Source organism: Calonectris borealis, chromosome 6, assembly GCF_964195595.1.
Source record: "Calonectris borealis chromosome 6, bCalBor7.hap1.2, whole genome shotgun sequence".
NCBI lineage: Eukaryota > Metazoa > Chordata > Aves > Procellariiformes > Procellariidae > Calonectris > Calonectris borealis.
This window is the reverse complement of record NC_134317.1, coordinates 21,546,569-21,618,657: the sequence shown is the minus strand read 5'-3', so window position 1 is coordinate 21,618,657 and position 72,089 is coordinate 21,546,569. Positions and strand designations below refer to the sequence as shown.

At 36.2% G+C, this 72,089-nt stretch overlaps 1 protein-coding gene across 13 annotated transcripts; it reads left to right on the top strand.

Moving 5' to 3' along the window:
* Positions 1-11,592: 11,592 nt before the first annotated feature.
* Positions 11,593-63,854, top strand: LOC142083561 (sodium channel protein type 2 subunit alpha-like). Of its 13 annotated transcripts, none has more exons than XM_075153122.1 (26): positions 11,593-12,263; positions 14,497-14,615; positions 14,999-15,088; positions 18,086-18,214; positions 18,838-18,929; positions 19,804-20,040; positions 23,515-23,578; positions 24,900-25,041; positions 25,884-26,090; positions 26,960-27,250; positions 27,889-28,098; positions 29,880-30,012; positions 30,835-31,073; positions 32,960-33,133; positions 34,294-34,650; positions 36,614-37,066; positions 45,493-45,610; positions 47,553-47,707; positions 48,922-49,095; positions 54,275-54,397; positions 54,668-54,949; positions 57,389-57,446; positions 58,244-58,377; positions 61,379-61,483; positions 61,894-62,164; positions 62,286-63,854. In XM_075153122.1, exons 1-26 carry the CDS (start codon positions 11,991-11,993, stop codon positions 63,464-63,466), a joined length of 5,811 nt encoding a protein of 1,936 aa, XP_075009223.1. In that variant the 5' UTR covers positions 11,593-11,990; the 3' UTR covers positions 63,467-63,854. The 13 variants fall into 13 exon arrangements, with proteins under 13 accessions (XP_075009223.1, XP_075009220.1, XP_075009215.1 ...); XM_075153119.1 differs by having other exon boundaries at positions 27,889-28,185; XM_075153114.1 differs by having other exon boundaries at positions 27,889-28,236.
* Positions 63,855-72,089: the final 8,235 nt, after the last annotated feature.

Genomic DNA, 72,089 nt, shown 5'->3' with positions numbered 1-72,089 from the left:
ATGATTGGAATAAATCACTTGGAGATGTTTCTGCAATGTCTGAGTATCATGTACAAACTTTGAGTAATTTACATGGAGCATTCTGATGTACGTGGCTTAACAGATGACTTAATTCCGTGCTTATAAGAGCCAAACTAATGAAAAATCCCGTGTATGTGAATGTGTGCAGTTTCTTTGCTGTGCACAGTGCTTATGTGCTTTGTAATATTGTGTGCATGTAATTTATTTATTACTGTATTAATAATTCATTAATACTAAATTATGAGGCCTGAACAAATTGTAGAGCAGTTCTGATTTGCTGCTGAGGCAGTCTCTCTGGATAGTAAATGAACTTTGAGAGGATATATTTTAATGGATCAGCAATGGATTCACTGTGAAAATTCCAGCATCTAGCTATAAAAATGCGGAAGAAACTCTAAACTTCTTTCCTTCCTCCCAGCCCTAAATCCTTTAACTTGCAGTGAAAAAAATCTTTAAAGGGAGGATTATCTATTTATTTTTGTCAGAGAGAGAGAACTGAATCTGAAATTGTTGTTGGGTTGTCTAATTTTTCCATCAAAAGCTTGGTATAAGTTATTTCTCTAGTAAACATTTTGTGTCTTTTTTAGCTATGACAGATTCTAAGAATTATCCTCCTTCCTAAAAACTGATAAATTTCACAAAACCAGTGAGTTGCCCTCAAAAAAGCGGTCCATCTTGGCGTATCCTAGTAACTACTGACAGCAGTTCTGTCGGACGTGGGGGTTCCCCCAGGCGCCAATGCAGAGGCTCAGCCACATGCCTTCAAGAATTCTTTCTCAAATAGCACCCTTAATGGAATAACTAATTAATCTGAGACATTTTGTTTCTATTTGGTATGTCCAGCTCCTTCTGTGTAATGTCTTTTTAGCTAATGATTGGTAAGAACAACCAATCAGTAAGTTTAGATTGTCTTCCAGGGTCACGGGCAGAGCTCTGTAGATACTAGTATGATGATAACACATTGCTAACAATGTGAGGAACATATGTCTTTTATAAACAAAACCAAGAAAAGCTATATGGTTGTTTTAGTCAGCTCTGTGGACCCCAATAAATTTTTGATGATTAATGGAAAAATACATTTGATCATAAAAGGACATGGCCATTAGCAGTACCACTGTATAACAAGGAAAAAAAATAGTTAATCAACAAAATAGGTTATTGAAAACTCATAGTAGGTTTGATGTAATGGTCTTGCCAGGCTTTAGTTAGACTAGTGTATCATATGGATTAACTAACTTGAAATGCCCTTTCGTTTAAGGAGTGAACGCAGATAGTTGAGATAGGCTCACCTTTCATTCACTGCAGCGTGTTTGCTGGTGTGCAGTATGACCTAACTCCTCCTAAATTTACTTCATGTTGAGTTGTTCTCTCTTAGGGGAGACTTATTTAGAAGTTCAAGTCATTTAAAATTTCAGGTAAATCATATATTTGTTTAGAAAGATAGATAATGCCTTGCTTGCTTGCATTATATAGATATGAAGTTCCAACTGCTGAAGGCAAGAAATTCTGTGTTTGTCTCTCTGAAGAAAAGCAGAATATGCATAATTTAAAGTAGTGACCTGTTTCAGGGGAAATAATATCCTTAGGTGGGAAGTCATAAACCTCTTGTGTAATAATAATTGTTTGGATGCAGAGATCATTAGATTTGTTATTTCAGATACTGCTACTTTTTGCTATGAGACCAGAAAATTCTTACCTGTAGAAATGTATAGAAATTTCTATATGCAAGAAGAAATGCATGTTCCTATTATCTAAGCTGTTTAAAATAATCTGATTGCCATTGTTTGTAGATACACTTCCCCAGAATTAAAGCTTTCAATGAAGTTGAGCTATTTCAGAATTTTTTTGGTTTGATTGGCTGGTTGCCTTTGGTTGCAGTGTAATACTGGCCTCTGTGTGACTTTATTAAAGGTGGTAATTTACTCTAAGGTTGACTGATGCCTAGAGATTTCTGATGCTGAGCTTTTTTCAGTTTTTGGGAAGAGCCTCTCTGACTTATTTGTTAATGTTTCAGTCTTAAACCGTGTTTTCAGTCCATTGCCTTTATTCACAGCCCTGATTTTCGGGAGATTTAACTGAAACTTTCTCCAATAATGTAGTGCTGGACATAGGACTGGCAGAGTAGCTGTGGTTTTTTTTTTTTCTCCTTTAGTTTTCATTTTACAAAACAATAGTGAAAAAGATCTCTGACAACACTACAGTTTACATACAAGCTTAAAACTATCTTGGATTTTGAACTCAAAATGAATATATTTAACATCGAGAAGTATCATGGCTGTGGTTTTGCAGTGAGGCTTCTCGCAAGAGAATGTAGATGTTAGGCCAAATGTTATGTATCTTGTCTCCCTATCCATTTTATTTTGCAGGAAGTTTGCATTTTATGCATGGAAAAATGCCTCTGCTTTTCGTTTAACGTGTCCTTCTCCAAGCATGTCACTTAATACGATAAAATATATTATCCTGGGTTTATATGCAACTGTAATACAAAGCAAATTCACTTCTCAACATTATCATTCTCCCATTAATTCAGAAAAGAAATGTTGCTTATTGTCTACAAGTTTATAATTTCCAAATGTAGTTTCTTTGTAAATGTTAGCTCTTGATAACAAGGACTGTTTGGGAGACCTTAACCACTTTAAACGTAATTGAGGTTTTTGTTAATCTCCTTCATACGTTAATGGAAGTTGCGAGTGGCTTTGGATAAAACTAATTTAACATTAGTCATGTAACATAATGCTGTATACAATTGTGCTTATTCTTCCGCTGTGCGAGAAAGCAGAGTAGCTGAGCGCCTTCCAATAAATGGTCCATTACGCAAGGAGGATCTGCGTAATCAGTTTTAGAAATTACGTTAAAAGCTTCAGTTCTCATATATATGCTAAGTCAAATAAGAATTCTTGACTTAGGAATTTGGACCAAATTCTGGGTCTTAAGTTTGTTGTAACATAGCATTTGACAGATAATAATGAACTTGTGAACTTGAAAGAAACATTTTTCCAATTTCTGATAGTGCAATTTCTGGATTTCTTTGTACATGTATGTGAATATTATGTTCTTATTCTGTGGATCAGAGTCCTGCTAAGGAACACAGCTTTGTCAGGATCCCGTTTGAGAAAAAAAAAAAACAACTAATTTTTATTTATTTCTTTCCACTTCACAAAAAAAGGAACATTATTCCTGGAAAAATATTATTTTTAAGCAAAAAGACTTTTTTTTTTACTCATTTTAAAAATTGCATTATCCAAGAAAATGTGAAGTGAGCCCAGGTGCTGGTGATGATGCCATGACTGCAATCTGTAAGAATTTCGTTAAATGTCTGGATTTTATGTAGGCAGAACATTTAAAAGCAATAATTCTGCCTATTGTGGCAATTCTTTTATTCACAATTTCATTTCAAGGATATGTGTTTTGCTTTTTCAGCTGGCATTCATTCAATGAAGGTGAAATCTAAGCTTCTGAAAATTTAATCTAGAAGTACTGTAGTACTTTCTTCTTTTCTGAAAGTGTTATTTATTGACATCTTGGCATCGCTGCAGCAAATCTGTAATGTAAGAGAAATCTAACTCTGAAAAGTAACTTGCAATGTTGTCATTGCCATTCTTGTTTTTCTTGTACCTTTGAGGTCTTATTCTGTAAGTGAGGCCAGAGTAATTTATTCTGAAAAATCTTTTTTTTTTTAAAAACATTTTTGTTCCTTCCTTTAAGTTTGAATGCTTACGGAAACAGACACCCTCCTGGAGAACTGTTTTCAATTTCCTTTTAAACATCCTGCTAAATTTGCCTTTTCTAAAACTTTATTTTCTCTGTTGTACAAGAATAAAAGTTCTTTTTCACTGTGTTTTCACTAATTTCTATTGGTGCAAAAACTTACAGGATTTAAATGATGAAGTCCATACGATTTCTGGATAAAATACATTTTGGATTATCATTTGGGGAATCTGGCAGGTACATCCTAAAGAGTTCATATAGCTAAAGCGATTTTAAGTGGTGTATTCAATTTTGTAACTGAACACAATTATTGGTAATAAGTACTCTGTGTGAAGAAAATAAATTTATCCTGTATGATGGTTGCCCTTCCTTCATACTCTCTTTGAGCTAATGAATACAAGGAAACTAAACACTGTCAAGTACCATGATTATTTGAAAATACATATAGCGAGTATTGTTTCATAGCTTAATCTCTAAGCAGCTACAGTATGTTATTATGTGGTATTCATGGAGATATTTAATTTTTCTGTTTATCTTTTAAGCATCAAAACAAGGAGTTAGATGCATGCTCATTTAAATTCACAGATAGAAGTAGTATTTAAAAGCTTTGACGGTTGTCTTTGCTATGAATTTATACAGAAAAATTATCCAAACTTAAAAAGGTAAAGGTCATGATGTAATTAATTTGATGTCATCATCTTTGATGTCATAAAAGAGAAGTGTTTTGGAGCAAAGGTCATCCAGCACACATTATCAGTGCTTTGTGTTGGAAACTACATAAAGTCTTATTTTGACACAAACTGGTTTAATGACACATAACTACAGCAGCAAATTGAGGGAGGAATCTGGAAAACTGAGGGAAAAAAAAAACCCAACACATTGATAATGAAACTTTGCAAGACCAAACACCAGGATTTACAAAAGCAAATCTGTCCCACAGAGTAGCATAAACACAAAAAAAACCAAAAATAAGTTTCAGTGACTGGTATAATTTATTTGACTCAAAGAAAAGGTTCTCTGAACTCATATCACCAGACGAAAATTTAAGAGATGAGAATTTTTACTGTAAATACATGAAAGTAGGAAGCATCAGTGGCTGACGGGCTATTGAAGTGAAGAATAGCCTTAGTGTAGGAGCAAATCTGATATGAACTTGTCTTTAGATTGTAAAAGGAATTACCAGTTTGTGGAAGCTTTAAATTAGGATTATTATCCAGGGACTTGGCTGCATGACTTATTCGGACCTAACAAGAAGCAGGGTTTTGAAATTTTGAGAAGTATTTCTGTGGTCTGAAAAATGCAATAGTAGTCACTTGTGAATGACAGAAAGATCATACTTGCTAGAATAAAAATATGTGTATGTCACATTTCTGACAATGTAAATCATGTTTTTCACTGGTTTTCATTGCGTTGCCAAAAATAAAAAACCTTCACAGTTTTGTGTTTGCTGTATGTTGGCTCTATTCCAGATTTTCTGTTTGATACATCAGTGATTGGATTGCTTATTTGTGAGGACTGAATTTCCTGGATCTGCACTTGACGAATACATTTTCTGACATAAGGGAAACAGGCAGATCAGTTTGCCGCAGTGGTTGCAGATTCTAAAAATGGAGAAATTATATAGAGAAATTTTCTTTTTTAAGATCAGCTGTAGCATCCTCTACCTTTTAAACATTTTTCTTTCCTTCAATATTAATATTTTTCAGATATCTTCTGAGTATTACTATAAATTCATACACTGAAATCAGAGGTTATTGAATAGAAAATAGCTGGTTTGGAATAACTTTGGAAAAGATACAGGTCAGGTAAGGTGAGTTGCATATAAAAAGTTGAATCCCTAGAACCAAACAGAAACTCAGTCTGTTTTCCATAGGCCTTTGTTTTAGTCTTTAAAATTATTTTCATGAACAAGCCATAGAGAAGGAAACAGCTTATAAATGAAGGACATGGCAAAATCTTTTGTTTAAAATGAGATGTCCCACTTAGTCCTATTGTATTGCCACAGTCTCCTGCCGAGAAGTATCAGGAGTGAAATGTACCACAGGTCTAATTTATTCAGTCTCAGAGCAATTAATAATTTAGAAATGTTTTAGTTCTTATTGATGTTTAGCATTATAAGTGGAGAAATAGTGTATGTACTGTTAGCATCTACACAGGAAATTATTTGAGAGGAGAAGGAAGAATACTAGATTTTTAATTGTTGATTAGAGCAGATGCTTTCTAGATTAACCCCTTTTCCTAAGAACTTTCTGGATTTGTATTATAGCCTGCTTCTTGTTTTGCATACAATCACAGAATAGTAATATTGAAGTAGCAGGGATAAACCCAGCTTATTTTCTGTAGAAACTGTAACAGTCTGAAGGCTGCATCATTGAATAATGACAATATAATAGTTAATAATGTAAGTCTTAATTTATATAGTGAAATTCAATATCCCTGAAAAAAAGCCATAGTCTTTTATATACACATGTGCACAGAAAAGAGCATAGTAAAGAAAATATATGTAGGTTTGCTTATGACTCATGAAATTTGCCTAATTGGATTTCATTGTACATCTTCACCTGACTGTCATGGTAGTAGCTTCTTATTTTTAAGTAATTTTCATACATGTGAGACTTATATGGTTATTGAGACTTAGTAACTTCACCTGGCTTCTTTAGTATGCTGAAAACTTTATTCAAGTTTTTCAAATAGCACTATGAAATGTACTATAGTACAGAAAACATTGAAAATAATATTGTAAAAATTCATTGTTATGTTAATGGAATATAGAGTAGTAAGAGCAGATGTGTTGTTTCTAACTCTGAAAAATATGAAGATAAATATACTATGTCTGTATGGGAAACACACTTCCTCAGTACTGAAGGTTTGTTGCTGTATGGTTTGGGTATAAGCTTGACCATTATTTTTGTAAATGTTAAAATAAATTTTGTAGATTCCTATAGAAAATATAAACAATGTGTTCATGCTTTTGTTGTTTAGCCCAGTGGACTCAAGCTCAAAACCTCAAACTTCTACCTGTAAAATAATATAGGACTAGATTTAATATATCTTGGTGGAGAATGTATTGGAGCAGCAATCTGTTTACATGTCAAATATAGAAAATGGAATAATAAGAGATGTACTGTTTCTAAAATGACATAAATATGACCCTGATGCTTTTCTTTGTATCCATATTAAAAATATCTTTTAAAAGATCATTTAAAAATTATTCTTGCTCGTTCAACCATATTCCATAAGAATATATTAATACTTACATTAGTATCATGTTGTTATTGGCTGGTTCCTGGACCCAGAAATTTCCTTCTAGTGCTGTGCTACTAGCTAGTCAGTGGTATGCAGCAGTTGTCTGTAATCTTTCATTTATAATGTGCTTTGTCTATCCTGCTTGATGGAGAGAATCTCCATTCAGGCTTACATGCACAACATAGCCATGTTGTATTAGAAACCTGTTTCTTAATAGTAAGCTGAGAAAACAGGTTTTTTTTTATGTGATAGTTTTTGGTTTTTACTGTTGGTGGATTTTTTAATGTTGTATTTTTTGAGTGGGGGTGTGCGTGTAAGCTTTCAGAAGGACCTTTGTGGGGTTTTTGAGGGGGAGGGGTGTCAGTTTTAGTTTCTTCAGGATTCACATTCTTTCTTGTTTTCTGATTTGATTTGTTATTACCTCTTAGTAGGTTGCAGAAAAGAGAGGGAGAACATTTAAGTCATTAAACCAATCCATCCATAATTTTTTTTCACGCCACTTCTTTCTTGGATAAACTGATTTCCATGAGGTAATGATGTAAGTGGCATCAGTTTGCTCCACAATGCTACAGAGTTTATATATTTGTAGCACTTTAAAAAAGTAATGACAAGAAAATATGGTCACCAAACTCAAGATGTATTTAATAGGTGTGGGTTTTTTCCAAGCATGCGTTGTGATTAGGCTGCTAGGGTAAATCATTAATAGAAGAGATTCCTGTTACGTATTGGAAAAGAACCTTTTTCTGTATTATGTTAACACTAGAGATGTGCTGCAGTCATTGGCTATGGTGTCTCCAGAGAGAAATACTGGAGTTCATCTCAGCCTTAAGGTTACCACTTAAGCCTTGCTGAATAAACCAGTGGAATGTGAACATGCAAGCGGAAAGATTGGTTTTCATTCTGATAACATCTGTAACAACTCAGAAAAACTGCCATGAGGTCGTAGTGGTATTTGGTAAAATGAAGAGTCATGAACTTTTGGTTTTATGCATTATAGGCTTCTAAAGAGTAAATTTAGCCTAAATGCATAGACAGACATAATAGTGACATTTTTCAAGTACATGTTTGATAACAACTATTTTCTGCAGGCATTGTATTCATCACCTTCTGAGTCTACATTCATAAAGTTGACTAGAAAACTATTTTTAAAGTTTTGTGAAGTCTTTCTCCAAGTAATGGGAACATCCTCCAAAAGACTAGCTGAACGTTATGGTATACATTTATCGTATTCTCTGAGAGTGTCTCCCCTTTCTTTTTGTTGACATGTTTGTTTCTGGCTGCTTTGTTTCTGAAGATAGTCATCAATACACGAAGTTGCATAAATATTTCTTAGACTGACAAGTATGCCCCTACTTGTTCGTAGGCATGGTGGACTGGTCAGTGGTGTGTAGATGTGTTGAAAAACCTGTATTGTATTTAGCCCATAAAGGGCAGCATGACTGTAAGAGGGCAGCACCGTCTGTACAGCTCCTGTTTTACTTAGTTTTAGATAGAAGCTGTTCTAATGGCTGTAGATCTTGCTCTCTTGTCTCTTCAGACTCTAAAAGAGTTTGTGCAACCATCTGACCATTTTAGATAATAACTGAGTATGTGTAGATTGATTACATATAGCTGCATATATATTACCGGTAGTTTGCATCACTCGATATAGAAAAAGCAAATTTTATGTAAGTGCAGTCCTCAGAATCTGTTACAACACATACAGTATTGGTTAATGTACCATGTAGGAATGGGTTTTTTTGGGAAAACCTATTATTTAACTTAATACTGCTACCACCTTGGTGTAGGAAAAAGCCCCAGCTAGTAAGAACGTTCCTTGACTTTAAAAAAAAAAAAAAATTAAATAGACATGGCTGCTCGCACTAAGGAAATCCTTGTGAATTTTCAGCTTACAAATAAAGAAGGAGATAATACCCCCCCGTCTTTTATTTCTGAAAAACAGAGTTGTAAGCTAAATAAATCACCTTTGTAAGCTAAATAAATGACGTAAGGGCACCAAATAATACTTGCATTACTTACTTTAGCTCTTAGGTAAAAATGAAGCTTCTGGAAAAGCATCCTGGTGTCCTTCCTTGTAAGACAGATCTCTCTCCCTTTTTGCTGGTGCATGTTCCCTGAGTATTTAGAGCCACAGCTTCTGAAGGAAAAGTACCTTTTGAGACACAGCTGGTTCTCAGTCCGAGCGTGGCTGGGCAGGTCTTCAGGGTCGCTCGTGCTATGGATTTGAGAAGGGTTTGCCAGAGAAGGCTAAACAACAATCAAACCTTTAATTTGAGAATGGTGAATCACTTTAAGATGGCATGGATTAAATTATTCATTTTTTAATAAATAAGGAAAGACTTGGCACTCTTGGGCTTTCTGTTCCAGAGAAAAAGCATTTCTCTGTTTTCCTAAAGTACTTTGTGGCTGACATGAAAAATGTCTGATTTCTATAGCTATTTATCAGGAAATTTCTCATCTCTTCACTAGCCTGTGCAAAGACACCTTTTTTGTGTCTTTTATTGTGATAAAGAGTATTTGCTAAGGGCTCGGAAGCTGTTGTAGCTCAGCTGAAAGAGCAGGGATACTCTTGAGTGCTAATTTTGAGGAAAAGATGGCTTGTGTAACGTTACGTTACGTTTCGTGTCCATGAGAATTCAGTTTCGGCTGGAAAATTGTTAAAAAATAGAAAATTTCTTCAACTAACGTTAAGTTGACCTAAAAGTTACCTAAAAGTTGACCGAGAAGAGGCAGATTTCCGAGATTCATGGTGTCACGTGTTAATTGAATTTGGAGCTGTTACACTTCATGAAAAAGCATGTCAATTTTTTTCCTTCCCAGCACACCCCTACTATTGAGCTCACACTGTGATCAGAAAAAAAGTTACGTCTTTAGCCAGCTCTCACCTCCTGGGTAGAACAGGCTCAGTCTGCGATGGTTTTGGTGACAGAAGCCTGTAGCAAATGGAGCAACTCAACTAAATCCGCTTCAGGTTTTTTCCTCTTGGGAATTAGGCCTCACAGCACCCTGACCAGTATTCATAATATTTCTGTACTGGGTGTCTGTGGCACCACCCGTTTTGGTGGGGGGGCTGCAGGGGCAGCCTCTGTGCGGAGAGGCTGGGGCTGCCCTGTGCCGGACACAGCCGGTTCAAGCTGCCTCCCGCAGACCCACTGCAGGGCACAGCTGAGCCCCTCAGCCAAGATGGTGGCGCCCGTGGGAGAACACATCCAAGAAAGGGCAAAATGCCACATGTCAGTGTGAGGAAAAAAGTGTGAGAAACAGCCCTGCGAACACCGAGGTTGGTGAAGAAGGAGGGGAAGAGGGGCTCCAGGCACTGGAGCAGAGATTCCCCTGAAGCCCATGGAGGAGCATGCCAGAGCAGATACCCACACTGCAGCCTGCGCTGGAGCAGGTGGATATTCCTTGAAGGAACTGTGGCACGTGGAGAGCCCACATTGGAGCAGTCTGAAGCCCTGAAGCCTGTGGGAGGGACCCATGCTGGAGCAGGAGAAAAATGTGAGGAGGAAGGAGCAGCAGAGAGGAACTGCAGTGGTCTGACCCCAGCGCCCCATTCCCCATCCTCCCCGTGCTACTCGGAGAGGGAGGAGGTATAGGAGTTGAGAATGAAGGAGTGAAGTTGAGCCTGGAAAAAAGAGGCAAGAGGGGGGGAAGTTCTTTTAGGTTTTGTCTTTGTTTCTCACCATCCAAATCTATTTTAATTGGCAAAAAATTATTTTTCCCCAAGTCGAGTCTGTTTTTCCCATGACAGTAATCGGTAAGTGATCTCCCTGTCTTTATCTCAACACGTGCTTTTTCACTTTATTCTTCCCCACTCCACTTCCTTTTGAGAGTGGGAGTGAGGGAGCAGCTGCCTGGTAGTCCAGCAGCCAGCCAAGGTCAACCCACCACAATGTTGTTGACAAAGGCTACAACACTTACCAATGTCAGCAAGCAGAACTGGATTCCATTTTGTCTCTGTTCATAAAATTGGTTTATTTTGAAGATACTGCACCCATGGGTGATAACTGCGCTGTTAACTGTAGAAAATAGAAACCTAGAAAGAAGTGATCTATTGAAAACTTACTGCTTGTTGTAATTTAATCAATTTATTATTTTTAGGTCTTTTGAAAATATATCTGGCCTCAGAGAGGGTACTGTAACTTTGAGGAGAGTATGCTGTGTTTTTTGTATAAATCTAAACCCCTTCATCCATTATAACTTCCTTAATTATGGAGCATAGCACCAAGTTACAATTAAAAATCAGGGAGATTTCCTGCAAGTCAGGAAACCCAAAAAGGGAAAGACTAAACCTCAGCCTGGTTGCTTTCTGGTTGTACATATGGCTTTAAATATAGAACGTGTTTGTGTAGTACCTGTCTAATAGTATAATATAAACATGAGTTTAGCAAGCATAGTATAAGCCACCAGATGGAGTAGTGTTGCCATTTGAAATGAAAAGAGTAATAGAAAGGGCATATTTTTTCTTTCTATTTTTGTAATATAAGTTGCAAGTTTTTTTAAGGTACTGTGCCAACTTGATGTATAAATCCCTATGTTAGAACTTGTAACCATTGACTGCAGTACATAGCTGTGTTAACACATTTCTGACTTTTTCCACAATAAGGTGTGTTTTAACTTGATGTTTAGGCTAGGGAAAGCGAGAATGTTTTTCCTTTTGTCTTGTTGTGAGGTTTGTATTAACGAGAGTTGACAAACTGTATACAAATTTGATCGTGTTTTTTTTTTCCTGTCATTTTTTTCTTTACCTCATAACTTGTATCTGTTTGCCATGTTGTTACTTTAGGAAAGCTAGGGTAGCTAATTTTCTATTAAGTATCTGACAATTAATTAAAATACTTCTTGCTACAGTGCTTTAGAATTAGAAAAGAGGCAGATGATGACTATGCCAAAAGCTTTTATTTGGGGATTTTTGTTGCTGTTGCCCTCTATTTTCTGTTTCTTTTTTTCTCGTGTTCTCCTAGGATCTTCTTGCACAAGAGCCTAAAAGCATTTAAAGTTTGCAGAATGAAAAGATGGCACACGCAATGCTGGTACCGCCAGGATCTGACAGCTTCTTCTATTTCACCAAAGAATCTCTTGCAGCTATTGAAAAACGCATTGCTGATGAAACGTCTCATTGTGACAAAGACGAGCATAAAGATGATGGTGGTCATGAAGAAAGTCACCCAAAGCCAAGTAATGACTTGGAGGCAGGAAAGACACTGCCATTTATTTATGGTGATATTCCTCCAGGAATGGTGTCTGAGCCCCTGGAGGACCTGGATCCATATTATGTCAATAAAAAAGTAAGTGTTTTATATTAAGAGTGTAATTAGAAACTCCTGTTGAACTGTAAAGTGGTAAGTGCTCTGGTGTGGAGGTAGTCAGAAGCCCTTGTTGAAAGTATTATGCAGTATATGATATTATGTTAATTATTTTGAATACACTATAAATATGACTGTAAGTCTTCTGCTTAAGTTGCCTTTTTTTTAAAAGAGCTTTTCTTTTAATGTCTAAGGTTTCCTTATGATGATATTTTGAGTTAGTGGATTTTGCATTAGATGTGCTTTAATCTCTTCAAATCTGATTGAATGCTGAAGCATTTGAAAACTTCCCCTCTGTTTGGCTACTCTGTTCCTGGGGTTTCTAGGAAACAGACAATACCTGGGATCTAGTTCAGTAAGGTAGTCTTTGGACAAAGTGCTCATTCAGTCATCTGCCAAAACGATCGTTGTTTGTTTTACAAATGGTTAAATGTTAAACTCCATTTGACTAGGGAGAGACATAAGTAAAAAAAAAAAATTATTATTATCACATATTGCCAGCTTCATGTGATGTGTTTTCTGTGGATTGGTAACAGCTTGTGTCTCTTACAGATGTGAGTTTGTTATCCTAGTTTGCTTCAGGACCACTGCAATTGTCTGAGTCTCACGGGGACGGTTTGATTTTTCTGGCCAGTTACGTTTTTCCCGATGATTTTAATCAGGACTTTAATCATCAGGATGATTTTAATACCAATTCCCTAGCAAGTAATCTCTCCCTGCACTGCCCCATGAGGAACATGAGGGCAGTACACTGGTAGGACAATTTGAGGTCATATGCCCTCAATAATATTATGTTCAGAGCAAGGAAGTTCTTGAAAGTCTGCATCATTCCTCTTAGAATCACTTTACATCTGCATGGATGCAAAGTTTGCTCAGAAATTTTATATAAATGCTGTGGTTTTGTTTAATGTAAAAGAGGATTTGTGGCCAGTATCAGTTCAGCAAAACAGTATAAAAATAACATTCATGTGAGTAGCCCCACATTCACTTCTTACGTGGGACTGAGTGTAAAGACTAAAACTGTGTACTTTGTGTTTCAATATTGGATCTGTGTAATAGGCCCAATATAGACTTGAAGACAAAATCTAAATTTATATATATGTACTGTAATGTGACTCAGTTTCTTTTATAGATGTAATGATAACAAAAGGAGAAAAGAGCAAGAGTGATGACTTTGGCAAGTACAGATGAAGAAAAGATGGTTTTATGTAGGCATGAGAAGTGGAATGACATTCAGAATGAAAGCAAAATTGAGTTTACGTTAAAAATGCAGTACAAAATAAGCGGTTATTTTATTGTGTGAATCAATAAAATGCTTGTTGAATTAAAAACATAGGACAGGTTTTTGAAATGAAGTATGGATAATCAACAGATTAGTATCTTGCATGTAAGTGACCAAAGAGCTATATTATCTCTGTAAGAAGCAACTAAGTTAAAGAAGTGGTTTTTTCTGGTACAGAATGTTGAAGACTACTAATCAGATGTAGTTTTTTTTAGTTATTTTAGTTTTTGTTTTTTCAACTTCATGAACGCTACTGTCAAATGATCTATTTCTTGTTACAGTAGCATATCATTAGAAAACAGAAATATTCAATGTTAAAACCTGCTTATTTCTGGATATTAGCCATTTGGGAGAATAATCATAAGATGTAGATTGAATTAAGATTTTATTAGATGACATTTTCATTGTCCCCTAGTAAAAATAAAAAATGGTTGTATAAATGGTACTAGTGATGACTGCATAGGCAATAAAGGCAGTAAAGCCTTTGAAAGCCAAGGATGTCTCACCTCAGAAGCAGTTTTAAAGTGCTGAAATGATTAAATAGTTGCTCGTAAGTGTCCAAAAATGGTTAATTAGGTGCTTTGTTTTGCCTTGCCAGCTTTGATCTGAAGTGCAAGTAATATAGCTGGATTAATTTTTAATGTTAAAAAAAAAAAGACAATTTCTTAAATTATATTTTTAATGTAATTACATAATCCTGGGAAATACTGAAATGCAGATTTTGTTTAAGAGCACAGAGACAAAGAATATGTGGTGTTCGGTTTTCATTGCTTGTGAAAATTGAGAACCTGATATTTGCTTGTATAATTCTACTGAAAATAAATTTGGCCACTTACATTTTGTAAGTGGAGCCTCTATTTATGGCAAGGTTGCTAACATGTATCCTTTATTTCCTATTTCCTATTCCCCACCCCCTTTTTGTTTTTTTTAAAGACATTTATAGTATTGAATAAAGGGAAGACAATCTTCAGGTTCAGTGCCACACCTGCCTTGTACCTTTTATCTCCTTTCAATATTATTAGAAGAATAGCTATTAAGATTTTGGTTCATTCATATCCTTTTCCAAGTGGTTTGTTAAAAATTATTTCTGGTATTTTTTAATATTTAATAACACTGGGTTTTTTGGGTTAGTGTTTAAATGTGTTCCTGCCCTTAATTCTTTCTCTCAAAATGAATCAGAGCTAAGATTTGTCACTTTAACCCTCCGATTAAATTCAGAGGAAGAGATGCACAGCATGTATACCTAGATTACAGAGTTAGTGGTATAGCTGTCATTATTGTGAAACATCTTTGCATTATTTATAACATAGCTAGTGATAGTAAACTGATTTGTATCATATATGTTGTCAGAATTCTATAGCCTGGTCAATTCCTCATGTTTTGTGTGATGCAAATTCAGCATTAAAAAAGAGTATGTTCCTTAACTACAGTCAACATTGTTCAGCATGCTCATTATGCTCACTATTTTGACAAACTGTGTATTTATGACATGGAGTAACCCTCCAGACTGGACAAAGAATGTAGAGTAAGTATACTTAAATTAGCTAATAATTTTTAAGTGGTTTAAATATAAAAATCATAGAATCATAGAATCATTAAGGTTGGAAAAGACCTCTAAGATCATCGAGTCCAACCGTCAACCCAACACCACCATGCCTACTACACCATGTCCCTAAGCACCTCATCTACACATCTTTTAAATACCTCCAGGGATGGTGACTCCACCACTTCCCTGGGCAGCCTGTTCCAAGGCCTGACCACTCTTTCAGTAAAGAAATTTCTCCTAATGTCCAATCTAAACCTCCCTTGGAGCAACTTGAGGCCATTTCCTCTTGTCCTATCACTTGTTACTTGGGAGAAGAGACCAACACCCACCTCACTACAACCTCCTTTCAGGTAGTTGTAGAGCGCGATGAGGTCTCCCCTCAGCCTCCTCTTCTCCAGGCTAAACAGTCCCAGTTCCCTCAGCCACTCCTCATAAGACTTGTGCTCCAGGCCCTTCACCAGCTTCGTTGCCCTTCTCTGGACACGCTCCAGCACCTCCATGTCCTTCTTGTAGTGAGGGGCCCAGAACTGAACACAGGATTCGAGGTGCGGCCTCACCAGTGCTGAGTACAGGGGCACGATCACGTCCCTGCTCCTGCTGGCCACACTATTTTTGATACAGGCCAGGATTCTGTTGGCCTTCTTGGCCACCTGAGCACACTGCCGGCTCATGTTCAGCCGGCTGTCAACCAGCACCCCCAGGTCCTTTTCCTCTGGGCAGCTTTCCAGCCACTCTTCCCCAAGCCTGTAGCGTTGCCTGGGGTTGTTGTGGCCCAAGTGCAGGACCCGGCACTTGGCCTTGTTGAACCTCGTACAGTTGGCCTCGGCCCATCGATCCAGCCTGTCCAGGTCCCTCTGCAGAGCCTTCCTACCCTCCAGCAGATCAACACTCCCGCCCAGCTTGGTGTCGTCTGCAAACTTACTGAGGGATCACTCGATCCCCTCGTCCAGATCATTGATAAAGATGTTGAACAGGACCGGCCCCAAAACTGAGCCCTGGGGAACACCGCTCGTGACCGGCCGCCAACTGGATTTAACTCCGTTCACCACAACTCTCTGGGCTCGGCCGTCCTGCCAGTTTTTTACCCAGCAAAGAGTGCACCTGTCTAAGCCATGAGCCGCCAGCTTCTCTAGGAGAATACTGTGGGAGACAGTGTCAAAGGCTTTACTGAAGTCCAGGTAGACCACATCCACAGCCTTTCCCTCATGCACTAGGCGGGTCACCTGGTCATAGAAGGAGATCAGGTTGGTCAAGCAGGACCTGCCTTTCGTGGACCCGTGCTGGCTGGGCCTGATCCCCTGGTTGTCCCGGACATGGCTCGTGAGCACCCTCAAAACAAACTGCTCCATGATCTTCCCCGGCACCGAGGTCAGGCTGACTGGCCTGTAGTTCCCCGGATCCTCCTTCCAGCCTTTCTTGTAGATGGGCGTCACATTGGCGAGCCTCCATTCGTCCGGGACCTCCCCTGTTAACCAGGACTGCTGGTAAATGATGGAGAGTGGCTCAGCAAGTTCCTCCGCTAGCTCCCTCAGTACCCTCGGGTGGATCCCATCCGGCCCCATAGACTTGTGACTGTCCAGATGGCGTAGCAGGTCGTTAACTGCTTCCTCTTGGATTATGGGGGGTTTATCCTGCTCGCCGTCCCTGTCTTCCAGCTCAGGGGGCTGAGTAACCTGAGGATAACTGCTCTGACTACTAAAGACTGAGGCAAAGAAGGCGTTGAGTACCTCAGCCTTATCCCCGTCCTTGGTGGCAACGTTCCCCCCCGCATCCAATAAAGGATGGAGATTCTCCTTGGCTCTCCTTTTGTCATTAATATACTTGTAAAAGCATTTTTTGTTGTCTCTCACGACAGTGGCCAGGTTGAGTTCTAGCTGGGCTTTTGCCTTTCCGATTTCCTCTCTGCACGACCTAACGAGATCCCTGTACTCTTCTTGAGTTGCCTGCCCCTTCTTCCAAAGGTGATAAACTCTCCTTCTTTTCCTGAGTCCCAGCCAGAGCTCCCCATTCAGCCAGGCCGGTCGTCTTCCCCGCCCGTTCTTCTTTCGACACATGGGGACAGCCCGCTCCTGTGCCTTTAAGACTTCCTTCCTGAAGAATGTCCAGCCTTCCTGGACCCCCTAAAAGCTAAATTAAGAGCTAGACCATGTAGTTTTACTTACCCTTGTGTGTAATACCAATATTCTTCTTTTTCTAGCTTGGAGTTTGATCCTAGCTGCAACTCAAAGCAGCATAGACCTGCAAGCTCTAGGAAGAAAAGAAGCTGTGATATTGTTAACCCTTTTCTCTGAACAAAACTCTGATTAATACTCTTGTTCAGAATGTTTGTACAAGTAATTTTTATGCATTCTTCCTCTTGAGCTGTTCCTTTAGCATTTTTATTAAAAAAAAAAGAAAAAAAAAGAAAAAAAAGAAAAAAAAAAGAAAAAAAAAAGAAAATATCCATTCAACCTGAAACTACTGCTTTTCAGAGTGGAAGATGCTTTCTATAGCCCCTATGAAGCACCTTCATTTTGTGTAACAAAATCTAAAAATGGGACACACCCCTCTTTAAAGAAAATACCTCTGCTGAGGATTATTGTTTGACATTCTCAAGCCTACATGGTCAGCCATCAAGTAACTTTAGTAAACACTAGGTTTCACTTACCCATGAATTTTATTTCTGACATGGCAACCATGCTGAAATTTTTGTTTGAGCAAAAATATTTTCTTCATGTTAGTCATGATTATTATTATTTGTGCTGAAATTTAAAAATCTTATATGCCAGAAACTGCAAAAATGTGTTTCAGGTAAAATAAATAAATCCAATTATCTTGCAGAAGAATGGTGGGAAAACAGTCATAGTTTATGTGAGTTTGTAACTGCTATTACAGTGCATATGCTAACCACTGTTTTTGAGTAATTTTCCTTTATGCCTGTGACGTTGCATCACTGAACGACAATTTTTTAACTTTTGCTTGGATGTTTTCTCATAGGTACACTTTCACTGGAATTTATACTTTTGAATTTCTGGTAAAAGTCCTTGCAAGAGGCTTTTGTATAAATGATTTTACTTGCCTTCGTGACCCCTGGAACTGGCTTGATTTTGTTGTCATTTCCTTTGCGTAAGTGTATAATTTTTTTAAAGTACAATATCAGTTAGAACTTTTTTTGAACCTGTAATAATTTAAATAATTTAAAATGAATTGTAGTTGAATTGTGTTTCAACTTTTTCCATTTTAATATTTTACACTAATGTAGCACACAGCAGAATTAGTGGACTATCCTACAGTACAAAAGAGAAGTTACCGTGGAACAATCAATTTTAAATAGTATTTAAACAATAAAATCAGGGAAATCCATTTCATTTTTAATTTGCATTCAATGGAAATACTTAAGGGTGTGTTTCTTACGGAAAACTTGATTGAAACAGGAAAATATGAATGCAAATCTTTCATTTAAAGTTGCCCCTTCCAAAAAAATAGTCTGGATTACAGGTCCAGGTAAGTAGTATACACTCTATCTTAATTCTGAATAACTGTGATTTAATCCTACAGGTATATAACAGAATTTGTAAACCTAGGCAATGTTTCAGCTCTTCGAACTTTCAGAGTATTGAGAGCTTTGAAAACTATTTCTGTAATCCCAGGTAAGAAGTAACTGTGTAAAATTGTAGGCTCTCTACATGACCTCTGTTTAATTTTGTGTGTGCTGTTATTGTGTTTGTGTGTGGAATCCCTCACTACAGATATGTGACAGAGTTTGTGGACCTGGGCAATGTCTCAGCGTTGAGAACATTCAGAGTTCTCCGAGCTTTGAAAACAATATCAGTCATTCCAGGTGAGAGAGAGGTTAAACACTGAGGCTGACTGAAATTCCACAGAAGCTGAACTCATATTTTTAACAGAAGCATCCAGGTTTTAGTCTTAATTTCAATTTGATTCCCTTTTCTTATTCTCAGAAACACTCAGCCTCAGAGTTTAATACATTCTTGCATGAGAAATTGAATTACATAGCCTGTGTGTGTTTCCATTTCATGATGTCAAATTTTCTCTCCCACATTAAGGATCAAAATTAATTCTTTTCATTTTTCTCTTACTAATGTGAATGTTACTATTTATGAAGACATTTGGGATTGAAAATCTCAGTTTGTTGTAAAAGTTGAGTCCCTAACAAAGACAAAGGAATAAGATAATAGAGACTAGCATGGAAATTGCATGATGTATTTATTACCTTAAGATGCCTGTCTTCACCAAACCCCACCTCCAGTTGAATAGGATGCAATAGAGTGCAATATTAAAATTTCTACTACAATGCAATTGTGTTCTGGTTTTGTTTGCTTTTATAGAACCAATATATTGTGTATTGGAATAGAACATGGACAAAGGTTTGGAGCAAGAGGCATCAAGAAGAAAATAAAATGAACAATTTTCTTTACATGTAGTTTACATATGTAGAGAGCATGAATAAAAAGTTACTCCTTCATTTGAAGAGCAGGTGCTCTGGAATGTGTACCATTCATTCCCATTCATATTTTCAAATTAGTTTGTCAGGAACAATGAGACTTATTGGTACCTCTTTCCTTTGGAAAATATTTTAAGACTATTTTTGTGAAGCTGTGCATGATATTTCATAGTGTGTTGGAGTAGTTCACATTGCATTTTAGGTTAGGTAAATATTTAGTATCATAATAAAAATCTGCCTCTGTTTGCAGGCTTGAAGACTATTGTTGGAGCCTTAATTCAGTCTGTGAAGAAGCTCTCAGATGTAATGATCTTGACTGTGTTTTGCCTGAGTGTATTTGCACTAATAGGACTGCAGCTGTTCATGGGCAATTTGAAGAATAAATGCTTGCTATGGCCATCAGAAAATTCAACATCTTTTGAAAAATACTTAGCTCCGTACTTTAATGGTACGGTGTTTGATTGGACGGCATACATTGAGAATGAAAGTAAGAAATACTGTTGTAACTTGCTAAAATTTTCGTGTATAAACACATACTCATACAAGATTACTGTTTCATACTATAGGCTAAAGATAAAAATCAATTAAATAGGATGACAAAGAGTAGGGATTATTATGTGTTGCATCCCACACTCATGCTGACATGATTGTTCTTTCTGTTAACTGCACTTAAAAATGTATTTATAGGGTTAGGTTGGTTTTAGAATCACAGAATCATGTGGGTTGGACAGAATCTCCACAGTCGTCCAGTCCAACTACTGCTGAGCTGCAGGTCCAGTTAGAGCAGATTGCGCAGCGCCGTGTCCAGTCATGTTTTTAATATCTCCAAGGATTGAGATACCACAGCCTCTCTGGGCAGCCTGTTTCAGTGTTTGACCAGTCTCACTTTTTTTAAAATCAATTCAGAATTTCCCATGCTCAAACTTTTTGCTAGTCACCTCTTATCCTTTCAGTGTGTGCCTCTGAGAAGAGTCAGGCTTCATCTTCGTTACAGTCTTTCATGTGATACTTGTAGGTAGCATGAAGATCCCCCCCCACGCACACCTTAGCCTTCTCAAGGCTGAACAAAACCAATTCTCTTAGCCTCTCCTTGTATCTTTAGGTTATAAATAAGACAGAGAAGCCCCAGATAAATAGCAGAGATTTCCTAGTTAAGATGTACTTTTATTATTAGGTAGAGGTAAAAAACCAGTTGCTCTCTGTGAAATAAAGAACTCACTAGGCAAGTAGAGATTCTGGTGGGGAAGAAGATGGTATTCTCTGTAGGACCTCTTGTTGTTACCAAGGGGGCTGACAAAGGCATCTTTATCCAGATATTTTTCGACAATCTCTGTAGACTGAAGTGATAACATTCAGACTGGGTCAGAAACACAGATATTTATTTTTTTTACTTGTGTCATTTTAAGTGATAGCACGAGTAAAGTTGTAATACAAAATGAACCATGAAATGTATAACAACTTTTAATTGCCAAAAATTTGATTCATTTTTATGTTTGTGTTTGTGCTGGAAGTGAATTTACAGGGTATTGCTCAGTAATTAGTTGTAAAAGTAGCGTATTTAAGTAAACAGAAATTGGTAGAGTAATGGATGCTAGCTTTCCTCCTCATTGACCCAAAAGTAAAAGAAAATACGGTTGTTATAGGCTGAGTTTTGATGAGTCATATTTCCTTCCTTACTTAAAAATGGAATTAAAGTTATCTGCTGTTTTGTGTATTTTCAGATTTTCTTTCTATACTTCTGAATTGTTAAAGTTCTGGAAATTCTGTGACTGTATTTACATTTTCTGTGCAATCTATGATTTTAGCTAGTTTATTTGCCTAAGAAGGGACATGAAAATGAAGTTGGTGATAGTGCTATTTATCAGCTTTGTGGGCAATTTTGGCTGATAGCTTATGTGCTGTAAAACACTTGTGAATTCTCTCTTCAAATACGGTATATAGTTTCTATATTTCCATTTCCCACTAAGTAGCAATCTAAAACTAAAAGACAGAATTAAAATATTCCAGAATGTCAGTTGCTTCCTATGCTATAACTGTTGACTTTGCTGGGAGTCTCTACAGAGTGCTGATGCAGGCAAGGCAGTTCCATCTAGTTGTGTTTGTATTCCTCCTTTCTCATATAACCTGTTCTTAATCATTTGTATGTGTCAGTTGCATTATAATTTCACTGGGCTCAGTTGTGGGTCCTCCTAATATTTTTTTCAGCATATCATATGCCAATCAACTGTGGCTGAGGGTGATACCCTCTAGTGGCTTTTCTTAACATCTGTGCGTTTTCATTTATTAAGGAACAAGGCCAGATTCACTTGAAAAGATACGCACAGATCTTGGATCCACATGTCAGAGTATTGGCACTTGGCATTTAGATCGGTATCTGAACATTTAGAGTTTTGGCCATCTCTAAAGATACTATGGAAGTAATAGGATTATAATTTTTCTAACATTTGTGTAAGTACTGTTCTTGAATGGTAGGATTTTGGCATCACTAGATTTGATTTAAGTGTTCGGTTTAGAACCCTCCTATCTTCAAATATTCTTCATCCCATAGGCTGTTTCTGAATATTTAAATACTACAGTAATGTTTTACCTTGTGAAAACCAAAGCCTTTTGTCAGCTTGAAAGGTACATTGAAGATATTAATTGAGGATGGCAGAAGATTAGTTTAGTTAGGATAAGAGTTTTTTTCCAGATCTTTATCTCTTTTCCAGATCTTAGTGCCTGGCTGTCCTCATGGTGAAAAGTTTCTCCTTATAACCAGTCGGAACCTCTCTTGTTTCAAATTATGCCCATTGTCTGTCATTCTCCTGCCACCCACCAGTGAGAAGAACCTGGCTCTGTCCCCTTGATAACCTCCTTGCAGTTGCTGGATGCCTTCTACCAACTCCCCCCACAGCCTTCCCTTCTCGAGGCTGAACAATGTCAGGTCCCTCAGCCTCTCCTCACAGGGCGAATGCTCCAGCCCCCTCATGGCCTTGGTGACCCTCTGCTGAACTTGCTCCGCTTTATCAATCTTGTTCTTGCAGTGGGGGAGCCAAACCTGGACACAATGTTCCAGGTACAGTCTAATGAGTGCTGAGCTGAGGGGGATAGTCCCTTCCCTTGCTCTGCTAGCTGTGCTTCTGTTCATGCAGCCCAGGAGGCTGTCGCCCTTCTTGGCTGCCAGGGCAGACTGCTGGCTCACCGTCACCTTGCTGCCTGTCCGCCAAGACCCCCAGCGCCTTTTCTGCAGAGCTGCTCCCCAGCCAGTCAGCTCCCAGCCTGTGTCATTGCAAGGGACTCTTCCTTCCCAGGCACACAACTCTGCACTTGTCTTTGCCGAATTTTCTGTGTCTCCTGTTAGCCCATTCCTCCAGCCTGCCTAGGTCACTCTGAATGGAGTCTGCCCTCACTCATATCAACTTCTTCCCCAATTTTTATCATCTTTCTATCTATATTCTTTTTTCTTGTTTCTTTTTTTTTTTTTTAAGGACAGCACAGTTGTTAATCATTAATAACAAAATATATTAATTTATTTCTGAAGGCTATCATCTTATAATTAAAAGAAAAATTCTGTAAAGTTGTTTATAGTACAGCAGCTGTTATAACATTGTCATTGGAACATCCATCTTCCTTTTAAATGCTACCTCCATACTTTCAGTCACAGGATGTGCTAGTTAATGTGGCTCTGACTTCAAAACTGTTAGCGAGTCATTATAAATAGTTCAATTTTAAATAAGATGGGCTTTAATTGTCTGATTACAATCTACCTACTGAATAAGAGAAGGAGTTTTAAGCTTTGTGCTTTCTTTCTGTCACTAATTGAACATCAGATTTTGGAAGGATATTCAGTGTTTGTTATGACTCAAGAAGAGAATATGCAATTTATGTTGTTCTAATCAGTGTTCTAGGTTCATCGTTACAAAAAAAAAACCAACCCACCTCCTTCCGTTTGTAATCATGTCGCTTCCTATTTTTTCTTTAGGTCATTTCTATCGCGTAGAAGGACAAAAGGATTTTCTGCTTTGTGGCAATAGCTCAGATGCAGGGTAAGGTACACTGAGAACTACATACTGGCTGTCTAAACAAAATGTAAAAAATATCACTCAAAAAGCTAATTTAGCTACCTAACTTCACAGTCAATAATATGTGGTCATGGTTCATAGTAAGTAAACACTTGAATGAATAATAATGTTAAATGAGAAGATACTTGGCTGTAAATTTCTTTTAAAAACTCTTATGTAACTAGAAAATTCCATTTCAGCAGGTAGATATTGCATTATCAATGACTTAATAAGAACATACTTCTTTATCATGGGTTTCATGCCATTTCTCATCTCTAAAATAGGCATGGGGCACTTTGACTTATGACCAACTTTTACGAAGACATCTTCAGGATTCTTCTGTCTGTGGACTGCATGCATGGCACCGTCTTGCTCTCTCTTTGTGACAATTCTTTGTAACAAAATCACATAATTCTTTATTCTAATGATATATCAGTCCATCCCTTGATTTGGTTGGTTATGGCTTTGAAACTATATATACTTTCTTAAGTGTATATATATATATATATATTATATATACTTAAATCTCTTTTTTGTAAGTATTTCATGGATATATGTAAGTAACTATCAGATAATTTGATATGTGTGTAAATACGCATCTAATATACATACACATACATGAAAAGAAATCTTTATACTGTCTTTCTATGGAGGTTTTGGAGGCAAGAACCTCTTCTACCCTTCAAGAATGGAATCATAACTGAAACAGTGTGCCTACAGTTGATATCAAGATTGGATCACCTTCTGTCAAAACTGATATGTACAGTTTCAGGAGATAAAAGTATCTCTATGAGGGTTATTTGCTGTAGAGGAATTGGTAGAATTTGTTAATTTGACTTGACTAATTCAAGAACCTGCAGAAACCAAGAAATCTGGTATGCCAACCCTGCTGACAGACAAAATTCAGCATAAAATATGTATACTGACTTTCTTTTTTTTGCATGGAAGTATTCACCTTATGGAATCTCTGTGTTAAGTAAATATATTGTTTCCATTGAAGAGGTATCTGTAGAGGTAATACCAAACTGTGGGAATAAGGTTTATTTTGTGTATAAGGGTGAAAGAAGGTAGGAAGAAAGATTTTCATTTATTTGTTTGCTCTTTTGTGGATTTTTTTAAAGAACATTCTTTTCATTTCCTCACTAATTTTTAAAAAGCCACAAATAGCAGCCCCCTTCACAGATTAGATCTAATGAACCTTCATTAGAAGCTCAAGGTACAATAATTTAAAAACAATTTTAGTGTTATATGATTTTTCATATGCATTGCTTTATTTTTTTTCTTTTTCTTTTTTTTTTCCTACTAGTAAATGTCCAGAAGAGTTTATCTGTGTGAAAGCTGGTAGAAATCCCAACTATGGATATACTAGCTTTGACACATTCAGTTGGGCTTTCTTGTCACTGTTTCGACTGATGACACAGGACTACTGGGAAAATCTTTATCAGCTGGTGAGTGTATAGTAAAAATTGTGGTTAGTGTTTTACTGGCCCCAAATCAAACATGGAAAGGCCATTCATATTTATATTACATACCATTGCTAATGTTAGCAATTGAAAATGAACAGTATTTATGAAAGGAAGCAAATTCAGTTGCAGAGTTAAGCAGACACTTGCTACAGAATCTCACATGATTTCTGAAGAGGCACATGAGGTTTTTTTGATCCTTTATTTAATTTTTATAGTGTATGTTTCATTTTGTGCCTCATGATAAGATCTTATTTTCAGAAACTTTAATATTGAGTTTAAATTGTAAAAGTGCTGTGTGACTGCAAAATCTGAATCTTAATTTTTGTACTTTGAATCCTATTTTTGATAACTAAGGATGCATGTCTTGATATAAATTACTTTTCTTACCATAGCTTTTCATTATATGGTGTGTGAAAATCTGTTAATTATAATAAATATTATCTTTTAATTATTTAATCAATTGTGCCATTTTTAATTCTTTTGGTTATTTGAAGGGGAAAGCATGCTAATACATGGTAGCATACTAAGCATCCAACCTGTGATGTGTGATTTACATTAATTACCCTGATCCCATATCCTTTTCAAGGTTATTAGGCATTAAAAGAGGATTGTCTCAAAGCAGCATGATCTTTAAACATGTTTTTCACATACATGAACGCTCCCTTTATTTTGATTACTTTGTAATTCAGAAAGCTTGTATGATCTTATTACAGAAGGAAGAACAACTCAATAATAGTTTTGCACTTTTCAAATTCAGTAATTGCTTATGAACTGCAGAACTGATGCATGTCTTCACCAGATGGATCATTTCTCTTCTCCTATAGACACTACGAGCCGTTGGCAAAACATACATGATATTTTTTGTTCTGGTCATTTTTCTGGGTTCCTTCTATTTGATTAACCTGATTTTGGCTGTGGTTGCCATGGCCTATGAAGAACAAAATCAAGCAACTATGGTTGAAGCTGAACAGAGGGAGGCAGACTTGCAGCAGATGCTTGAACAGCTGAGGAAGCAGCAAGAAGCAGCTCAGGTATTTTCTAACAAAAGTTTGAGCTTTAGTATATTCCTTTGCATGCTATTCGTTCAAAACAAAACCAATCATTAAATTAACATATTTTTAAAAAGCCATTCTTTTACATACCTCACAAGTACTTTAGACTGCTTTCTCTATGACTTTTTATTGCTTTTTAAATGTATAATGTCTGAAGTGTTAATAAATTTCTGAACTGAGAACAAAAAGTACTCCCCAAATCAGAATAATAGTTTTAAAATAAATATTTCTTGTCTAGGGGTAGTATCTAGTAACCTGTGATGATGGTTTTCCAAATTCTTAGCTTAGAAATAATTGCAATATTTGTGAAATACTTGTCAAGCCTTGATTGGAGTTTCAAATATATTTATCCATAAATTTCTGACTAATTTTTGCTACTTGTGTTATCACCAGTGAATCAAAGACTGGAAGTAGTACCCCAAAGTTTTTTCCTAAGAGCAGCTTAAGGAAGCTGTTACTTACAATAACAGTTAAAATTAGTTTACTAAATTAATACAAACTGAAGTATGACTCTGTTTAGCTCTTTTGTTTGCAATTGCATTCACTCTAATTAATAAATGTATTAATTTTCAAGTATTTTCTAATGAACTTTGTGGCACAATGCTGTACACAATGCAGGCTGACTCCATGATATAGATGCAAAGTAGAACTCCGAACGGCAACTTCATAACTGCCCTTTTATTTTAACTCATATTACAGAATTCCATTTGAAGTTTTGCACAAAACCATCTAGGCTTTTGTCACACATCTAGAAGTAATTTGATATAAATCTTAGGAAAAAGGACTATAGCTTTCTTTAAAAAATGGTGTGATTTGTAAAGCATCACATTAAATAATTGCTGTGGCAGGCAATAGCAGAAGCTGCAGCAGAGATGACTGAGTACAGCGGTGAAAGTGGAATTGGTGGACCCTCAGATAGTTCTTCAGGAGCATCCAAGCTTAGCTCAAAAAGTGCCAAAGAAAGGAGAAATAGAAGGAAGAAAAGAAGGCAGAGGGAGCTCTCTGGAGAAGAGGATGACAAGAAGGATGAAAAGCTTCCAAAATCTGAATCAGATGGCAGTATCAGAAGGGAAGGTTTCCGTTTTTCTTTCGATGGGAACAGACTTGCTTATGGGAAGCCGTTCACATCGCCCCACCAGGTACTGTGAATGGTGCAGTTGTCATTTTGGGGGTTTGTGAGATAACTGTAATATCCAACAAACTTCACTGCAACTTTGCAAAGTGATACAACCAAGGAAAAATAATGTTGCATTATTTTAAATACCGATTTACTGTTGGCAAAATTTTCTAGAGTGTACCTAAACAAGTGTTTTGATCTCTCTCATTTTATTGTTTAGGATCTGGTGGGTCTTAACATGCATAGCAACATTGCATTTTCCTAGTTAATTTGAAATAGAAATCCCTTTTTAATTCATAGAAGGAAAATTTAAGTATAATGTATCAGTGCAGAAGACTAAGGGTATTGATATCTTTTAACAAAATCTATGTAGATCGTTAGAATTTCTAGAAGCCTTGATTTTTCTGTTTGGAAACTACTATGGCCTTATGCATGTTCATTTTTTTCTCTCCAATAATTGTTTTAGGCATACTGTAAATTTACCCATTCAGATGACTCTCATCTCTAGTGCATGTGTCTGAAATCTCCCTAAGGCACTGTATTAAAAATAATACTGACAGATGCCTGGGGAATATAAATCATTATTTTTTTAATACATAGACATGCATTTTGTATATTTAAAATCTTCAGCCGGTCATTTTGTTTATGTTTCCTTTGCAGTCTTTACTGAGTGTTCGTGGCTCCCTTTTTTCTCCCAGACGTAGTAGCAGAACAAGTCTTTTCAGTTTTAGAGAATATGGAAGAGAGATAGGATCTGAAAATGACTTTGCTGATGATGAGCACAGCACATTTGAGGATAATGGGAGCAGAAGAGGTTCTCTCTTTTTGCCACGCAGACACGGTGAACGGCGCAGTAGTAACATTAGTCAGGCTAGTAGATCATCAAGAAGGCTGACACTGTTTCCAGTGAATGGGAAGATGCACAGCACTGTGGATTGCAATGGGGTGGTTTCCTTAGTGGATGGACCACCAGGTCTATTGTCGCCTACTGGACAGCTTCTGCCAGAGGTGATAATAGATAAACCGACAACTGATGACAATGTAAGAAAGTTTTAAATTACTCCGGGTTTCATGACCTTTCTTTATTGCACCAGATAATGTTTTAATGGCGTGAAATGCTTTGAAAATGGTTGAGAAGTTGTGAATGCTTTTGCATATCTTACTGTAATGAAATGGGTTTACAGTGATTCACTCAAAAGTGAGAGGCTGAAGCATGAAAATGAAAGAGAACAAAGTAGCACGTTTTTATATACCTGCAGAACAAGGGTATGAATGCATCTGCATGGTGAATCAAATTAGTAATGTTCCATTGCTAAATCTGTTTTAGAACCCAAAATAGGGTGCTCAACTTTCTAAACATTCTGCGTATTATTACGTTGGTTTGATTTTTTTCTTTCTTTATGGTTTTAGCCTCCCTTTAAATGTGTTTCCTAATTCTCTATCAGTAATCTGCTGGTTCTACTTTTTCCCCCCCTGTCCATATATTTGGTATTGTGCAAATGTAGCATAGCCTTTAAGATTATGTTGATATTTTAGAAACTCGGAAAGCTTTTTTTTCTCCTGGGTCTCAGAGATGATCTGAGTTCCTCACTGCGTAGGATCAGGGTATAACTAAAAAAAAAAAAAGTACATGCATATCCATTTGTCCTTCTGGTCAGTTTTCCCTTTTCCCTCAGCCTGCTTTGGGAATGGAGCAGAGGGATCCGTTGCATGTTTTTTCCTAGAAACCTTCTTTTATTGAAACAAAAGTTTTTACACAGGTCACAGCATCTGAAAGTACATCAGCCAGATTCCTTATAGTTATCAACCAGATTCCTTACAGTTAAAATCTTCTTGCAGTTTATTATACTTTCATTTTCATGCATTTATTTAATTTACTGAAAAAAAAATCTACCCATGCTCATGCATTCAAAACTTTTTTATAATTGAGGTGTGTTCAATGATACAACTATAACACAGCTTTCATTTTTTTTAATAAAATACTTTTTAAAAAAAAAGTATTCATTTTTTGGGTCAATTAAGTCGGACTTCCTTTGTTTCTTCAATTGAAATTCATAAAATAAAAAAAGAGATTATAGCTATTCACTGTAAAAGATATCCTTTAAATCAGTTTTGAATGGGTATAGAGATCAAGACTGATCTATAAAAATTACTTTTGGAGAATAATTGTTATTGCAGAAAACTTCCTAGCATAAATCACTTCTTGTAAGTATCTTGTGATTGAACTAGTTTGGAAGTGAAATATTGGTAGAGAAAGCATGGAACTAGGAACTTGGAATCGGAAAAATTCCCGTGCTGCAACAGTCTTGGTTAGTTTCCCTGGTTATGACCTTCTCCAAAATTTCTTTGTGTGGAGTTAATAGCAGTTAACTATACCGCAATGGTAATCTGGGAACTAAATATCAAAATCTTTTTTTAGTACAAGTATTAACAGTATTCAGAAGTATAACATGAAAATAGCCATTTAAAAAAAACACTAGGCATATGTTATATGTATAATGGAAAAAAAATCTGATGTAACAGCACTTAAATACAAAGCTTTATCTATTATGAATTCATTGAAACTGAAGAGTCTTTCTGATACCTGTTTTGCTGTATTTCTAAAGTTGAATGTAATTTATGCCCCCCCCACCACTTTTTTTTTTTAATAGAGCACTACTACAGAAATAGAAATAAAAAAGAGGCGTAGAAGTTCATATCAAATACCAATGGAGTTGCTGGAGGATCCCAGTTTAAGGCAAAGAGCCATGAGTATAGCTGGCATTATCACAAATACAATGGAAGGTGTGTTGTAACTGCAGATGCGTGAACTTTCTTGACATAATCTTAGACTTGCTTGAAGGTATTATATCACCGTGCAAATACAGAAGACAAAAAATATGTAGCCATTGCAAATACATAAACTGAATAATAGAACAAAAGTTCATGTACATACTGAAAAAAGCAAATGAAGGAATCTGATAAGCAGGCTAAACTAAGAAACACTTTCTAATTAAAATAGATAACATGTATGTGTTTTATACTAGTTATTCATGTTTAGTAATACAGTTATTGGAAGAAATACCTTGTGATAAATTTTCCACTAACTATACTGTAAAAATGTTACAGAAAATTAAAGGCCAGGCCTTAGTTAATAAGGTGAAGGAAATTTGTAGTAGGATTATTTGGAACAGTGAAATTATTATTACTGAAATTCTTGAAAAAGCTTGAATAGTTTTCAGAAACCTTTTCATGGTGAAATTAATCTTATTTCTCCTGAAAATAAATAATTACACATTTGAGAGGACTGTGAAGTTGGAAGTTTTACTGAGAAAACTATCCCTAAATGTAAGCATAAATAGTTGGGGGTTTTTTGTTTTAGAACAAGATCATATGATATTAAAAATAGACAACTTTTTAAATTATTAGCTCAAAACTCTTGAGGCTTTTCTTTTAAAACCTTTTCAGTCAGCAAAAATAAGTTAAGTTCCTGGAAATCTGAGGAGGTTCCTCCAAACATCCTCAGTGGCTCCAGGAATAAAGATTAAAACCTGGAAAAGCAAATAAACAAAAATTTGTCTTCACTTTTTCCAAAACTTGTTCACTATACATTTCTTTTTTTCCCAGAACTTGAAGAATCCAGGCAAAAATGTCCACCTTGCTGGTATAAGTTTGCCCACACTTTCTTAATTTGGAACTGTTGGGAGCCCTGGTTAAAAGTAAAGGATGTAGTTGAATTTATTGTAATGGATCCATTTGTTGATCTGGCTGTCACTGTTTGCATACTTTTAAACACAGCATTTATGGCCATGGAATATTATCCAATGAGTAGCAATTTCAGTAATGTACTTAAAATAGGAAATCAGGTAAGTCCATCAAACTATATAATTTGATACAGTCGGAACCTGGTTTCTCTTTGAAATAGAATTACTTTTATTATTTTTATTATCATCCCATAAAATAAATGTTAAAGGTTTAATTGTACTAAAAATAGTCTAAAAATACCGTTTGAGATATGTTGTATTTAAGAATTTGATTTCTACATTAAAATTTCTGCACATAGAGCTTTCAACAACCAGAGTTTGAATGACATGAAACCAAAAGAAATCTGACTTGTTTATGTTTAGTATTACAAAAAAAGTAGGAGCCAAATGAGATCCTTTCTACTGTAAATATCATTCATAACACAAGAAGAGTTGGGTGTTATTTTGGATTATTATTTTGCACTGTTATTTTTTGTGTTATTTTTGTATTTCCATGAAGAATGTTGCTTTGATTGGTCCATAACAATTTGTATAGCAAAGAATGTGTGACTTATTCCAAGAGCGTCTGTTGATACAGTTGGGTTTTGTTCCCTAGTGGACACAGTCTGTAGGTCAGGTTTGGGGTGGTTGGTTTGTTTGTTTTATAATGGCAATAATACAGATAATGTTATCTGGTATACTTCTTAACCTATGCTTATTGTAAGTGGTAATTCTGGTGATTATAATGTAACCAAATAATAAAACAATTAGGTTATTAGAATATATTAAATTCTAGTACGTGTTGGGAATGTATTCAGGTTTAAGTCCAGAGTTGTTAATGTGCCAACATTTAAATTGTATGCTGATGTTTTTAGCCAATACAGACATAATTCAATGTTTTCAACTTAACCTGGAGTCAGAGATCAAAATCAGTAGAAGACAATCATGTCATGTTGCTGTTTAAAATAGATTCAGGATGTATTTGAGGAGAAAGACAAGGAAGACGAATAAGGGAGGATCATTAGCTGTTGCAGGGGGTTGTCTTGTGATCATGCCTGTGTGTTTTACCCTGGAAACACAACCATTTTTTCCTTTCATATGTAATGCAGTAGCTTAATATTAATTAATGCAGTAGCTTAATATTAATCTAATTTTGAGCTGTGTGAGTATAAGTGCTGATAAGAATTTGTTTAATAAAAATTCTTCGTGCTGATAAGAATTTGTTTACTTCCAGTCAGCTAAAATGCCACTATAATACAGGTGTAGTTTCAGCAGTTGATTTCTTGCTTTTTGAATTGTGTAGCCCTATCTTTTAAAGATTGTCAAATGCTCCTGATTTTTTTAAATTTTTTTCATCTTTCTAGTAAAAGATGGTAATTTATGCAGTTCTGTAGATACTGGTGGTCATACATTTACAGTAAAAACAATGAATTTACTCCCTTTTCAGAGGCCTTGTTTGCTTTCTGCTTCAGAAGGCATCAGAGGCATTCAGAGGCAGAAAGGAGTTTTACTTCAAACATGAGCCTCGGCATAATTGGCCTTTTTTTTGGCAGCTAAGAAAGAGAAGATATGCTTACTGTATCTGCGAGTTCTCATGAAGACTTTGTTTAATAGCACGTCACTCTCCAATTTATGACCAATTTATATTTTTCCACACACCTTTGTTAAAGTGGCTTCCATTGTGGCAAGTGCAACTGTTACTATCTTGCTGAGGAAAGTTCCTTTAATTATACGGATGGCAGATATGAGGAGCAAACAGGAGGTCTGTTAGGAATAGTTTATTCTTCACTATTCACTAATGCACCTCGGGTTTAACTGAAATTAACAGAATTATGCTACAGCTTTTGATATTGCCACTTATCTTCTCTGTGAGGTTCAGCTTGTGATAATTTTCCTTACTGACATCCTGCTGTAAGATGGTTGTTAATTCTTACTTAAGTTGTTCTTTATCTTCTGGTTCAACTTATTCATACTCATCTACAAAGTAACAATAAACATTCTTCCTTCAGGTTTTTACTGGAATTTTTGCAGCAGAAATGGTTCTGAAGATAATTGCCATGCATCCTTTTTATTATTTCCAAGTTGGCTGGAATATTTTCGATAGTTTTATAGTTACCCTTAGTTTGGTGGAGCTTTTTCTGTCAAATGTGGATGGATTATCCGTTCTCCGATCATTCAGATTGGTAAATAAATTAGTGATAATAATATATATGCATTAATTAATGCATTATATTTGTATTTTAACTGTACTCATGTAAATAAGACTTTTTAGTAATATGTATATTTTTTACTAAGTGTCACAGGATATCTCTGCAAGCATATTTTACAAAATTATTTGTTATCACTGAATAGTTTGTGCCGTTTTATGGTTCAGAAGCAGCTAAGTATTTTTTCAAGGGAAAGAGCTATAATTCTATTGTAATTGTTTTAACACAGATGGCTAAAGCACAGTGAAGTGTACAATTTATTTAATGCATATTGAGAGATATAAATAAATAAAACATTTGTAGTTTCTGTCTACTTCCATATCTGGAAATTGCAAAAAGAATAGAAGTGTTCTTTTAAAATATAGGAATTATAAAATTCTTTTTTTTTTTTTTCAATTTAAAAAAGATTGATTTTTCTTTCCCCCTTGGCAAAAAAGGAATGCTTTCTTTTATTAGAAAAATATTTTTATTTTAAAAATGAGAAATGAACTATGAGACATTCTTTCCCCATGGTCTCTTTCCATTTTGCATTTCCATTTTGCTTTTATCTGAAAACAAAAAATATTTAATACCTTTTTTATTTTGGGTGGGTTATGGGTAAGAAAGAGTATGAATTATACTTTTTTCCCCTTCGTAAGTTGAAATGTTTGACTTAGGGCTTGTGTTTGGCTTTTTTTTCCAGACTGTGGGTCTGTCTGATCCGTTTTAAATTTGTTGGAGGCAATATTCTTTTGGAAGACCCCATTCTTTGAGGATTTCAGAATCCTTTATTTTCCTTCAGTAGAATCCTGTTGAGCTTCACTGTTTTTTTTAATTTGTTTCTGCACATAATCGTTGAGATGTATGCCATGTTCAGAATTCACTATCTGAACAAATTCAACCAGCGTGTTGTCTCTTTCATGTAGAAAAGAATACAGATATACTACACAAAAAAAGAGCAAAGTCTAAAATTTATTAAGCTTGAAAAGTGTGGATTTTATGAAACTCCTGTTTCTGTGTAAGTTATGGTTGCTGGAATCATGTTGAAGTTTCTTCTTTTTGTTATTGCTGAGAGTCACTAGTTCATAATCTGTTTTTTATTTCTATAGCGTTTTTGTAACTACTGCAAATAATGTCTTTGTATTTTTGTTTTTCAGTTGCGAGTTTTCAAATTGGCAAAATCTTGGCCAACTCTAAATATGCTGATAAAAATTATTGGCAACTCAGTGGGGGCTCTGGGGAATCTGACCCTAGTGCTGGCCATCATTGTGTTCATTTTTGCTGTGGTTGGGATGCAGCTGTTTGGGAAAAACTACAAGGACTGTGTCTGCAAGATCTCCAAGAACTGTAAACTTCCACGCTGGCACATGTATGACTTTTTCCACTCTTTCCTGATTGTATTTCGAGTGCTGTGTGGAGAATGGATAGAAACGATGTGGGACTGCATGGAAGTTGCAGGCCAACCCATGTGCCTTGCCGTCTTCATGATGGTCATGGTGATTGGAAACCTAGTGGTATGTAGCCAAAATAATTTGAGAATTTATTTAGAGAAAGAATGGTAACAGAACCAGTAATGAAGTTTTTAAACATTATTAAATGTGCTATTTAAATATGCTTTTTAAGATTTTGAATTTGTTACGGGTATGGGTTCTGAAACAGAGTTTTCTATTTGTTGGATTTCTGATCCTATATAGAATCCTCAGCTTGGAGGATGGGCCCCCTCAGGGGTCTGGAGTGCAATTCAGAGGATATGGGTGAGAGAGGGAAGCATCGTGTGTTCAGGTTTTTGTGGACTACTCCTGGTTACTAGAGAGAGAGGGAAGAGCAAAGGCGCCCCAAGTGTTATGCTCCCAGGATGGGAGTTTGCTGTGTGCAGAAGAGGACATAGCAGGGCCTTTTCTCCCTAGCTGATTGAGGCATCACTTCCAATCACGCGTAGCCAGGTGGTTTTTTTTTTATTATTTTTTATGCTCTCTCCTATCTAAAAGACTGCTTTAACGTTCTTAGACTCTGAAATTTAAGCCATTTTGAGCCCTGCTTGCTGCACAGCCAACTTCTTACACAAATGGAGTAAGGAAAATTGAATTGGAAGTCAGCAGTTCTGCAGAAAAAAACAGATTCAAATACTTCACATTTTCTTTCACCTGTTCACCTTTTTGCTTCCTATTTCTTAAATGCTTTTTACAGACACTTTTAAAGCAGTCTGTATTATATCTTCTTTTTCTCTTTCAGAAGAAAGCATCAGATCTGTACCAGTTTGTACATTACCATGTATAAATTTGTCTTAAATATGTTTTTGTCTTAAATATGTTTTATATTTATTAACTCACCAGTATTTGAGGCCTTCATTGCCCCGTCTTTTGCTCTGCTTTTCTCATTGCCTACTGTTTCTCACTGCCTAGAGTCTTCCTCTATTATGCTACATCTTTTCTTTCGGCAACTGTCAGTAGCAAAAGAGATTTTAAATTAGCCATCCTGGAGGCATCCTTTAGGAATAATATATCTAATAAGAGGAAAAAGCTAATTATCTTTAAACCAGTCATGCATTACTACTAGTAGCACAGCCACTTGCTCCAGGATTTTCTACAAATCTATTGTCTTATAATGAAGAGAACTGTGAAATTGGTTGACCAAATAAAGCATCCTCCTTAAATAGTTTTCTAAACCAGAAGATAGGACTTTGTGGAATGAAGCATCCATCTCTGTGAATTTTTCTACAGTATTTACTGTATTCTGATTTTATGCCATAGCTCTAGTAGAATTTGTTACGTGAGTAGACAATCCCTGCTGTTCGGGGATCTGTTATCCAGTTGTCTTTCTGTGTTCCCAACACATAGTTTTACCCTGTTGTCTTCAAAGCTGATAGACGAGCTGATCTGAAGGCTTTAAGAGCTGGTACTCTGGTTCTTTGGCTATCCTAGTACCATTTGAGCTTCTGGTAAACTCTGGGCTTGTATAACTGATATCTATTCTATGTTTTGTCTTGCCGTGGGAAGAGAATGACTTGAGGGTTAGGAGACAGGGTGTGCTTCACATTTTGTAAATTGCATACAGCAAAATATTTGTGTGAGTTTGGACCAGCATTGAAGAAAGCTGTTTTCTGCACAGATCAGCTATGTCTTCTGTTGCTGAAGAGTGCTTCCCTATGCCAGAGAAGTAAACATTTTGGATCTGTTCAGTCAGTACCAAAGAATCATTCATTTGAGACCTTCTACAAACACGAGCAGAAAAAGAATTTACAAGTATCTTCATAGTCATACAGTAATGCAAAACCACAAAAAAACCTGCATTGGGGTATAGGGCAGGTGTTGTGCTTAAATTGCATTTACGTTTTATTTACTGTGTAATTTCCAGAATCATATACAGCAAAGGAAAACATGAAACCTAAGTTCATAATGGGTGACAGAAGAAGCATGTGAATGAAAAATTAAGTGAGAAAATTCAGCTGTATTGTCTTTTTTTTTTTTTTTTTTTTAGGTATTGAACCTTTTTCTGGCCTTGCTGCTGAGTTCATTTAGTTCAGACAGCCTTTCTCCTACAGAGGATGATAATCAAATGAACAACTTACAGATTGCTGTTGCAAGAATTCAGAAGGGAATAGATTATGTGAAGAAAAAAGCAGGTGAATGTGTCCAAAAGTCTTATTGGCGGAAACAAGCTGTTGTAAATCAAAGAACAGCAACAGATCAGTTGAATGATGAGAGAGACCATTGCATTTCCAACTGTACCATCGCTGAAATAAGGAGAGATACGAATTATCACAAAAATGAGAATGGAATGGCCACTGTTATAGGTGGCAGTGATTATACATCATTCATAAACAACCCAAGCCTTACTGTTACAGTACCGATAGCTGTTGGTGAATCTGATTTTGAACATCTAAATACAGAAGAGTTTAGCAGTGACTCAGATTTGGAGGAAAGCAAAGACGTAAGATTTAAATATTTTATATTTTGTATGAATTAATTATACCAATTGTATTTTTTCATAGTATGGCTCTTCTTGCTTAGAAATAGGAAGCGATTGTGATTTAAGATTGTTGGACTGTACTGAGAGTGAATAAACTGTAATGGGAAAGCTAAAGAGAGTAGGAAATCCAGGCAGAACTATATAAACATATACGAACCCATTTATAAAATGGTTTTGAAAAACAATATTTTCCAAATTTTTGGTTGGATAGACAAACTAGTACATATGTGCAGAATAAACAGAGACAAAAGACGTGTTTTTTTGTATATAATCATCATATTTCCATGAAGTAAGGAGGAAAGTAAACTGCTATTTAAAAAGATTAGAGGAGATATTAATAAAGAATACTAATACCCTTTGCATCTGATTTTTGAAGCTCACTGAATTCTACAGAAATCAGCATTATTTGCCCTGCATAATCTAACAGAGGTGCTAACTCAGGCTAATGAGAGCAATAACAACAGTTTTCGAGTTCTGAAGTTAAAATGATGGGGGAAAGCCAAGGGAACAATGTCAGTATTATAAGATGAATATGTCAAGTAAAAATTATGAGAAAAAATTGAATTACTGAATGAAAAAATACTAATTTCTTGTTTGTTTGTGGGAGTTTTGAACCAGTCACTTCAAAGACAACTGCCTGACCTTAAACTGGGTCAGCTTTAGGAAAGTAGTAATTTGTCGGCAGCTGCAGACTGAGGGGGGAAGCAAAATCATGGATTTCAGCGGATCCTGAGAGACACTGAAAATTCAGATTGCTGTGCTGTGGCTCCAGTGCAGACTGTGTCTGGTATCAACTCCCCTGGCACCTGAAGACACAAGGACATTAACGGAGTGTCACTGCTTATGCAGACAGCCGTACTCCAGCCTGGATTGCTTTGTCTGGATTGTTTTGTTTTCTTTTGGAGTTTGGGTTTTGTTTTATTTGCTGTGGGCTTTTTAGGTTTTTGGTTGTTTTGTTTTGAACTAGCAGTGAATTTGCCCATATGCTTTCCAAATTTTAGAAAATAAGTTTGTTCTAGCAAAGTGTAGTTAAATTAAACTTAAATTTGAAAGGTGTAATAAGGGAACTCTTTAGGTGTTTCTTTTATTGTAGAGTGCCGTGTTTAATGATATTACACTCATTTGTTATTTCAGCAGCTTGTTTCCTGACACTTGATTTGTTCCATCTGCTTTTTGGAGGTTCTGTTGCTCCATATATTATGTTGAAGTCTCAGCTGAGAAGACCTTAGATTACTAAGAGGCCTCTTAAAAGCAAGGCAAACAATATTCATAAGTTGTTTTAAAGTATTAACTGCACTTCGTAAGGAAGCTATAATGTCTGCTGAACAGCTGCTACGTCTTTTATGTCTTATTAATCTGAATACAGGATACTGGCCTTTTGATAAAAAAGGATACTGCCTTTTAATAAAACTTGGTTTTGTGGAAGGAATATCTGATGAAACCAGGTAATTTACTCTTGCTCTGATAACTGTGTTAAGTCTAATCCTTACCTGGAAATTACCCAGCAATTGAAGACACCTGGTTCTTCACTATTTTGTATTTAAGAATTGGGTAACAAAATCTATGACTTCTCACCTCTGATATTCAAGATTAAACATCAGCATTAGCTGTTTATAAAATACTATTATCTAGTATTAATTTTAACCCACTCAAATTTGGAAAAGTGGCTAAGGACTGACATAGTTGAAAGACAACCATAGGAGATACGTAAATTAAAAACAAAAAAACATTTCATGTACACTAGTTCATAGTCAGTAAGGAAATTGTCTTTCATTTTGTAGATTATTTCAGCTCTTTCTTTCAGACTTTCCCTTTAAATGGGAGCAGTTTATGCTGGAGTTGTTAGATAGCTACATTATTTGATGAGCCTTTGAGAAGTCATTGGTGAGAAGTAAGATTAGATTTGTACCAGAAGACTAGTAAAAGATAGATGTGAGGTACCTGAGGAAATTACAGGTTTATTGCTAGGCACGGGTTTTCGTTTTTACATTGCTATATATCTGGTACAATCTATAAAGCACCTTAAACTATTTGAAACTTTTTTTTTTTTAAGTCATGCAGTTGAAAAAGCTAATGATGCTGGGGAAAATTGCTTACCCAGAAGTTTTCGTGTTTGACCTGGTATGATTGATTGTTTTGGTTTGTTTTGTTTTGCCTGCGGCTTCTGTCTGAAAATATATCCTAGATACATGTTTAGCACCTAATGAAGACCAGGAATAACCTTGAAAATTAAATGCAAGGAAAAATGTATTTCTGTTATTTTAAAGGTCTAATTACTACCGTTTAGAGAATGCTTAAAGCTGTAATATACATAGTGTGAGTGTATCTCTGTCTTTTTGGTTTGGGTTTTTTTTTGGGGGGGTGAGGATTGGGGGTGAAGGGGGTTTTGGGGTTTTTTTTTGTTTGTGGCTTTTGTTTTTAAGTTCAGGCCCAAGTCCAATATAAATCTATGAGCTTCAGATATTCTGCTAATTTTACCTCTTTCATGTCTTTGGATGTGCTTAAAGCTCTAATCAACAGCTATAAATGCTATGTTTTGCAAATGTGTGACATATCTAGAAAACACATTTTAAAATAAGTAGGAGTCCATACTTCTGCTGTTTCCAGAACTCAAACAACTTAAAGGGTACATGTTTTAACTTCATTGCGTACCATTCTTACTTCTCACAGGAGTAAAATCAAGCTGGATCAGTCAAGAATGCAGATCTGGTGCTTTTTAACCAGGCAGAGCAACGTGTCAGCACATTTACACAGGTTACCTAAACAAATCATACATATATGATCACTTTGGAGATTGATTGGCCTGCATGCTACTCAGCTACAATATATTTTTCCCCATCCATTGCAATGTAGTGGAAACATGCACAGCCGCTCTGTAAGCTGAGTCCCTTGACTCATGTCACAGCATGGTTGAGGGCAACCACAACATGTTCCTCTCTCCTTGTTACATCTTTGGTATTTTCTGTACTACTTCCGTGGCATAACCTGCATGCTTTGTAGGTTTTTATTATTGTTAACTGAATTATTAAGCATCAAGACTGTTCAAGTTTAAAAGAGGTTAACAGGCTATGATTTTATGAAAATGGAAAGGTAATCTTCACTTCACTTTTTCCGTTCATCTGTTGAACCATGTTTTTAGCTGTCATGTAATTATGAACATTTTCTGATCATGTTCATTTGACCAATGCCTTTGTAATATTACATATATACAATTACTTGTATGCTAAGATGTTTATAACTTTTGATATAAATTGTTTCATGTTTGTTCACAATGTTTTTATAATTTACATTCCAGTTTTCTCATATATGAGAAGCTAAAATACAGGATGAAAGATACGGTCCTGGGAACAAGCAATATCTTTTTTTATACATATGCATAGTCCTTTTGAATATGGATGTAATAATTTAGTTATATTGTACTCATAAAGTTTGTGTATATCTGTAAGATTGGAAGTTAGGGAATAATTTATATCAGTTTTTCTCTTATCATTTTATCATCATTTTCTTATTATCATCAATAATTATTTCTTTGTGAACTTAATCCCGTTGCTTTATTTTTAGAAAGACAGACATAAAACATAATTTCAAGCAAAAATTCTATGTAGGATTCTATGTAGGTGTCTAAATAAATCTGGGTGTTTTAAAACAATATAAATAAGGAAGTTCAAGCAAGCAAGAAATATAAAAATTAGGAAAATCCAGGGTAAGGTTAAATTAAGACAATTGTTAAAAAGACAAAATAGGAACTAGTACCCTCCCAAACCTCTAAACTCAGGAACTCCAGAATTGTAAAACAAACCTTAATTGTATTAAGCTATGTGTTTCTTATCCCTGACGATCTTGTCTGAATAGTTGGGCAGTTCCGCTCCTTGCCATTTAGGGGTCATTGAGGTATTCCTTTTCCAAATATGAATTTTGTTCACGTGGTTTTGTTGTGGAATCCTGCATTATCTTTCATGGGGTTTTTTTGCACTGTATTATATATTGGAAATATTTCATGTCTCACTTTTGTGCCCAGGGGACCTGTAAGCTATTCAGAAAACTGGAATGGAAAAATATCTTTCCAAGGATTTTTCCAAACCATTTTAGAAAAGGCATTTAAATAGGGGAGAGTAGAATGTGATAGTATCCCATCCTACTGGTGCTAAGTATGGGGAGGATGATTCTGATTTGATGGATATTGTTTACGTGACACTGCTTCTGCTTCAAGCTTCTGCTGTCATGAATCTGGACAGGTATAGAACAGCATGCAAAACACTAAACCAGGAGCTTTTAATCATTTGACCTGAAAAATACTTGAATCTTTTTCATTTGGATGTCACATTGTCTCACTGTAACATTCCTTGCACAATAAGGTGATGCTTTTTTTTTATTTTAAATACATATGCATGCCATTTTTTTCCTAATTTACATATAGTAGGAGAGGTAGGTTTTGGTTTTAGTTTGGTGACTGTTTTCCGTGGACAATACTTCTAGTTGCTTTAAAAGGTAAATAATTTGCAAGCCTTATTTATAGACATACTTGCTTTTATTCTTTCAGAAAAAGATAAATAAGAAGATCCCAATGAATGTGACTTTACCAACTGTGCTTACACTGAAGAGTACCATACTCAGTGATAAGTCCAGCTGATGTAGTAAAGATGATGATTACAAAAAATATGCTTTGTGTCCTTTTTGTTGTTTAGTTAATAGTTGAGACTAAATGGAAAAATGAGATTGTTTTTATTGAAGAAGTATTTCCTGCTGAAAATAGATCTAATTAAGCAGGAAAATATTCAATTGATGGAATATAAGCAGCGTAACACAGGTGTGCTAAGGTTTTCTGTTGCATTTCTACATGGTAATATTTTTGGATCCTCTTTTCTAAGAGGTTCCTGAATATACTCTCCAAAGCGCTGTTATCAACAATCATCTTTCACTTTTTACTGCATTTCTTTACCTCCTTCTCCAGCACAAAGAGATTCAGTCTACTTAAATTAAAAAGAAAAAAAAGAGAGAGAGAGAGATCCTTAGTAAATGAGAAGATGAGAATATGCAGCATAGTCTTCCTGTGGGTTTATTCTGTTTGGTTTTTTTTTTTTAAATTACACAAGACAATGTTTCCCTTTTATTCCTGTATACAGCTGTATTGCTGGTACGTTTGTTCTTTGCTTTGGAGATTGGGAAACATGTAATATTTTCCTTTACTATTTAAATATCAAAATGTGAATGACTTGTAAGTTGAATGCATAGTAGCTTGTGAATAAGCAATGGCCTACTTATTATTAGCTCTTATTACGGAGTTTTCTTCGAAGTCATTATCTGCAATTTTGTGTACACTTTCATTTATTATTTTTAAGATGATGCTCACTAAAGATTGATTCTTTACTAATTACCTCAAGCAATTCTAAGTGGCTTCAGTGGGACAATTTGTAGTAACATTATTCTTGCAAGTATTTGTGCCGTCATACCTTGACTCCTTCAGGAAAAGAGAAAGATCATGAGCTCCAAATTTTGGCCTTATAACAGTACAGTAGATATTTGTATTGAAAAAATTAACGTATTCAAAATCTGAATAGCATTTCACTGCCAACAGTGAAAAAGAAAAAAGGTATTATATTGAGGGAATTTTCTCTAACAAAAATGTTTTAGCTGCTGATTTGCACATGTCAAGGCAGCTAATCAACTTTTGAGTACACGAGTTGACCCATTCAGTCCAGTGCTTAATGTATATACAATGAGGCCTTCTTACCTTAGTTTGTTAAACTTTGAACAGCAGCTAAGTGCCCTTGAAGGTGAAGGATGAACATTTCTCTCTTTCCTAAAAGTCCTGTTCCTGGAGTGATTCACAAAATTAGTTAGATCTCAATGAACTTTGTATGTAGCAAAGAAACTAACTCAGTTTTTAATTAGAACAGGAAACTCTTCTATGCATATTGCTCTTTACCGTCTGGTTTTTTTTGTTGTTTGATACCTTCATCTTAGTGAAAAATATGAGCACCCCACATGAAAAAGAGAACCGATGTTTAATTAAATCTGTAACTCTTCAAGCACAGGATTATATCCTACACTGTCCTTAGAAAAAAGAGGGAACCAGGCTTCTTGTCCTTTGTATCAAAATAGTTCATTGAGCCTCTAATTGTATTTCTAGAGTCAAGAAAATTGTCTGTCTTAACTAAAAATAAAAAAATTCTTTAATCTCTGATTCTTCTATCATGTATTAAATGATATATAACTTCATGTTCTAAACACATTGATTCTTTTCAGTTTCTTTTCTATTTATGGTTGTTCATCTTTTAATGTTGTTAATTCATAAAAATCTGTGTTCTTTCAGCCGAATTCATGTCATCTGCTCAATCAGTGTACTAAGTAGCTTACAGTTAAATGACGGAGGGTACTTCATGTTGTTGTAGCAATATGACCCAAAACTTCCTTACTCTTAAAAAATATATATTTTTAAAATTAGTAATTTGATTTATAATTCAATTCATTATTTCAGTTTACCCACCACTGCTGCAACATTTTGCAATATATATGCTATGTCATGGAATGATGAAAGCAGCATATTAATAAAATGATGGAGGTATATAGTGCTATCCTCAGGATCAGTAGAATTAGTGTTAGGAAAAGATGTTTGCTGTGGGTATTGTATTTTAAAATTAATGCTACTAAAAATGAAAAGAAGTGTTTACATTAGATATGAGTAATTTGGGGGTTCTATTCCAGATAAGCAGTTTCTAAAGTAGCAGCAAAGTAGGCAATATTACTGAATTATTTTTAATAAAAATCAATGCAGAACACTCGGTTGCTTTTTCTTATTAAATTGTCTTTGTCTTCTTTCACAAACATTAAAAAAAAAAATTGTTTAATGCCTAAAATAATTTTGTCCTTTCACATTTTGCAATTGAGATGTAAATATAGCTTGATTGGATGGTGCCTGTAACTTGTCTGCTTTTATATCTTAAATGTCTCTTAATCATGCAAGTCTAGCTCAATTAATGAAAATGGTGTTAATTCTACAAAACCGAGCCTGTTTTACAAAGTGTGCTTACATCATTCCCTACAGACATTTAGTTGTGTGAATTCATTACTGATATTACATACTTCTTGATAATAACATTGTAAAATGTCAGAGAACACTGTGACCAAAACTACTTTGACTTAGTTTGGTACTCATACTCAGATTAAGTGTACAGGACACCGTATCTTTCTTTAAAATCTCCAAACTATGGATTTTTGCAATACACATGCAGATTACAAAATAAAAAATAAAATAAGGCTTATTCTTTTATTAGTAATTTTTTGTACTAATGTGACTTATGTAATTTTAATTATTAAAACAAAAACAAAAAAAAATCCTTTCTGGGTGTTAACTGTACAGGTATGTGTACCAGAGTAACGGGTAGTTTCAGAATGCACAATGTAATACATATGTGCATTGGCAAAAAAGAATGCAAATTAATGCCAGTTGAAATGTATTTATCGTACTTTTTCCTTTTTGAAACTTACCAGTATATATGAAAAAACATAAAAGGTGTTCATATGGTAGTGATAATTACGGGTTAAGATAGGGCAGGCTTAATTTGTTTTATGAATGTGTTGACGGTAGTGTTCAAATTTACATCTGAAACAAGGTTTCATATTAATCCTGATTTTACTTTAGCATTTTCCAATCTAGAGCACAAGAATGATCTTAAAATGAAAAATAACTAAATTATCTGTGGTCAAAGGTAACCAAATTTTATTATAAATTGTCATATATGCCAGAAGTGGTTAGTTTGCATCATACTGATGTTTAAAATGCCAGTGAAAAATAACTGATAATTCATTTCCTTTATTTTTATATTATGAATAATAGGCATGGAATTAAATTCAGTCCTTAAAAACCTGCTACATTTTGTCCCTTGGACAGTTTACCCTGACAGTTCACAATTTAAATTTTTTTGCTGTCAAGATTTACTGTCTTCAGGTTGAGGAGACTGCTCTAATGAAAGTAGCTACCAACATACATAATCTTAAAGTATACAGTATAACTGGTATTGATTTAAAATGTAGCAAGAGAAATTATAGTAAGAAAAGAGTAGTAGAAAACAAAATAAATAGAACATATATCAGAAAATCTACTTGGTAGTAGTGAACTTTGATGAATGATAACACTGTACTATATTTAGACGAGAAATTCTGAAATTCCATGAAAGATTACATGATACGCCTTGCAATCTCTAGGTAGAAAGTGGGTGATTTATGCACATTTCAACAGCATTGACTGCTATATGTGGATGTTTGTGTGTATTTCTTGTGACAAATATTGTTGTTATTATTACTTGCACACAGTGTTGCATGCTTAAAGTTAATTACAGTTCTAAAAATGTAAATATTAAATAACTGTTACCAAATTTTATTTTCAGAAGCTAAATTTTTCCAGCTCATCTGAAGGAAGTACAGTTAATTTAGCTGTCTTTGGAGAAGAACAAGCTGAAACTGAACCAGAAAAAGCATCAGAGCTACAAGCATGCTTTACAGAAGGTATGTTTTACAGAAGGTATGGAAATAAAATTTGGGGCTAGCAATTACATTTTGTTGTTTGGTTGTTAGCATTGGCAGTTCAAGGAAGCTATTTGCTGCAGCAGTCCCAGATCCTAGTTTGTGAAGTCTTATGATTAATTTTGCCTGCTGTAGATAGTTGTACTGAAGTCCATGGAGCCACTTGTGTGATGCAAAGTTAAATATGTGTGTATGTGATCATTTATAATATTTTAAAATAAACACTAGGCACAATTCTATAAACTGATTCTCAAATCCTGTTGATTTAAATTACATTCTCAGTAGTGAAATCTGCAAGACCAAACCCTACACCAGGTTCACTCCACTGAGAAATTTAAACCAGAATCATGTGATTACCCATGGTCCCTTCATAGCGCTGAATCATCCAGTGGATGATTCAGATCTTGGAAAGTTTGACTCAAACAATAGAGTTGTTATCTTGACATTACACCGTTAATTGGGGGAGGGGGTGCATAAATATAATGTGGGATGCAACAGGTGAATGAGATCCTATGTTTTTATTCAAGTAAAGAAGACTTAACTTGAGTCTTCTCGTAACTTGAGACAAGCATACTTGTATGTCCTTAGAAGATTCCATTTATTTTAGTTCTGTATAGCTATGTCTTTTAGGGGACTACTGTAATTTACTGTATAGGAATGTATTTCCCATTTTTGTGATATCACAGATTTTACTTTCCTTTTAATCCTTCATGATTAAAATCATTGAAAACAAAATATGTTCCAGGATTAACTCTCCTATCCTATGCATGCTTTTTTGATTTAATGTTATGAAGACACCTTTGACTTAGGCTAGGACTCTTGTCCTTTGAAATATTGTTTCACTCATCTTTAAAAAATCAAAATTGTTTTGGAATTTGGGGCTATATTGAATATATTAAGCTCTTCATTAAGGAAAAAAGTACACTTCTCAAATAATTTCACATTGTATTACAATTCTCCTTTATCCTTATATTATGTGATGTCTGTCAATCCTTGGGCATAAGATTAATTTTTCCATAATGTAGGCATTTTGAGTAGTTGAAGGTAAAGTAAATCATGCTCTTCACAGCGGTAGCTGTTTTATCTGAGCTGATGAAATATAGCGTAACTTACTTGTAACATATTATCTTAGTGACACTCACAGGAAAACTAGAATACTGCCTTTGGGATCTATTAAAATCGTTTAAACTTGGTTATGTTTCTATGTGATTGATCACTTTTAAAGAAATAAGGAGACTACTATTAGCCAAGCAGATACTGAGGTTCATTGAAAACTGTGCCTTGAGGCCCCATGATAAAGTAGGGAGCTCTCCAAGGTGAGGCAGAATTCTGTGGATGGTTGCCATAAATCTGTACCGCATGGAAAAGCTCTCAGAATCTCCAGTTAAATCAGTTGTTTACGGCATGAAAGAGGTATCCTTAGTCAGCCCTTGAAGCAGAGGTTATTCCTCAGTATAATAAAATAAAGGGTGTTTACGTCCGTGTGATTTATTTGAACCTCAGCTGAGAGACAAAAGTACTTTTAAAAGAAGCTGCTGTACTCTTGAACTAGTTCATGTGAAAGTGGCTATGTGTTTATGCTCTTTGTTTCTACACCCTGACAATTCTCCTATGTTCTGTGATTATCTGTATATAAATGAAAAATAATTAAAAAAAATGTGTTTATAAATGAAAATTAGCTCAGTTAGATGACTCTCTCTGATTCTAAGCTTGGTGTAGCGTCAGGGTAGTAGAAAAATTGTGTACCTGCAAGTTCTCCTACATCCAAAGTATCAAATCGAGAAGGTAAGAATGCTTTAAGTAGCATGCAGTAATTTGAAGCACTGACTGCCTCATGAAATAGGAGCTAGTTAAGAGTGATTTAGCTTTTTCAGGATAATGAAAATTCTACTGTATAGCAATTTGTCATTATTTCTATTCTTAGGCTGTATTCGGAAGTTTAAATGCTGTAAAGGCAATATGGAAAGCACAAAAGGAAGAATCTGGTGGAACCTTCGAAAAACCTGCTACAAGATAGTAGAACACAACTGGTTTGAAACATTCATTGTCTTCATGATTCTTCTCAGCAGTGGTGCTCTGGTAAGTAAGGCTTGCACCCAGTACCTATAAAAAATATTTTATCAAAGATAGTATTATAACACATCTACATTCATTAAGAAAAAAATACAAAGTTGGCTTGAAAAAGAGCTCGGAACTAAATTCTCAGAATATTTTGGGTAGTGCATATAAAATAAGTCATTAAAATTCTGCTGTCAAATAACATTCTGCAGATGAATTTTTCATGAATACAAGGTGATGTGTGTGTGCGAGGGTGCTTATGAAAAGGATTACACTAAAAATCTTGTTAAAGAAATTATAAAAATCATACAAAATGAATTGTATGCAATAACTGTAACAATTGTTCTACTTTAAATTAAAATTTTCCCCAAAAGCGGTATAGATACTGAATTAATCATGTTCTCAGTTAATTTTTTGCTTTAGTTTTAGTTTCAGTATTTCTAGACTGTTACATAGAAATCTTTGAATTCCTTTATACTATTCTTAGTGACATTTAGTCCTTCACACAGCTACTAATTATTGGGTTCTTTTTGGTTGTTGAGTGACATAGGATTTGGTATATACTGTCATTATCTCTGCTCCAGCACCTGAAGCACCATGTCTCTTCCTTCTCTGACCTTGGGGTTTGCAGGGTAGTTTCTCTCACTTTTTTCTTCAGTCCTCATACTGCCATGCGGTGTTTTGCCCTTTCTTAAATATGTTTTCCCAGAGGCACCACTAGCTTCACTGATGGGCTCAGCTGCTTCCTGTGGTGGGTCCTTTGTGGAGCCGGCACGGGGCAGCCGCTGGCCTTTTCTCACAGTGGCCATCCCTGCAGCCTCCCGCTACCAAAACCTTGCCACCAACACCCAATATTGGAATTCAGCAAAGATCAGCAGCAAGACAATATTTGGTCACTGTAGCTCATTATTCTCTTTTGTTAGTTGAATTTATTATAATTAGGAGACTGCCTTCTGACTGAGCCTGACTGGGCTTTTCAGGGTGACAAATTGTAATTCTGTGTTGACTATTATTGAAATTTTTGGCAACTTCTCATTATATTGTAATTCAGGCAATGATAAAATCTAAAATGCGGAAAGAATGCAATTGTAATCTCTGCTTATTCTGACTTTTCAAGGTAAAACATCTAAAGTTGAAAGTGATTTTACTTTGCATTTTTAAGTTGGTTCTTTTGGCTTAATTTGTGGTTTGCGAAGACCTATGAATATCTGACTTACGCAACCCATTCTTCACAGGCTTTTGAAGATATATATATTGAACAACACAAGACTATAAAAATCATACTGGATTATGCTGATAAAATCTTCACTTACGTCTTTATTCTGGAAATGGTGCTAAAATGGGTGGCCTATGGTTTTCGAACTTATTTCACTAATGCTTGGTGCTGGCTGGACTTCCTGATTGTTGATGTAGGTACTATACTTTCTAAGTAGCCTATTTCTGTTGTTTAGGCAGGTCCTTTTATGTAACTCCAATCTGATACATACATGTACAGTGAAGAATATACATTGGGTTTAAAAGAACAGAAAATGACATACTGGTGAGTAAGATTCCGTTGTAATTATTCAGTGAGTAACTAAACCTGCCTTTATATTTATGCTATCATTGACTCCATGCGTTCTGTCTGTGTTTCACTGTGCTGGGTCCCAACCGGTGGGTGAGGACTATCAGCTGATTGGACTTCAGTCTTCTGGATTAGGTGACAGAGAACAAGGAGGAAGCAGACACAGAAAGGAAAGGGAAATTTAAGTGAGCACATGGGGTTTGGGTAGGACAGTTGATCCCGGGCTTAATGAATCACAGGCAAAGAACTGCAAGGGAGAATGGTATCAGGAAGTCAGGACAACAGCAGAAGAAGAGGGGTGGGGGCAAGGAGGCAGCAACTGGAGTAAAGAGAAGGATTGAGAAAAATGAAAAGTGATGGCCTATGGATCAATATAAAATGGTGGGAATCATTCATTCGCAATCCTCATTTTGACTGTTATGGAGCTCACTGTGTACTAGGCTGTAAGGCTAATTTCAGTGCAACTCTTTCACTTTTCATGACACATGACCTTCTAAAGATTCTTTTTTGGAAGCTGAAATTATTTTGATTTTGTTTGGCTCTGTCTCTGATCATAGAGAATGTCTTTTGTTGCCTCTCTGAATTCTGAATTCTTATAACAGAAAAAAAGCCAGGTTTTAGGTGACAGAATTAATGTTTTTCAACAATTACAATATAAAGTACTGTTGAAATTGCACTCCAAAGAAATTAATGAAATTAGTGACATTGAAGTTTTATAAAGAAGTTCTTACTCTTTGCATAGACATTTGAGGGAAATTCAACAAATAGACAGGGGTCTATTAATCAGATGGAATCTGGAATCTAGGACAGAAATTTTGTCCCCTACCCAATAGAATTGAAACCTACCTAATGCTCTTTTTTAAATACTTTTTTGAAGGGAAAGGCACAAGTAGTGTTTTTTTTCTGTCTTCCACATTTAACTGTGCTTCTCTTTTTAGCATCAGTTATGGGGCGGGGCCGCAGAATCCCCATTCTGAGCAAATGGGCTAACTCAGTGAAATGAGGTATAACATACGTTTTCTCTGGGAAATGCAATTTTTAGCTTTCTCCTTTCATGTCCTTTCCATTCCTTCTGCTGTGAACACCCAATATATACTTATACAAAGTATAAAGTCAACACGTATTCCCAGAACAGATGTATTGATCTCTAAGAAACTTAGTGAGTATAAGAAGTTCTCCGCTTTCCTTAAGATTAAATTCTGCAAAACAAGATACCCTCAACAAGGCAAAGGAAAAAAAAGTTAAGACTGTCTTTGAGTGAGGCTGAATATATATTTTTTTTTAAATATATTCGCTTTCTTTATGGATGCCAGAGACTTCTGATTTTTTTTTTTTATTGTAACTCAAATGTTAAATGAAAAAATATGGCAATTTTATAATTAGTGGCTAATCAGCAGCAGTCATCCAGATAGATTTTGTCATCTTTGCATAGAATTGTTGATGCCATGCTTTAGTCTCATTTCCTGTTAGGATTCCAAGACAGTATGTTTCCAGTACCTTGTGATACTTAAATTTGTATTTCTATTTGTCCACTAGAGTTGTCATTTGTGAAAATGAAAGAAAATTAGAAATAAATAAATAAATATATTACCATTTAAGAAGTATTCAGAATTAGTATCTTTGTACAAGCTTGTATTGTGAAAGGTTGTTCTTGAATTGTGTTTAAGATAAATTCCTCTTAGTAAAGCATACCGTATCTCCATATGGGTAGGTATGGGCTATTCCTTTTTTCAGTGATTTCAGTGCTTTCATGTAGCCATCTTCATCTCTTGCTTGGAATGCCTACATCTTATGACCCTATAGCGGTAGATCATAGAATAATTTAGGTTGGAAGGCACCTTTGGAGGTTTTCTGGTCTAGCTCCTTGCTGAAAGCAGGGCCAGCTTAGAAATTAGGTCTAACCTCAAGGTTAGATTAGGTGGCTCAGAGTGATACCCAGTACCCAGTTTTGAATGGAGATTCTGCCACCTTACTTGGCAATCTGTTTCCAGTGTTTGATCCCCTTATTGTAAACCTGCCCTTCCCCCTGAAAAAGTCAGTGGTGGTCTGCTTAGCTTTTTGACTTTATTGCCAGATTTACTTGTTATTGTTTTCAGCTAGTAGCAAGCAACTTTAACTCTTTCTCTTATTGCTGGCATTTTACCGGTTGGTTTAGGTAACAGGCAGTGTGCTGCTGATAGTTTGAATCTATCTTTATCTTCCTGTCCTATGCCTTTATCCAGCTAAACGTTGAACAAATTTACCATACCAATACCAGTACAGTTTCACAGTGAGGCAACATTTTACAGGACCTTTTTAGGCAAACTGTTCTATACCTATTGGTCTAAACTCTCCAGCTGTCCCCTGTTTGGGGGACAGAACTTATAGCATACTAACAGAAATTCTTACCCATGTGACGTTCACAGTGTTTCCAGAAAAGGATAATTAGCCCCAAAACAAGTACAAATGCTGGTTTTGCTCAATCTTCCATGTGCAAGTTCAAAGAGTATAATGAAACATAACAAACTTGGGATTGTGTAGGGTTTAACAGCTTGCTTGAACTACCTTTAGAGGAAGAAAAGAAGCGTAAGGCTTCCTCATGTGTAAATGCAACAGGAGACAGCCATCTGGAGTGGAAGACTCAGGGAGGACACAAGTCGTTGACTCTCACCAGAAAACAGCAGGACAACCAGCTTTTGAGCTGTTAATCCAACTGTACTGAAGGTTTCAAAAATTCTTGCAGATTAGACCCTCTCTTCCACAAGAGTAATAAAGTTCAAAGAGGAAATAAATCTCAAGGCATGTTAATTGTTCAAAACACAAGCAGTTTAACAAATCCAAACTAAGGTGTTTCCACCTTACGTTAACAATGTGCTTTTCTACAAATGCCCTATTTGGTAGTTACAAGAACAGAAAGTTGAAATGAAGCTGAGGATGGATTCTGTTTCACATCTATCATTACAGTGTGTTTTTTACATTTCCCCTTCTTTTTGTTACAATGCACCTTTTGAATTTACTGTATTGGTGAAAGAATATAATATTATTTTCTAATTTTACATCACAGAAATGTTACAGTTAGCACTTTTATATGTGGAAGAAAGTTCAGAGCTGGTATCAGGAGTTGTCCAAACCGTGATCATACATAAGGCAGAGGAGGAAATTATTTATTAAAAAAAAAAAAGAAAAAGTGCTTGCATGCACATGCACACACATCCACAAATGGTACCAAAAAAATTAAGCTTTAATTGCCATCAGCACCACGTGGTGAGATGAACTATCCTCCCTCTCCTTTATCCCCTCCAAAAAAGAAAGCAGAATAAAGCAATATGTTAAATTATATTTTAGTTTCCAAAGAAAGATAAAATTACGACATCATTAAGTAGAGATCTGCTAATCTTGCAGGAAAAGGATTTCTTGCAATGCAAATGTGCATATATAATAACCGTATTTTCTTAGATAATGCAGTTATCTGACAGGAATAGTTGAAACAGATTTTCCTGTATCTTCTCTAGAATTATAAAAGTAAAGCCTAATGATCTTAAGGTCTTGATGGATTCATGTGGATTAATGCTTTCTATCCTAAATGTTTGTCTAACAATTTTAATTTAAAGGAACAGTCTTCTGAAACTTAAGTATTATAGTTGAGTTTGTATAGGAAATCAGATTGGTGGCATAAACGAAGGTCATTCAACTCAGTGAATGTTTTTTTTCTGGCTCTTCTCCTAGTTTTCTTTTTTTCCTTTTTTTAATGGAATTTTCTTCACTTGAACTATATGGCCTAATTATAATTACTTCAGCAGCTGAATTATCTAAACTTTTAGATGGGTTATTTCATAAATACAGGTATATAATCATTCATGATAAGACATTGTAGTGATTACTGATTTGTATTTCATATATTGGCAAGATGTTGAGTTCCCTGAGTTAATTTGGTTTTATCTAGTTTGTATGATTTACAAAAAACATTGCATCTTGATTTTTTAAAATCACCCCTGATTTTATTAAAACATTGCATGCTATGTTTAAAAGACATAAAAAATTAGTCAGTTTCTCCTCACTGTCTATGTATTTTATAATGTGCCATTGTTTAACCCATTTCGATACTCCAAGGCAGATAACTCTAAAACATATCTGCCAGCTTCTTGATCATTCTTGGACTTAGAATTTTTAACTTCGGTTTTGAACTTCAAACACGAGAAACAGTGCTCTTTGCCAAATGGAGGTAAACATAGATTTTCTTCTGGTACTTGATACTATGATTTTTAAATATCCAGGTTGCAGTAGTCTGAAGAGACAACAAGCCATAGCTCAGAATTAAATTATTAACTCTGTCATAACTCCACTTCCCAGGAAAGTGCTGTCTACTGTTCTATGCATTTGAGTGCATTGCCTTTAGGTAATTGTATTTGGTATTTCTTTGTGTCTGTCGTACAGTTAGGAGTCATGCGTGTCAGAGTCCTGTCTGACTGAGTATATACCACTTCCAAGTCTGTCATCATCTGCAGGCAATATGAATTACTAGTTATTCATGTATCTGCTATTATGTGAATTATTCTAAGTGCAAATTAGCAGAAGCAAATGCTGCTGGCTCACATTTTATCATGACTATAATAATGCATCTGTAGTAGAGCACTGTTTGGTATCGTAACATGTCATGTAGAATGGGATTAGGTTTTCAGTACCTTTCAGGCTTTGGCTGAGTTTATTGGGAAGATGAGCTTTTATTCAAATTCTTTTTATCCAAATTGCCCTTCATTTTGCACAGGTATGATGTACATTCTTCTAAGTAGCACTCTGTGTGTGATGAAAATTCCAGAGATTAAGGTCTCTTTTTGTTTAAACTGTTCTGAAATTTACATGCAACGTTCTATTAATTTTGTAAATTTTTTTTTCTTTTTTATTTGTTCTTGCTAGAAGCTTAGGGTCCTTATGAACTTTTTTCTGATATTCAGATCAAAGTTTTCTTCCTCTAGGCATTACATTTGTATTGTGAGGCTATTAAAAAATTTTTTTAAAAAAAAGTTGTTTTGTTTTGTTTCCTCTAGGTCTCCTTGGTTAGCTTAGTAGCTTACGCCCTTGGTTTCTCAGAACTCACTGCAATTAAATCCCTCCGAACATTAAGAGCTTTGAGACCTCTAAGAGCTTTGTCACGCTTTGAAGGCATGAGGGTAAGAAGAAAAGAAATAGTCTGTAAAACAAATCCGTAAAAATATGCCTAATTATAAAATCACGGAGGAACACTGAACTGCATGTCTGTTTACAAGGCCAACAGTAGCATGTTTGATTTTAATACATTTGTTATTCCTTTTCTGTTGGCATTATTTCAATGTATTTTAATGTTTTACATTAAATCTTTTGCTATATTTGAAAAAAAAGTAATCTTTTTACTGCTCTACATATTATTTTTAAAAAGTTTTTTTCCTGTGTTTATTTACTAGGTGGTTGTGAATGCTCTTACTGGAGCAATCCCATCCATTATGAATGTACTCCTGGTTTGTCTTACATTCTGGCTAATTTTCAGCATCATGGGAGTAAATTTGTTTGCTGGCAAGTTCTATCAGTGTGTTAACACCACAACTGGTGAGCGATTCCCACCAGAGGAAGTCAGTAATGTAACTGTGTGCCAAAATCTTAGCATCACTGCTAAGGATGTTCGGTGGAAAAATGTGAAAGTGAACTTTGATAATGTTGGAGCTGGTTATCTTTCTCTGCTTCAAGTAGTAAGTGTATAAATTTTGATAAATTAATTTTCCAGCTTTAAGATTTGTAGCAGTAACATTTAGTTCCATAATTTTCAGTGTTATTTTACAATATATGAATGGATAAGGGATTTGATTTTTATAATTGTGTTCTATGAAGCTAATTAATATCGCTTATGGTAAAAATCTGATACATTCTATGGCCATTTTGGAAGACGAGGAATATCTAATATCTACCAGATGGATATAAAGTTCCTTTGCACCCAACCACTAGTACCTTTTCAAGTTCTACAGAAATACGGTATCTAGTAAAAAAAAATGCAGCTAGGATTAATTTTCTTTTATTTACGTGGTCTGTTAATGCACGTTGACTTAGATTTTTACCATGGTAGTCAAATAGATACATTCTGGGGCTCATCGGATCTTCAAACAAGAAGAGAGCCAACTATTGATTTAGAAAAAGTTTTTAAATTCACTTTTTCCTTTCTCTTCTTTTCCTTTTTATTATTCCTATTAGTCCCACTCCAGTCATTGTCTATTATTGTCAAGTGGGTTTTTTGGAGATAGTTTTTAGCTTGTTTTTAAACTCTAGATGAGCAGTTGCAGAATTTACTAGTGCTAGATTTCTAAGCACAAGCCTTTTTTAGAGGCAGCATTTGTAAATTGGAGCCAATAGGACAGAAACATATATTCCTAATCGGGTTCGCTTGACAAACTGCTTCTGGGAAAATATTTGTGCTCGCAGGCACTTGGTAATTATTCTGTCTTTAAAAATCTCCGACTGGTAGTATTTAGTAGTTAGTATTGTGCTAGCAGGCTACCATCTGATTGCTCCAAGGAGTAACAGTAGCTATTGCTAAATAGCACTAGGCAATTGTATAAATTACCAGTGTAGAGGACAGCAGTGCTTTTAGCTTTTGTAGCATATCTTGCATAGAATGGTTCAGCTATGTAATGTTTCCAGTAAACATACCTTTCATAGCTTGTTTTTACTTAATATAATAACTCACAGAGTAGGTTTGATGGAAGGCCCACTCGATGGATAAGGAATTGGCTGGATGGCTGTGTCCAAAGATTTACAGTCAGCAGCTTAATGTCCAAGTGGAAACCAGTAACAAGTGGTGTCTGTCCAGGGTCTGCACTGGGACCAATACTATTCAATAGCTTCATCAATGACATAGACAGTGGGATTGAGTGCACCCTCAGCACTTTGCAGATGTCACCAAGCTGAGGGGTGCAGTTGATATGCTTTAGAAGGATGGGATGCCATCCTGAGGGATCTTGGCAGGCTTGAGGAGTGGGCCCATGCGAACCTCACGAAGTTCAACAAGGCCACGTGCAAGGTCCTGCACCTGGGTCAGGGCAATCCCCAGTATCAGTACACACTGGAGGATGAATGGATTGAGAGCAGCCCTGCAGAGAAGGATACTGGTGGACAAAAAAATTGGACATAAGCCAGCAATGTGTGCTTGCAGCCCAGAAAGCCAATCATATCCTGGGCTGGATAACAAGAAGTGTGGCCAACAGATCAAGGGAGGTGATTCTCCCCATCCACTCCACTCTCATGAGACCCACCAGTACAAGAAAGACATGGATCTCTTAGAGTGGGTCCAAGAAAAAGATTAGAGGGCTGGAACACCCCTCCTATGAAGAAAGGCTGAGAGAGTTGGGGTTGTTCAGCCTGGAGAAGAGAAGGCTCCAGGGGGACCTTACTGTGGCCTTTCAATATATAAAGGGGGCTTGTAAGAAAGACAGAGAGAAATTTTTTTCCCAAGGCCTGTAGTGACAGGACAAGGGGCAACAGTTTTAAACTGAAAGAGGGTAGATTTAGATTGGATATAAGGTAGAAATTTTTTTTTAACAATACAGTGTTGAGACACTGCAACAGGTTGCCCAGAGAAATTGTGGATGCCCCATCATTGGAAGTGTGTGATATAGTGAAAGATGTCCCTGCCCATGACAGAGGGGTTGGACTAGGTAATCTCTAAAGGTCCCTTCCAAGCCAAATCATTCTATGATTCTATTACTTTCTTAAGATTTCTTGGGACTACTTGTCTTCTGGAGTATCGTCTAGGACTATTTGCATATTCTGTCTGAAAAATGCCAACCCATGGTGGCTGATTTTTGTTGTCTTCCTTCAATTTTTTGGTAGTCAGAAAGTTAGAACTGAGAGCCTTGTTATAAATTGCAGTCTTTCTGTTATGCTCAGATATTGATTGCAACTCATCCCACATAGAGTTTATATGAATTTGCATGAAGATAAGAATTTATTCAGTGTTTAAGTATTAGGGAGAAGTATTCCACAGTAGATTACTTCCTGTGAATACTTCACTCGTGTCCAGACTTTTAATATTCCTTTTATTTTTGTGGGTGCAAATACATTGCAGAAGACAGTGTCTTATTTAGAATGTTTACAAAATTGGAGCTTTGATAGAAAATATTAACAAACTTTGTTTTTAGGCAACGTTTAAAGGATGGACGGACATCATGTATGCTGCGGTTGATTCTAGAGAAGTGAGTGCAATATAAAATTTACTGAGTGAAAACAAATATAAGATTGATGTAATGCTTCTTGAATGGCCGTGGAAATAAAGTAAAATATAAAGAATTAAAATGTAAACCCTTAATAAATTTTCTATGTAAATCTATGCACTATAAAGTAGTTAAGTGCATATACTTTTAATAGGTAAAAAAAATTATGAGTAGATCTACATAAAGTATTACTAATTTAATAAGTCATCTGTAAATAACAAAACTAATGAAATCTGGTTTCCTATTAATTTATGTCACTCAGATCATACAGATTAGGAAACAAGTTTTTCATGTGTCTTCAAAAATAACCCAAATAATCAAGTGACATCACTTGCAATAGCTAATCCAGAGCTGCAGACTCAGGCAATCTCAAAAAATAAAATGGCTGAATTTTGCCTGTTTTTCTGTTAATGGTGGTATTTGTTTCTGTCTTTCCTGTATCCAGCTCCTGATTTGTATAAAGTCCATAGAAACTGAATTGCTTTTGAGATTTGCACACTTCTGTCAAATTTAGTAGGAATTACGTGAAACATCAAATGTCGTTAGAGAGGAACTGGCAAACAGAAAGGGGAGGAATGGCAGGTCTGTGTGTGCAATTACAGACACCTGTATTAAATAGATTTTCAAGTTCAAAGATAAGGCAAGTGTAGGGTATGCTCCAAAATAGCTGGTTTTCCCTCCAGCATCCAGCTGGATGGAACTTCTGTTTCTGCTCAGTATTCTGTAATTTGTCTTAACTGTTATTTGTGATGTATTGCTGTTTTTCTGTGTTACAGGAAATAGGGAAACAGCCCGAGTATGAGTACAACCTGTACATGTATCTCTACTTTGTTGTCTTTATCATCTTTGGATCGTTTTTTACCCTAAACTTATTCATTGGTGTCATCATAGATAATTTCAACCAACAAAAAAAGAAGATAAGTATCACATGTTTCATTTTCACAACACTTAATTGTTATTGAGCATTCAGCAAATATGCAAGGATAAATATGAGAATCTGAAATTTGTCATAGTAATAGGAACAAAAAGAAGAAATCAGCTATTAAGATTTCTTTTTATTCCATTCAAAATAATGAAATAATAGTCTTTGCTTTTTAAGGCATTTGAAGTAATTTAAACTTACATTGAGTGTCTGAGCGTTCTCCACATCCCTGTACGGCCCAATGATATGTTGTACATCGGAAAGTTATGTATGGTTTTTCTCTTACCCTCACAGTGCTATGACAAAGCTATGTGAAAATGCAGATGACTTAATTCAAGCAAATAGATGATGGGGAAGAAAAGAATATGCAAAACTACAAATATCAAAATTGATAAACAGATAATGTATAGCAGTACTCTGAAGGCCGCCTCAATTACAAAGAGACTAATACAGACAAGCTGAATGCTGGAACTACTGCTCTGTATTGTAAGACTAGAGAGGGTTAGGAAACTATCTCATGAGTTAGTAGTGAATTTGCAAGAGAAAGAAAATTGTTGACATTTGAAAATGTGTAGTTTTCCTTTTCAACTGAAGTTGTTTCTATTATTCAAATGAACACAGGATTGTGTCAAGAACTCCAGGAGCATTTAAATAGATTAAAATGCAGGCTATGATAGCAAATTAAATTCTATTTGCTATTTAAACTATAAATGTTGTCTAAGGTCTACAATAGTCTTATTTTTCTGTACACATTTGGAGCAGAATCATACTGGAATATTGATTTGAAAAAAAAAGTGAGTGAAGTAATAGCAAGGCAGTACATAATTTCTTCATTTGTGATTCTAGATGGTTTGTCAAGTTTGGTTCATTGTACTGAAAAAAGATATTGCTAGACTTACTGCAGTGGAAACTTCCAGTAAATCTTTCCACTTGAGGTTGGAGTATGCAGCTTCATATGTTGCTTCTTCAGATCCTTTGAGTCTCTTATCTGCAGACCCACATAATAGAAAGAATGTGTTTGTGGTTCCAAACCTGATGACATGTTCATCCTCCAAGATGTTTGCACGTCCCTTGGAATAAACGTCAGGGGCTTCCAGTACTTAGGAGGAAGGTGGTTCAGTTTCTCATCCTTGGAGAGGAAGACTAAGTTTATGTACACACTATTGGCATTTTTGTCAGTCTGTATGTAACAAGGTGACCTTACTCAGTAATGAGGTGATTATAAATTCTATTCTGTAGTCATTATGACTCAGAAGGCGGAAAAGGGTTCCTGCTAAAGTGCTTTTTCTGGCAGTGTGCTATACACCCCTTGTACATTTGTAGCTGTTGTAACTGTCACCAAGAAAGTGAAATACTGCAGGTATCACAAAGGACAACAATTAGGCTGGGGAAAATTCTATTTACATGCTATTCTTCAGTTTCATGTAGCAAATTAGCAAACATTAGTCACCTGAATTTGAATTTATAGATGCACCCCTGCTCATAGAAATGTGCAGATCACGCAGTGCGTGGCTACCCAGCAGTATTTTTCTTGTCTCTGTTCTGCCTTCACATCACTGAGATCTCTCCATTTCGGGCAATGTTGTTGTGATATGAATGGGAAAGACCTCATGTTGCAATGTACTGTCCCTGTGCAGTTAAACTGTGTACATTTCTTTGGTCCCTATGTGCATCCTACTTTTATTACCTTAGATCCCATGGGGAAAAAAATGTTCCACTAGCTGTCAAATTCCTAAGCATTATGGTCTTTAAAGGCATATAAGATGTATCTCATCTTGAGACCGCTATTCTCCCTATGGACAGCACACTGAGACAATAATGACTTGTTCACTCTTTGATAGCCATTACATCAACAAGGCAGCAGAAGAAATCCCCAGTTCAGTGCTAGTTCCCTTATAGCTTTTTTTTTTAATTCCCTCTGGGTAAAATCTCCTGACAGAGTCACATCACGTTTCCACCATAATCAGCAAATTAATTTCTTGTTTTTCTTCCAAGACCCTTACTCTCTAAGAACTGAATTTTACTTGAATATTTGGCTTATGAGGAGAGCATGCTAAAAAAGATCTCTTTTGACTTCTAAATTTTCATGTCTATATGTAGCCACAGCTGAAAGACTCAAACACATCTTCATCCAGATTTATCATTACTTTCTCAGTAAGATTGACACTGCATTTGACAAAGTCAGTGTGACAGAGTCACAGAATCACCTGTGACTCTGAAATTCATTTCCAAATGCCGCTGCTTTGGCAGCATCCATACCTGGAATGTACTTACAAATAAATGCATGAAAGAAAAAAAGTAGTTGCTTGTCAACATAAATTGTATTTCTGACAAGTGTTTCCATATGTGTATTACACATACCAGTCTAGATACCCTTTTGCTCAGGCTGCTGTCCTCTTATTCAGGCAAGAAACCCCAGAGTAAGCCCATGCTTCTGATGATCTCTGTACAATGTAGGGGGATGATCAAGCCTCATATACACTGGGGAAGTATTATCGTGGCAAAAAAACATCTGAACTGAGATACCTGTACTGACATGATAAAATGTGCATTCTGAAAAGTAACATCAGTAATTTCTTTTTCCTCATATGGTTTCCCTGAAGGCATATTGACTCTCAGTGAATCTTTCTACCTTTGAAGCTTTTTTATTTCTGATTGATTGATTTACAGTATGGAGTTTATGATGTTAGATTTATAAGTATCTATTGGAATGTGTATTTTTACAAGGGTTTTTTGTACATATTTAATTGAATTAATCAGGTATTTTTTTTAAATAACAAGTAGATAGAAGTTCTGCGATTTTTCTCTGTTCCTTAATTTGTTTTATTTTTCCATCAAGACTTGTCAGATATTTTAACAATCTTTGATATAATTACTGTATTTTGGTAATAATCTATAAGAATGAATGTATCGTTCATAAAAAACATGTTCTGCAATGCTGTGAATTAATGGATTTAAAAGCTTGGCTGTAATCAGTTCTATTTTTATTATTTTACCTTGGAGGTCAAGACATTTTCATGACAGAAGAACAAAAGAAATACTACAATGCAATGAAGAAGCTGGGATCCAAGAAACCACAAAAACCTATACCTAGGCCAGCGGTAAGAATGTGTGCTATTCTTGTATCATCTACATTTGGGAAGAAATTGCAGCAGTACATTAACTATCAAAAAATTTCTCCCTTAATGCTAAAATGGTTTAGGCCTACTTCAAGTTAGCCCTTCATTCTGAATTGAAACATGTACATTTTTCTGTTCTGCAGGAAAATTCTGCCATATTTGTTATGCCCAAGGAAGTAGAGAATCAAAGAATCTGAAGAAATAGAAGCCTGTTGGGTTTTGAGGGGAAAAGTTAGAGCTGGCAAATAAAGAAGTTACTGGACAGTGCTTTTCTTAGATCTTTCAGCCTTTTCCTTGATTGTATTTTGGGGAAGGAAGAAGGAAATGTCGGAGAGGAAAAGGATGTTTGTTACGTACAAGATACTATCACCTTTTCTTTTTTCTCCCCTCAGAACAAACTGCAAGGTCTGGTGTTTGATATCGTAACAAAGCAAGCATTTGACATCACCATTATGGTTCTCATATGTCTTAACATGGTCACCATGATGATAGAAACAGATGACCAGGGTGAACTGATGCAAAATATTTTATACTGGATTAACTTGGTCTTTGTTGTCCTTTTCACTGGAGAATGTGTCTTCAAACTGTTCTCACTCCGTTATTATTACTTCACCATTGGCTGGAATATTTTTGATTTTGTGGTTGTTATTCTTTCAATCGTAGGTAAGAAATTCTTATATTCAAAATGAAATATAGTGAGACATATTAAATATTTTTCTAAATTTCTACAATGATATGGAGATTAAGTGATAATGTATCTTGGTTTTATTTTTTTCTGTTTTAGGTATGTTTTTAGCTGAGATGATTGAAAAGTATTTTGTGTCCCCCACACTATTCAGAGTCATCCGACTTGCCAGAATAGGTCGAATCCTGCGTCTCATTAAAGGCGCTAAGGGAATCCGCACTCTGCTTTTTGCTTTGATGATGTCTCTTCCTGCCTTGTTCAACATTGGTCTGCTCCTATTCCTGGTCATGTTTATCTACGCGATATTTGGCATGTCCAGCTTTGCCTATGTTAAGAGGGAAGCTGGTATAGATGACATGTTCAACTTTGAAACGTTTGGCAACAGCATGATCTGCCTATTTCAAATTACCACATCTGCTGGCTGGGATGGTTTGCTAGCCCCAATTCTTAACAGTTACCCAGACTGTGACCCTAACAAAGCTCATCCGGGGAGCTCCGTTAAAGGTGACTGCGGCAACCCTTCTGTTGGGATTTTCTTCTTTGTCAGCTACATTATCATATCATTTCTGGTAGTGGTGAACATGTACATTGCTGTGATTTTGGAGAACTTTGGTGTTGCTACTGAAGAAAGCGCTGAACCCTTGAGTGAGGATGACTTTGAGATGTTCTATGAGGTTTGGGAAAAATATGATCCAGATGCAACACAATTCATAGAATATAGCAAATTGTCTGATTTTGCAGCTTCTCTGGATCCTCCTCTTCATCTACCCAAACCAAACAAAGTCCAGCTTATTGCAATGGATCTGCCCATGGTAAGCGGCGACAGAATTCACTGCCTTGACATCTTGTTTGCTTTCACAAAGCGTGTTTTGGGGGAAAGTGATGAGATGGACGCCCTCAGAATACAGATGGAAGATCGGTTTATGGCAGCCAATCCTTCAAAAGTCTCCTATGAACCAATTACAACTACATTAAAACGAAAACAGGAGGAAGTGTCCGCTACTATCATTCAGCGTGCTTATAGACGTTATCTTTTAAGACAGTCAGTAAAGAAACTTTCATTTATGTATCGGAAAGATGGGGTTGATCTGCTTATCAAAAAAGATATGATTATTGGTAAGCTAAGTGAAAACTCACCTCCAGAGAAAATGGATATGTCTGCACCCGCCACATCTCCGCCTTCTTATGATAGTGTAACAAAATCAGAAAAAGAAAAATATGAAGATGACAAATCAGAAAAAGAAGACAAGGGGAAAGACAGAAAAGGAAATAAAAAGTAAAAGGAATAAAGAGGTTGTCCATGATGAATGTTCACAAGCCTGAGAAGATGACATTTTTATCAACAGCACTCTTATTGGAGGACTATGCCAAAATGACAAGTTTTTACATATTTACTGCTACAGTCAGTGCCTGTACCATTCACTAGCAAACTCTCAGTCTGTAACAGGGAAACAACCTTGCCAGAAGAATAGTTTTTATTATCAGCTGGCACTAATAGAGAGGAGACACTAAATTTCTACTTGGACTGTAGGAACTCTTAATGGAGTGCAAGATTACCAGTCCTAATAAGTCTGTTTTTTTGTGGAATAAGTGTACCCACTGTGTACATTTCATCTCCTATGTATGTTCTATGTGTGTCAATTTTTTTCATGATCTCATTTGCTTTAATTCACATACTGCTATTTGTAATTCTACTGTGCTGAGAAAAAAACTAAATACTCCTGCAGAGGAACAGAAATGTCAGGAATACGTAATTATGGCATCATAATGTGAACATCGTTCCCTTCAAGCCGCTTTTAAAAGCAGAAAAACAAGATTCCGGATTATCGAACCTCGAGGTCTAGATCAAATCAACAGCAAATGATAGAAAAGAACAGAGTCTAGCTAGAGAATTTACCAAAAAAACAAACAAGGGAATAATTTTCGCAGAAAAGAGGTTGGTAGTTTAGTTTCTTGGTTTTAATATACTTATGTTTAATACTTTTTAGTAATTCTTAATTTATTATACAGTCCACCTCAGATACAGTGATTTAAATAAATGATGCTACACACACAACTCCTGTTTTGAAAAATGCAAAACTATGAAAAAAACATAGTTACTTTCAGAGTCCAATATATCTTGTATTCCTGAGAGATTTAAACAGTTCTTTTCACAGAAAAGCTACGAATGCCGAATTGTGCCTACAGGGAATTACTGAAATTAAAAAAGTGGTAGTCTTTTTTTTCTTTTTTTTAACTGTAGACCCTGTAAGTTCGTGAGTAGCTTCCATACTTCATTCCAAAGTCTGTTCTACACTTCTTATTTCACATGAATATATCCCACTTAGGACAATAATCAAAGCTATGTGTATAAATTGATAGCAAAGTACCTTTTGGGACAAGTACTACCTTAATGTATATCTCAGGCTTCAATTTCCATACGTTGGCAGGATGGGTCATGCCAGAGACACAAAATATGTATGTCAGAGGTGGTTTTGACCCCCCCCGTGGCACTTTAGTGAGGTTTCCACTCTATGTAGTGCAATCTTCCGTAGAAAGCTGAGATGACCAAAAGGATGTACTTAAATCAGCTTTGTCCTGCATTGTGGTTTAGATGACTTTTTTTATCATCAAGGCTGACACTATATATGTAGGTAAAATATCCTCTGTTATTTAATCAGTTGTTTTACGCAGTGGTACCTGTTTGAACAAAGAGACAATGATCTAAGTACTGTATTTATTGTGTCAAATATGTACCCTAGTAAGTGTAGCTTATAACATTTCCATACATAGTATGATATATTCTGTAATACTCCAGATAATTGGGAAGCTTTAACTGATGCATGCTTGCTGCTATTATCCTACAGCTATTAAAGTCTAAGATGGAAAGACATGAGTGGTAAAAAGAAAAAAACTGTTCGACAAGACCATCCTTCCTCATACCAGTACGCAATAGTTTGCTGCTATTACAGATTTTATTTTGTTTGAGTTTTGTAATCAGGAAATATGCAGTAAATAACCAGACTACACAGGACAAATATATTGCTTAAAATGTGGGGCTAGAAAAAAACTTTTATAATATATATCTATTGATCTATTCTTGTTATTTTGAAAATAGTTTTATTTTATAACATTTTATACTTGTTATAAGAAATTACACATATCTTCATGTTGTTAGTAATTTTTATTGCTGTCTATCTGTGACACTTTACTGTTGGGAAACCTAAGATACAATGTGAATTGGCAATTGCAAGTTTCTGCTAATTATATTAAACATATTTTAATAAGGAATAATTTTAAAAGAAATGGACAGTACAGTTCTTTTTCGATCAGTAGGTAGGTCTTTGTATGTGAAACAAGATAGAAGGGTTTCTTTTGAAATTATAATCCTGTCTGTCAATTTTCAGGGTAATCTTAGTCATAGAAACATTGCTTTTCCCTGGTGTTAGTCTCGCACTGCCTGCTTTTCTTGTTGATTCATACTGCTGTAGAAGCGCTTTAAGTATAATTTGTTATTCCAAATCTTTCGTCATGAGAATGAACAGTGAACTTGTGCAATGGGCAGTGGAATACCTTGCATTTCTTATAAAAGAACTAGAATATAGATGGGCTCCTGCTTTTATAGAAACTATTGGCTCATAGTGTACTGATAAACCGCATGCAGGAGGTTGTTTTACCAAGAATAACTACATTGCTAACAACCCAAAAGAATAAAGATAATCTTTTTATGTACTTGTTTTAGTCTTTGTGTTTTTATTGTATGAATTTTATATAGATTAACAAGTAATGATTGGTAAGATTAAGGGGGAACCACTTTAGCAGTGAGGCAATGTGTTCTAGACCTCTAGATCACATGTTGCTTTATGACTTACATCAGTATCAGCTTGTCACTATCTAGATGAAATGAAATGCTTATGTTGCTTGGGCCAGAGAAGTTTTTCTAGAATTCAGAAAAGAATCACATTCCAACTATGTTGTTTTCTGTCAGATTTTTACGAGAAGCCCAGGAAGAGCTCCAGTGGTATCCTTTGGTGGCCAAGTCCAGTGGAGTCTGTTTCCATGTTCTTGCTGAGCAGCAGATCCAGCAGACACTGCTCACCCTGGGGTAGTTGCTCTGGGACCTACCACCCAAAGAGCACCACAGGGGGATAACAGAGTCGCTTTAATCCCATTCCTCCATGCCTGCCAAGAGAAGGTTAGAGGTGTTAATGGCCACCCCACAGCTGTCTTCAGGCAACTGATGCCTTTACAGAGTCTAACAGGCATGGTACCTAGCAAGAGGTTACTACGTACAGGTGGCAGGATATGGGGCAGGGTGTGGGCAGGTGGACCTGTGCATGGAATAATGAATGCATTTTTTTCCATTCCCATTTCTGTTGTGAAGAGTAGCTGCTGTATACTTGGGCCAGTATAGCTAACAGGGAAAAAAAACTCAAATATGCTGTGCTTTGAGGGACAATGTGTATGTTTTTAGTAACTGTGTCTGATTTGAATTAAAACTACTTTCTTTTTTTTTTAATCCAGAATAGTTATTGTTTTAGTATCTTAGTTGCTAACAATAATTACACAAAGCAATAATGTAAATGCTTTAAAAAATCTTGGTCATACTCTTGAATTGCTGTTTAAAGAACAAAATTGCTTTAAGTCAGTGATGGATAGGTACGAAGTTAACTTAAAAATTCTATATGGAATAAGCATGAAATGTGTATGTAATAATTTTTCTACAAATTTGGTAGTGTGCAGAACTACATGAGGTCATTTATAAAATCATTTTACCCTCTGAAATTTCTATCATTGTTAAGTTATGTTTATTGAAACCATAATCCAGCTGAAGTCACTCTCCATTTTTGTTGATTCAAATTCTAAAATTTTTGGTCCTTTGCAAAAAGAGTAATATATTTGCAGATTTCGAGTGTATATATTTGAATAAACTTTTATATTTCTTTGAAATTATTCCAGTATACCTGGAAGTTTTTTGCCTTTGTGGAAGACACAGTTCACTTGCATTCTTCTTCCTTAACCTGAAGGTATAAAATATATTCATGTTTTAATGTTGATATAAGACAGATGTCTCAGTGTAATGGGTCAGTCATGTATCAGTATGCAAAGCATTAAGCAAAATTCCTAGAACAGGAGGACACTGCACTCTGTTACTGTCCTAGTTCACAGAGAATAAAAAATTAATCAGAAAGGCACCCCTAAAATTTTCTCAGAAATGAGCTTTCTTTACTCTCTCTTTCCCACCTAGGAATGTAAGCGTATTTTATTTTATGAAGGTGCCATCAACACCCTCCCTGCCCCCCTCTCCCGCCCCTCCCCCCCCCCAAAAAAAAAAAAAACCACCAAACCCAACTGTATTAAGACAAAAAAGGGGAAAAGTTCTGTTTTTTTAAAATTTTGGCCTTGCTCAACTCCATAACAAAACTCTGTTTCACTTCTAAGGACAAGACTTCTCCTGCATCCAGCATACAAAATTACTTGTATGGTAAAAATATAAAAGGGAAAGATGGCAGGGGGAAGAGATAGGATATTGCTCATTCGCTTTTTTTGTAAAGAGGCCTGAAATATGTTCTGGGAGTTTTTTGAATTATTTTGAAGCAGAAATGTATGTTGCTGAGTACATAAATACATCAGATTCAGTTAAAAGAGCATTTCTTCTCTAGCTGTTAGCAGCGTAGGATTTCTAATAAATAGTTAAGCCTGACTGCATCCAGTAGAGGGCAGAAACACCTGCCAGATGATCCGGGTGCTGCGCCTGGTGTCTGCAGCCACAGAAAGAATCAGGAACATAAACTGCAATCACAGGCACAGGGGATAGCTTATAGCTTTCTAGAGAATTTATAGATTTTATACTTGCTTTGTTCTAGTGAACTCAGGAAGCTACAACATGATAATTCGGCTTGTTGTGTAAAGATAGTTTGGTTGGTAATACTTTTGTGACTGGAACCGCAGTTTTGGGATTTAGGTTCTGTATCCTGTAGGGCATGTAGCCCTACATCCAGAGCGGACACCACATTGCTTAAGAACTGCCACACTTATCTGAGCTTACTAAAATATAGCTGAAGGGTGTTCATGCACTGGGGAAGTCCACAGATAGCTTTAGCTTTACTTTTATTAATAGGCATTATTCATAATACAAGAGGAAGCAGTTAACGACCTGCTACGCCATCTGGACAGTCACAAGTCTACGGGGCCGGATGGGATCCACCTGAGGGTGCTCGCGGAGGAGCTTGCCAAGCCACTCTCCATCATTTACCAGCAGTCCTGGTTAACAGGGGAGGTCCCGGACGAATGGAGGCTCGCCAATGTGACGCCCATCTACAAGAAGGGCCGGAAGGAGGATCCGGGGAACTACAGGCCGGTCAGCCTGACCTCGGTGCCAGGGAAGATTATGGAGCGGTTCGTCTTGAGGGCACCCACAAGCCATGTCTGGGACAACCAGGGGATCAGGCCCAGCCAGCACGGGTTCATGGAAGGCAGGTCCTGCTTGACCAGCCTGATCTCCTTCTATGACCAGGTGACCCGCCTAGTGCATGAGGGAAAGGCAGTGGATGTGGCCTACCTGGACTTCAGTAAAGCCTTTGACGCTGTCTCCCGCAGCACTCTCCTAGAGAAGCTGGCGGCTCATGGCTTAGACAGGTGCACTCTTTGCTGGGTAAAAAACTGGCAGGACGGCCGGGCCCAGAGAGTTGTGGTGAACGGAGTTAAATCCAGTTGGCGGCCGGTCACGAGCGGTGTTCCCCAGGGCTCAGTACTGGGGCCGGTCCTGTTCAATATCTTTATCAATGATCGGGATGAGGGGATCGAGTGATCCCTCAGTAAGTTTGCAGACGACACCAAGTTGGGCGGGAGTGTTGATCTGCTGGAGGGTAGGAAGGCTCTGCAGAGGGACCTGGACAGGCTGGATCGATGGGCCGAGGCCAACTGTACGAGGTTCAACAAGGCCAAGTGCCGGGTCCTGCACTTGGGCCACAACAACCCCAGGCAACGCTACAGGCTTGGGGAAGAGTGGCTGGAAAGCTGCCTGGAGGAAAAGGACCTGGGGGTGCTGATTGACAGCCGGCTGAACATGAGCCAGCAGTGTGCCCAGGTGGCCAAGAAGGCCAACAGAATCCTGGCTTGTATCAGAAATAGTGTGGCCAGCAGGAGCAGGGAGGTGATCGTGCCCCTGTACTCAGCACTGGTGAGGCCACACCTCGAATCCTGTGTTCAGTTTTGGGCCCCTCACTATAAGAAGGACATAGAGGTGCTGGAGCGTGTCCAAAGGAGGGCAACGAAGCTGGTGAAGGGCCTGGAGCACAAGTCTGATGAGGAGCGGCTGAGGGAACTGGGACTGTTTAGCCTGGAGAAGAGGAGGCTGAGGGGAGACCTCATCGTGCTCTACAACTACCTGAAAGGAGGTTGTAGTGAGGTGGGTGTTGGTCTCTTCTCTCAAGTAACAAGTGATAGGACGAGAGGAAATGGCCTCAAGTTGCTCCAAGGGAGGTTTAGACTGGGCATTAGGAGAAATTTCTTTACTGAAAGAGTGGTCAGGCCTTGGAACAGGCTGCCCAGGGAAGTGGTTGAGTCACCATCCCTGGAGGTATTTAAAAGATGTGTAGATGAGGCGCTTAGGGACATGGTGTAGTGGGCATGGTGGTGTTGGGTTGACAGTTGGACTCAATGATCTTAGAGGTCTTTTCCAACCTTAATGATTCTATGATTCTTTGGTTTAATTTCATGGTGCACCTATGAAACAGCCCCAACCTTCTGAAAGAATCACATACGAAAGTATCTGTCTCATTTTCATGGCAAACAGTCATAAATAACATGAAGTATTATTAAAAATGCCATGGGTTTTTTGGACGTAGAAAATTCTTACGATACTCATTCTGTAGTATATATTCAGAAAGTCTTATCTGGCTTTATAACGCATTAGGAGAAATAATCTGAAATATCTGCAGTGTAGGAATATTTAATGGCTCACAAACCTCTGCAACCAACATCATTTTCAGTGGGGGATGGTACCCATCTCTTTTCTCTGAGCACAGCTAGGTTTTGTCTATGTGATACAGCATGCAGTCTCTGTTACTTAGCATATTTTACTTTTTCTTGCTGATCAGTGGAGGCTGTTGCACAATGAAACAGATGTATCCTAGTGCTTGCCTTAAAAAAAAAAAAAAAAAATCATACTGCAGTGTAACGCAAGCAAACTAAACTGCGGCACATTCTCATCCCTCCAGAGAGAGAAAATTGCACGCTGAAGCACACACGATTGCTGCTGCAAGAAAAGCTTTTGATGAAAATAAGGAATGACACTTCATAAACAATTTATAACAATCAAAACCAGCAGTGCCAGACATGCTCTGCACTTGCATTTTCTATTGTCTTAAAAGCACGTTACTTTAACAGCAATCTTGATAATAATCTTTTTAGAATCTGACAGCTGATTAAAAAAATCCACAATATGTTTTTCAGAAAATGTAATGTAATACGCAGTGCTGTAACAGAATGTAATAAGCGGTTTTCATTTTCAAAGTAGTAAGTATATGTAACATTCATGTTCAAAAATGGTCAGAATACATGCTGTATTGCTATTTGAAGTATTGCTTTATAAAAATGTCATGCTTGCAGATACCATAGCAACCCCTGTCATGTGGTACTTTTTGATTGCCAGACTATACAGTAGCTCTGTGCTCATATTCTACAGCAATACTTGCATTAATAGCTGTATATAATGTTTAGTAAATACTGCATCTGCATCCACCACATAAGGCAAACTGAACTATGCCAGCAATGATCATGTTCATGGTCTCAGGCAGGCAAAAATCTAAAATACTCTCTCCAGTAATAGGCATTGTGAATCCCTGTAACCTTTCTCTTGTCTTAACTTCTCGATGGCCTTGATGGCTGTCAAATGTGATGTGTAAAGGTTCATGCAGCATTGCTGCAAATACTAGTATATTTATTCATATAGATGGAAAGGCACTGCTCATGCCCTAACTATATAAGATTGGAAATGGGATGTGATTTATGTGGGGATGAATAGGTGAGCAGATAAATGCAGGCTCCTGATAGCCTCTCTCTGGAGCTGCATGTACATCCAAGAAAAAACAGTATTTTGGTAGTGATGCTCAAGAGCGCTGTGAACTCATCAGCTTTACTGCTCTTGCTTTCTCATTTATTTGAGAAGCATTTACTTGAAATTTCATTTATCTGCCATGTTGCAACAATCTTTTAGAGTTTTGTTACTTTTGTATGAAAATGAAAAGAACAAGGAAGTGAGAACATTTTGTTTAAAGGATAATAGTCAATGGCAGATATGGAGAAAACACAATAAAATCTTAACGTGATTTTTCTACTTGTATTTTAGGTTTAAAACATTTATTTCACAATTGAATTCTACCCCATATAAGGAGAGCTTCAAACACAGGAAATTTCAAAAGTTACATAGAAGAACTGATGACAGGAAAGGAAATTACAGTGCAGATATTACTGAAAGGTTACTGAAGGATATTACTGAAATCTTTTGCAGAAGTTAATTGGAAGTTGATGCACTCTAAAAGATTGTACCAAAGAACATGGCAGTGAGAAAAATTTGCGGTAGAGTACGATTAGAAATGGTTGTCTTGGCACAAGTGAATCTGTTCTGCTTCTGTGATCGTAGAGAAAACTTCATCCTAAAACCTAGGATCAAAAAATACTTTACACATTAGTTAATATCCAAAATGTATCTATGTGTATGTACCCTATTTATTCATGTCTATTATTATATAGCTTCTTTAATCATTTTAGAGTGTAAAAGTCTGAATTGTCTTAAGAAAAAGGAAAGGGGAAAAGGTGTAATAGGAGGGCATGCAGGCTCAACTTTTCCGTATTACTTGGTACCTACTTACACTCCAGCTTCTCTTTCCCTGTTCCGCTATTAATTCCTTTGCGTGACAT

Bases quoted from the DNA above. Each gene is read 5' to 3' on its own strand.
- LOC142083561 (XM_075153110.1), top strand. From the start codon at position 11,991: ATGGCACACGCAATGCTGGTACCGCCAGGATCTGACAGCTTCTTCTAT. The intron at 12,264-14,496 runs GTAAGTGTTTTA...TTTTTTTTAAAG, and splicing joins CATATTATGTCAATAAAAAA to ACATTTATAGTATTGAATAA. The intron at 33,134-34,293 runs GTAAATAAATTA...TTTGTTTTTCAG, and splicing joins TTCTCCGATCATTCAGATTG to TTGCGAGTTTTCAAATTGGC.